Here is a 59,128-nt window from a genome sequence, read left to right as displayed (position 1 = left end):
ATGTGATTTTTCACGCCGAATCGAATGGTGAAACTTTTAGAACTGTCCGACTTACAGTTGAGAAGTTGCGGGTTCGATACTCCCCGGTGTCAACGAATTTCCCTTTTATTACATTTTTTTTTTTTTTATTTTCTATTTCTTTTCAAATACCTACGTATTCTGCAAATGTAATAGAAAGTCGTGTGATGTTCACACCAGATTTTTTTTCTTCTCTGAATCCACAGATCTAATAAAATTTCTAGAGTCCTTTTAGAAAATAAATTTTGAATTCCAGACTATCAAAACATTGGGTCTAGGCTACGTACTAAAATCAGCGGATTTAGCATGCCGTAGCATATGTCCCGAGCGACCTTCAATGTCACCATTGTACAAAACATGCTCCATAGCCTATGGCTAACCAAATTAGAATTGGACTGTGATATATGTACTTATAGTCAGGACAAATTGATCGGGGGAAGATAGTCCTATCTGTGGTTCCTATAAAAGATAAGGTACCCAAGAGATTACGTACCATTTTTGATGGGAAAAGTTCAGCCTGAAAGGATGTGAAAAGTAAATTTCATTAGGACACCATTCTTGTTCGAATATACCTACATAGGTACATACATAGGTAGAGGTACCCACTGAACTTTGCAAATCATGCAGAGGTCTTGGGTTTGATTCCCGGCAGAGTCCAAGTTTTTGCGACTCATGAGGACAACTAACGATGGTATGCCACCATTATCATAAAAAGTACCTATTAAAAATAGCAATGCTTTGGCATCCCCCTTGATGCAATTTGGGACCGCCCCTGAATTGAAATGGTTTTATTTGGGTGTACACTGAACATGGTAGGTATGATAGTACCTATCATGATTGCCACTCCTGATTTCCCTGATTACTTCCTCTTCACACATCAGGTAGGTTCGAATTTTCTCCTAATTTGGTCATAGGACTGCATTTGGCGAATTCGGTCCGTTCCTATAGTGCAGCGGTTCTCAACCTTTTTTCGCCCGCGTACCTTTGGGTAGGTACGCGAATTTAATATCACGTACCCCCGCCACCATCATAATGAGTACCTACCGGGTACCCATACCTAGGTTTGCGGCTTTCTTTTAAGTGGCAGGGTTCTCCTGGAGTAGCTCTTCCACCCAACCACATTTTTCTTTCACTGTGAGCCTTTAAGATATTTCACCACGGAGGTCTTGAATCCCCCTAAACTTTGTGAGTCCTTTATATGCCTAATATGAAGAGAATTCCATAATATAACTGCAGACCTTTTGGCTCAGGTTGCTTGATATCAGTTTATATAGCTCAAACCACTGCATGCATAGTAGAAGGTAATAAATTATGCATATGAGTAATACACAGTACATAGTAATACACATGGCATGGGTAATAATGATCATTATTGGCCATGTGCCGATATAATGCTAAGCCATGCGGTTTAGATTAGTTAGGCATGAGGTACCGCCACCTTTGATATGAAACCTTAACTGATTATTCTGCATCCGCATGTACGTGTTTACGTGTCTACGTGTTTACGTGCTACGTGTCTACGTGCAGGGATCTGATTATGAGTCAAGGATCGGATTAAAAAAAAAAATAAAATAATAATAATAAAAATAAGAAACTGATTAATATGGAGCTATGTGTCTTTGAACTCTATGCGAATATGAAACGGGATTGCTACGTGCTTTCTACACATGCCAAAAGGCGGATTTTAGTTAGAGGTATAACTCACTCAGCCTCTTGAGGACAATTGAGTGGCTACTTTAATCGAGTAGCGACCAGTGCTGGTATTACCGGTGTAAATTTATGACGCGAATAGATGGGAATTTATTAATAGTGAAGGAGGCACTTAGTAATGCTGTGATACCCACAAAAGTTGCGAAGAAGCTCTCTGCTTTACCACAAAGAATTCACAATTTGCTTTGATTTTGGTATTTGAGTGATGAGCTGATGTGACTGATTAGCGATATATCTATGTACGTATACCTAATAGTACCTATGTGTGACTCTATGGTTCGATATTATCGATCGGATAAACTATACACATACATGAAAGCACTCTAGTTGTTGGCATTAAGTAGTACACTAGCGTGTTATCATTTCCTGATAAGGCATTTTCAAATAACTCTACGCCATCTTGTACTATCAGCTGTTGCATCGCATGATGTAAGGGTAAGTACTTAAGGTAGGTATTTATCTATTTATGTTGGGTTTTCTAGAATAGGTACACATTTACTTAGGCCAGCCACTCACTATCAGGTACACCTGACAGGCATGAACACACACACACGCGGACCTGATCAGCTGGCAGGTGTGCTCATCAGGTATCAGGTATACGTGACATTTGGATCTTTACAGCCGTACCTATCAGGTCTACCTGATAGTGAGTGGCTGCCCTTACTTGCACTCAGGTAACATCTGGCATGACGTTACCATAGGGTTCTCCTAACCATCAGGCGAGAAGAGAAGAATTCGCAAGCAGGAAGCACGCTTCAGCAAATACCTTGCATACAAAGTAACCGACTACCTTGTTGGGAGGAAAAATAGGGAATTTCCAGATTAAAAATTCCAACGGAAACACGGCATGGAAATCTTTCTCGAATTGTTAAATAATCAATTTGATTTATATTAATTTTTAATTGCCGTTTAATACGGGGGACTTTCACAAACGTAATATTTACATGCCGTCAATACGATAGACGTACTGTTCAAAATTGGAAGCCAGTTTCGTTAGTTGGTAGAGCGTCTGCCTAGTAAGCGCTAGGCCGCGGGTCCGATTCCCGCCCGGTGCGGATTTTATCCTGGGCTGATAATGTTCGTTCTCCGAATGGCTGGCTCCTATCCTCTCTTCCTTCTCTCATCAACTTCGGGACGATAAGGCCTTAGCAGTTACGGTTACCTCTATCAAACCTCTTAAAAAAGAAGGCACTTAGTAATGTTGTGATACCCACAAAAGTTGTGAAGAAGCTCTCTGCTTTGCCACAAATAATTCACGATTTGATTTGGTAAACATCTGAAACACAACAAGTACACGTGATGGGAAATTAACCATGTGATAGACATAGAGTAGGCAAGATGATCTGAGAAATAATAGTAAACAAGTTAACTTCAATCAACAAGACTGATTACAATAGAACGGAATTTGGATTTAATTGCAACGAATGGCAAAGCATAATTACCACATGTCACAAGTCAATTGAAAGGCGGTGAAGACGTAATAAACAAAACAAATAATATTTGTTGTCATAAGTAAGCAAATAAATATAGGGCAAAATCGCAAAAGAGAAGCCAAAGAAGCGCCGCACCACCGTCCCCAACTCCAACCATCGATACCCGAACAAAAACCAAATTTGACATTTTTCGCTTTGGGCTATTAGGCTTAACAAAGAATATCCAATTGTTGCAAGTTAAGTCAACTTCGGTCAACTAGACAAAATTGAACTAAACTGAAGACACCTCCAACCTACTCTACCTACTATTGATTACTCTCTTTATTTCTGGAACTCCCTTACTTCATTGTTCGGACGAATTCAAACCTTCCGTTGAACTCCAGTAGTTCTAGTGATACTTACAATAGAACGGAATTTGGATTTAATTGCAACGAATGGCAAAGCATAATTACCACATGTCACAAGTCAATTGAAAGGCGGTGAAGATGTACTAAACAAAACAAATAATATTTGTTGTCATATTATTAAAGTAAGCAAATAAATATAGGGCAAAATCGCAAAAGAGAAGCCAAAGAAGCGCCGCACCACCGTCCCTAACTCCAACCATCGATACCCGAATAAAAACCAAATTTGACATTTTTCGCTTTGGGCTATTAGACTTAACAAAGAATATCCAACTGTTGCAAGTTAAGTCAAGTAGACAAAATTGAACTAAACTGAAGACACCTCCTCTAGCTACTATTGATTACTTTCTTTATTTCTGGAATTCCCTTACTTCATTGTTCGGACGAATTCAAACCTTCCGTTGAACTCCAGTAGTTCTAGTGATACGAGAGCTATAGCTAGAATTGCCTGGTTCATAAGTAACAGTGTCATTAGCACCAGGATCCCGAGACAGTTTGGAAGATGAGTCATACCCAATGCTGAGTACTTCCTTCGAGTGGTGACTACTTCAGACAGGATTCCGGACAGACAGATTTTGATTAAACCCAGCCACTCACTATTAGGTAGAATTGACAGGTCTACCTGATACCTGATGAGCAAACACACTATCAGGTAGACCTGGCAGGTACGGCTGAAAAGTCCGCCTGTTAGGTCTACTTGAGAGTGAGTGCAATCTAATCCAAAATAAATAGCTTATCCTAAAAGAGAATTTTACTAATATCCGGACACGGTACTGGCCTGGCACGCAGAAGGTCCTTGTTCATGTTCAGTGCCCAGGTTAGGACGAGCTTTTTTCGGGTGTCTGTTTGGATTTCGGTGTCCGGGGATGCAATCAAAGTATGTCACGCGTTAAAATCAACTAAACAACTGGAGCTATCTTGTTCAATAAATTACCATTAGCTATCAAGTATCAAATTGGGTTTTTAATTTGGTATTTTGGGCAACTTTTTTTTTCTCTCTTAGTTTTCCTTGTCTAAACTGCCTATATTGTGTCCAATACCTACCTACCTACCTTCTCCCTATGAAATTAATTAAATAATATTAGTATTACCGTCAGAACGGTTATCTAAATCTACGTGTAACCTACTGTTAATAAAAGGTTAGGCACAACTAACTCTCAAATACCTAGGTGTTTAAATAAATGTAAAAAAAGACTATTAAGTACCTAGGTACCTACCAAGCTGACAGTTAGGAAGGTTCCTGTCACAAATATTTAAATAAATGTCAAAAAAATAAATAAAAATAAATAAATAAAGACTTGGAATTCTTTGCTGGGTTCTTCAGTTTGGATTATTCTATGAATTCTTAAGGTGCGTCCACACATAGTCGACGGCTGTCGATCGATCAATGTAAATTTATTGTGAATCGATACTTTATCATCGATCATCGATCGACACGACGCGACGGCCGGTCGACTATGTGTGGAAGAAAGGTTTGATAGAGGAAACTGTAACTGCTAAAAGTGCAGCCAAGGTCTTATCGTTCCGAAAGCGTAGAGAAAAGGAAGACAGGATAGGAGAAAGCCAGCCGTTCCGGGAACAAACCTTGTCTGTTTAGGATAAAGTTCGCCGCGGGCAGGAATCAAACCCGCAGTGAGATTAAAAGTGGATTAAAATACAGTATGATGTAGCTCACCTTTATTAGGTAGGCAAAGTCTCTAGGATTAACCCTTTCAAATCAAAAATCTACGCTTGTACAGCCTTACCACTGTGATGAATCCCGTTGACTGACATCCTGTCCAGTGGAGCACCGAAAGGGCTAACCTGACACCTACGTGCTTTATGGATTTTGATTGGAGAAACTTAAAACTAAGCGCTGAGAACGAAATGGAAAGTGCAAAACTTGACCAATGGGTCCATTATAGTCAGACCAACTACCAGTATGTCTCACAAGTCAAAGTTCGGTGGTTCGAATCAGAGGAAAATAAATGACTTTCTTCTTTTTCATTTTCCCCCTTCTTCTTCTTCTTTTTCTCCTTCTTCTTCGTCTTCTTCTTCTTCTTCTTCTTCTTCTTCTTCTTCTTCTTCTTCTTCAGTTGGTTAGATCAAGATTCAAGAGAACTGTTGTGTTAGGGCACCAAATACGTATTACAGTCGAACCTGGATAAACGAGAACCCAAGGGACTAGGTCATTTTTCTCGTTTAAAGAGGTTTCTCGTTTAAGGAGTTTCCCGTTTAAAGAGGTTTCATATAACTTTTTCTCGTTTGTACCTATACTCGTAACTCGAAATAGGTAGTTTTGATCGGTGTTTTATAAAGAAATTTAATAATCCATTATTTAATCAATCACAGACATTTACCTGCTACATGCTTTGGGCAATATGCCGAATTGCCAAAGTACTTTTTTTAGACCGATATGAAAGTTGGTTGGTTGATCGGTTGGTTGGTTGGTTGGTTGGTTGATCGGTTGAGGCACTCTCTTCATCGTCCCCAAATCTGTTTAATTTGGTATTTTGGGCAACTTTTTTTTTCTCTCTTAGTTTTCCTTGTCTAAACTGCCTATATTGTGTCCAATACCTACCTACCTTCCTTCTCCCTATCAAATTAATTGAATAATATTAGTATTACCGTCAAAACGGTTATCTAAATCTACGTGTAGGTAACCTACTGTTAATAAAAGGTTAGGCACAACTAACTCTCAAATAGGTATTTAAATAAATGTAAAAAAAGACTACTAAGTAGGTACCTACCAAGCTGACAGTTAGGAAGGTTCCTGTCACAAATATTTAAATAAATGTCAAAAAAAAAAAAATAAATAAATAAAAAATAAATAAAGATTGGCTATTACTATATTAAATAGGCACCAAAATGGCAGTTAGTTCCTGTGGCTATCTTCTCTGAGTAAGGTACTTAACACATAAGGTTCCAAGTTGCTTTAGGACATTCAGGTCTCTGGTATATCAAGAAGAATAGTTCGTACCACGACAGTAATATTGTTGAATGCCACATCATAATGGTTTGTACAACAGGTAATATAGGTACCTAATATTATAGGTACAGGCGAACATGGATTATTGAGAACTGAAGGAACTCTATTTTTGATTCCTCTCTGCTAAAGAGATTTTGTTCAATCAATCAATCAATCCATAATCGTTCCATCATGGGACGGGTCGATGTACGAAGCCTCTCCACCAATTTCGATCATTGTATCTCTGCTCCCTCTCGATGTCGTTCCAATTTCCTTGATTTCTTTGAATACCTATCAGCTCTGATTACATCACTATATCGGTATCTCGGTCTTCCTCTGAGATTTTGTTATTTTTCTCAATTCTATCTCGTTATGCCCATGCCCGCCGCCACTTACTCTCAGACCGTCTGACAGATCGCGGTTTCACAGGCCTGGTTCTGCCATGTAGTCTGAGCGCGAGTGGCGGAAAACTTTAGAGACCTGAGTTTGTCAGAAAGTCTGAGAGACCGGGGTCTCAAGTTTTTTGTACAGGAAAGAGTTGTTTGGTTGCCAGCCTGATAGTTAGCTAGGAAGGTATATCCTGCCGTGTAAGGTTGTAAGCGATAGGTCGTGGAATAGATTCCCACCCGGGGCGATTTTTATCCTAAACAGATCCCAACCCTATGAAAAAGTGAAAAAAAAAATGGCAGCTTGGCAGCTGACCGATCAGCTGATTTGCTGGAGAAAAAAAAATCGATGACGTGTTCTCAAGGTCAAAGTGATGAATACGCGTATTTTATTTTGTGGCAATGTTGGAAAAAGGTGAAAATTTTTCCATTTCGTCCATTTTTTGTATTTTATTATTCACTTCCCCTCCTTTTCTTTTGGATATTTTTGGATTTGAGTGAAAAATTTTTCACCTCTGTTGGAAGAGAAAAAAACTTGTATCATTTTGTCGCCATCTTTTTTTTTTTCCAACAAATCCACTTTTTTTTATTATTAGCATTTGAACTAGCAAATGGAAGAAGAAATCAGCTGACTTTGCATTTTATTATCCAGAACAAAAAGCACTGTGGTGGGGATAAAAAAAGTGACCACAGTGGAATATTTTGGATTAGGAAAAATTTCCATTTCACATAAATAAAATACCCCTTAAGAAGAGTGAATCACCTTGGCTAAACGAATGCCACATGTGGATACTGGTAAAACCAATATTAGGAACAGGTATGGCCATTAGTTCAATGGGGACGGTGCATTAATATGGTTCATTTCATTATGCGCTAGTAATGCAATATGCAAGGTGAATGCTGGTATCTAGATGACATCGCCAAAATGCAAATTTTTCAGGAGAGACGAAAAATTGATTTTTTTTCCATTCATTATCCTATTTTAACTATACCGGCCCATTTACCGACTTACAGTTTTATCACCACAGGTAGTAGGCATGAGATTCCAAAAATACACCCTTTAGCGCGGTAGGCTGCCCCCCACCAAGTCAAGTGACAGCTAAAGGTCAGGATACCTTTCTGCAGAATTCAGAGGAATATCCTTCTGTATAACGGTCTAACTACAAAATCCTGTTTACAATACAGGCTGTCAACTCGCAAAAACTACATTATTTTCTGTTTGAAGGATGTTAGATCATATCCGAAATAAGTACTAATACTAATGTATTTGGCCATAAATAGGTGAGACTCGTCTTTGTGTACTTTGCACGAACGTTAGGCCAGCCAAACACTATCAGGTGGACCTGACAGGCACGGCTGAAAAGGTCCAACTATCTGATAGGTCTACTTGATACCTGATGAACACACACACACGCGGACCTGATCAGCTGGCAGGTGTGCTCATCAGGTATCAGGTATACGTGACATTTGGATCTTTACAGCCGTACCTATCAGGTCTACCTGATAGTGAGTGGCTGCCCTTACTTGCACTCAGGTAACATCTGGCATGACGTTACCATAGGGTTCTCCTAACCATCAGGCGAGAAGAGAAGAATTCGCAAGCAGGAAGCACGCTTCAGCAAATACCTTGCATACAAAGTAACCGACTACCTTGTTGGGAGGAAAAATAGGGAATTTCCAGATTAAAAATTCCAACGGAAACACGGCATGGAAATCTTTCTCGAATTGTTAAATAATCAATTTGATTTATATTAATTTTTAATTGCCGTTTAATACGGGGGACTTTCACAAACGTAATATTTACATGCCGTCAATACGATAGACGTACTGTTCAAAATTGGAAGCCAGTTTCGTTAGTTGGTAGAGCGTCTGCCTAGTAAGCGCTAGGCCGCGGGTCCGATTCCCGCCCGGTGCGGATTTTATCCTGGGCTGATAATGTTCGTTCTCCGAATGGCTGGCTCCTATCCTCTCTTCCTTCTCTCATCAACTTCGGGACGATAAGGCCTTAGCAGTTACGGTTACCTCTATCAAACCTCTTAAAAAAGAAGGCACTTAGTAATGTTGTGATACCCACAAAAGTTGTGAAGAAGCTCTCTGCTTTGCCACAAATAATTCACGATTTGATTTGGTAAACATCTGAAACACAACAAGTACACGTGATGGGAAATTGTTCTATGTGCACTCAGCCTCTTGAGGACAATTGAGTGGCTACTTTAATCGAGTAGCGACCAGTGCTGGTATTACCGGTGTAAATTTATGACGCGAATAGATGGGAATTTATTAATAGTGAAGGAGGCACTTAGTAATGCTGTGATACCCACAAAAGTTGCGAAGAAGCTCTCTGCTTTACCACAAAGAATTCACAATTTGCTTTGATTTTGGTATTTGAGTGATGAGCTGATGTGACTGATTAGCGATATATCTATGTACGTATACCTAATAGTACCTATGTGTGACTCTATGGTTCGATATTATCGATCGGATAAACTATACACATACATGAAAGCACTCTAGTTGTTGGCATTAAGTAGTACACTAGCGTGTTATCATTTCCTGATAAGGCATTTTCAAATAACTCTACGCCATCTTGTACTATCAGCTGTTGCATCGCATGATGTAAGGGTAAGTACTTAAGGTAGGTATTTATCTATTTATGTTGGGTTTTCTAGAATAGGTACACATTTACTTAGGCCAGCCACTCACTATCAGGTACACCTGACAGGCCGGACCTTTTCAGCCATACCTACCTGTCTGGTCTACCTATTAGTGTGTGTGCTCATCAGAGCTAGACCTGACAGGCGGACCTTTTCAGCCGTACTTGTCAGGTCTATCTGATGGTGTATGTGCTTATCAGGTAGACCTGAAAGACGGATCTGATCAAGTGTACCTGTCAGGTCTACCTGACAGTGAAAGGCCGGCCTTACCTAGTTGTCTATTCATTGGAAATCAAGGCCAGAGGATAAACATACCTGACAGGCGGACCTTTTCAGCCGTACTTGTCAGGTCTATCTGATGGTGTATGTGCTTATCAGGTAGACCTGAAAGACGTACCTGATCAAGTGTACCTGTCAGGTCTACCTGACAGTGAAAGGCCGGCCTTACCTATAGTTGTCTATTCATAGAAAATCAAGGTCAGAGGATAAACTTGTGTCCAAAAGACCCGAGTCTTCTACTGGTCTGATATGGACGGTGAGTCTACTGCTCTGATTAGTCACGTCCAATAAGAAGAGTGAATCACCTTGGCTAAACGAATGCCACATGTGGATACTGGTAAAACCAATATTAGGAACAGGTATGGCCATCAGTTCAATGGGGACGGTGCATAATATGGTTCATTTCATTATGCGCTAGTAATGCAATTTGCAAGGTGAATGCTGGTATCTAGGTGACATCGCCAAAATGCAAATTTTTCAGGAGAGACGAAAAATTGATTTTTTCCCTTCATTGTCCTATTTTAACTATACCGGCCCATTTACCGACTTACAGTTTTGTCACAAACTACGGAGGTAGGTAGTAGGCATAAGATTCCAAAAATACACCCTTTAGCGCGGTAGCGCTGCCCCCCACCAAGTCAAGTGACAGCTAAAGGTCAGGATACCTTTCTGCAAAATTCAGAGGAGTATCCTTCTGTATAACGGTCTAACTACAAAATCCTGTTTACAATACAGGCTGTCAACTCGCAAAAACTACATTTTCTGTGTTGAAGGATGTTAGATCATATCCTAAATAAGTACTAATACTAATGTATTTGGCCATAAATAGGCTTTGCACGAACGTTAGGCCAGCCAAACACTATCAGGTGGACCTGACAGGCACGGCTGAAAAGGTCCAACTACCTGATAGGTCTACCTGATACCTGATGAACACACACACACGCGGACCTGATCAGCTGTCAGGTGTGCTCATCAGGTATCAGGTATAGGTACCTGACATTTGGATCTTTACAGTCGCACCTGTCCGGTCTACCTGACAGTGAGTGGCTGCCCTTACTTGCACTCAGGTAACATCTGGCATGACGTTACCATAGGGTTCTCTAACCATCAGGCGAGAAGAGAAGAATTCGCAAGCAGGAAGCACGCTTCAGCAAATACCATGCATACAAAGTAACCGACTACCTTGTTGGGAGGAAAAATAGGGAATTTCCAGATTAAAAATTCCAACGGAAACACGGCTTGGAAATCTTTCTCGAATTGTTAAAAAATAATCAATTTGATTTATATTAATTTTTAATTGCCGTTTAATGCGGGGGATTTTCGCAAACGTAACTTACACGCCGTCAATACGATAGACGTACTGTTCAAAATTGGAAGCCAGTTTGGTTAGTTGGTAGAGCGTCTGCCTAGTAAGCGCTAGGCCGCGGATTCGATTCCCGCCCGGTGCGGATTTTATCCTGGACTGATAATATTCGTTCTCCGAACGGTTGGCTCCTATCCTGTCTTCCTTCTCTGATCAACTTCGGGACGATAAGACCTTAGCAGTTACGGTTACCTCTATCAAACCTCTTAAAAAAAGAAGGCACTTAGTAATGTTGTGATACCCACAAAAGTTGTGAAGAAGCTCTCTGCTTTACCACAAAGAATTCACGATTTGATTTGGTAAACATCTGAAACACAACAAGTACACGTGATGGGAGACATTTCACTCGGTAGCTATTAATCTGCATCCACCAGGTATTAATAGTAACAGGCGTGGGGGTGTGTCAGGCATTAAATCAACATAGTCGATGGTTTCTTCAAGCTCTTTACAATTATAAGTAACCTTTATGATGTGGGGATTTACGTAACCGGTAACTAGTTTTTTGTCATATTCTTGAACTTTCATTGTTACATAGGACAAAATAGCCCTATAAGCATAAGTAGTGCTAGAAGTGTAAGTATAACTTAGAGTCTATGATGGATTATAATGTATGTACCTGCATAAAATTTTATTACATAAGGCCATGTTGGTATTTCAAACCGTGGAAACCCATTGGGGAAATCCTGGATAAAAATAACGGACACACAAAGAACATTAAAGACCTGCTCGGTAGTTGTCTTGCAAACAGTAGTGGAACAAGCTGACAATGGCATATGTGCTAGGACAACTAGATACGTATCTTTACTATCTTTCCTTCAGAAGAACCCTCAACTCTACCTATGGTAATCGCTGAGGGAAGGTTGAAAAATGTGTGATGTCCAAGAGTTGGAACCCTCAAGAAGGTTAAGCAAAACTAGTAATCTGTTTTTTCACTTGAAAAATCAGCTCACTATCAAAATTAGTCAATACTATCAACACATCAACAGTCATGTCTCAATAAAATAAGGCCTAGAGTTAATTTTGAAGAGTTTATACCAAGTAATTACTCATAAGTGTATAACTATATTTATACAGGCCTTGCTTTGGAGTTGGACTCTTTTCGGTCAAATGGACCTCTGGTTGATAAAGCTATGAATGAAGTAGCTTATTTTTGTTTGACAAACAGGCGTTCACAGACTCCCGAACTACCAAAATCATCTTACACGAATTGAACAAACGAATTTAATAACTTTTTTTTTTTTTTTTTTTTTTTTTTTTTTTTTTCCATTAGGCGCTTTAACAATGTTTTGTACATGTCGTTCGCGCCGTAACAGTGTCATTAGCACCAGGATCCCGAGACAGTTTGGAAGATGAGTCATGCCCAATGCTGAGTACTTCCTTCGAGTGGTGACTACTTCAGACAGGATTCCGGACAGACAGATTTTGATTAAACTTAGGCCAGCCACTCACTATCAGGTAGAATTGACAGGTCTACCTGATACCTGATGAGCACACACACTATCAGGTAGACCTGGCAGGTACGGCTGAAAAGTCCGCCTGTTAGGTCTACTTGATAGTGAGTGCAATCTAATCCAAAATAAATAGCTTATCCTAAAAGAGAATTTTGCTAATATCCGGACACGGTACTGGCCTGGCACGCAGAAGGTCCTTGTTCATGTTCAGTGCCCGGGTTAGGACGAGCTTTTCTCGGGTGTCTGTTTGGATTTCGGTGTCCGGGGATGCAATCAAAGTATGTCACGCGTTAAAATCAACTAAACAACAGGAGCTATCTTGTTCAATAAATTACCATTAGCTATCAAGTATCAAATTGGGTATATTTCTTTATGCCAATGCTTCATAAGCGTTAGTATTACGTAGGTAACAATCTACTAATAACAGTAATTATAGGTCTCACGTTACTAATCAGTGGGTCCATTTTCAGCAGCGCGTGTATCAATTTGCATCGCTCATCTTGTTCTGTTGATCTCAATATTGATGATGGTTGTGTCGTTGTTGTTGTTGTTGTTGTTGTTGTTGTTGTTGTTGTTGTTGTTGTTGTTGTTGTTGTTGTTGGTGGTGGTGTGGATTTTTTGACGATAGGTGTTATTATTCAGGTTAAATTGTTTTTGTTGTTGATTTTTTGGCGATATTTTGTTATTGTCCAGAATTATTTCCACTGTTATGTTAAAGGTTTCCACTGTTATTGTTATTCTAACCTTCTACGTTGTTCCTTTAATTTAGTCAGTTTTGCGTTCCTTCCGAGCTGTAAACAATAACACTTGTCTTCATTGAGATCGTTCCGCATTTGACATCGCTCAATCATTCAGTATCATTCAAGCAGATTAGTCAAGACGTCAGACTTTATGGCGACTTGACGAAACGGACAACAAATTCATCAAAAAAACACGTTCATTGAATAATCAACGTGGTCGTGGACCATGTTGTGCGAATTTGAGCATAATGGTTTTGTTAATGTGTTTTCGGCCAATGTTGTGCAAGTCTTGAAGATAACAGCTTCGTGTGTTTGTTTTGTTCAATGAAGGTTGTCAATGATGTTTTACAATGGAAAGTTGCACTGCCGGCCGTGTGTCCTGTGGGAAAGAAGACACCCAACATGGACTTTCACAAATAGTTACTTTCAGAGAACTGTGTTGCGGGTTCGATACTTCCCTGTGTCGACAAATTTCCCTTTTATTCGTGAACCATTACCAAATGAGCAAGTGAATAGTTTGTAACGTTGTCAAATGGTACATCTTGTTATGTCATTTGTTCCGTTTCACTGAAGGTAAGTAGTGTAAGTACATTGGATACTGAGTCAAACCAGTATAGCTGACTCAGGCTCATTCAATTTTGTGGCTCTGTCTAATTGATCTTATTAGGTATTGGTCATTATGTAATTAACCATTGCGGACTTACAGAAGCACCTGTCACAAAAGTAATAAACCTAATCCCTGATCCCGAGGGGGTCTTCAACAGAAGCTTACAACCGAACTCGAATTTGTTCCCTGGACTTGACTTCTCCTCAACATTGAATGACTCCTGAGATTTCTGACATTTCATACTAATCATGTTTATGATAACTCAAGACACGTGGCTACATAAACAATCAACATTATGCAGGAACATTATTTATGTTTACATGGACACCAAGTGCCTTTGTTGCCTCCCCAACTAATGACGTCCTCGGAAAATTCCTCACCTTTAGCCCACAAGGTGATAATATTCCTCGTAGTAATAGATATTGGTATCATAAAATTTTATGTGGCGCTGACAATAAAACACGTGGTACACCTGTGCATAAGAGTTTGCTATGCAGGCAAGTTTTATTACTTTTAGAATAATTGGAATCAGCTTATTCTGTGAAGTATTGCTCTTAAAATTAGCTGATTCTGTGACGTATATACTGGTCTTATACAATCAGCTGATGCGGTGACGTACTGTGCTTATAATCAGCTGATTTAGAGACGTATTGGACAAACAATCAACAAATTGAGTGACCTATTACAGTCAGCTCACTGAGGCTCTACAGTTTGGGTTAAAGCTACAAGCAGAAAGTAAGTAGACAAGGTTTGCTGACGCAAGCTAATTTGTATACTGGATCAGATTTATGTTCTTACAACATGAAGGGACATGACATGACGTGACGTGACGTCGAGCGTCAACAGCTATCTCGTTTCGAGGGCTCGTCCACCAAGAAGACTATTCCAGATATTTAATTTCCGGAGCAGTTAGTCACTTTCTATTTTAATAATTTTTACGTTTATTAAACACAAGTACTTACGAACTTACTACACCTACCTAGTACCTACTTACCTATATTCAAGTAGGTACACTTGTACACATTTAAGTACACTTAAGTATAAAAAGCATGATTTGTTATTGTTGATAAAATCATCTTGTTTTCCTATTATTTGTTGTTTGTTTTGCTATTTTTAGATTGAAATACATCCAAGATTAGTGCTATCTTTACAAGAACCTAGATGTGTTTATGTTTATAAATCGCCAATATCTATGATCAAAACACCAGTGATATAAGAGGTTAATTTTAGTAAGAGAGCTGTACTTGCCTTATCAACAACAAGAGATAACAAAATACTTGTACAAACCCGGAGATATTTATAACAATTGAATAATATGAAAAACATCAGGGAAGTTATGCCAAAGGCATTCCCAACTAACTAGCCTTGTTCTACTGATAACGATATTACCTACCATGAAAGTTTACGGATGTAGTGATCATGCCAGCCAACCGTAGGAAAGCTGGAAATAGTTTGTAATTTTATTTTTTATGCCTACTTAAAGGTAGAAACACACTACTATCACACCGCGTGAGCTCACGTGATGCTTAGAAAACCCTTCGCTTAGAAAACAGGATATCCAGAAGCAGGTTGTATCTCAAAGTAGAAACAGACTACTATCACACCGCGTGAGCTCACATGACGTGTTAGTAGTGTGTTTCTACCTTAAGATACAACCTGCTTCTGGATAAAGTGTTTTCTAACCGGCTAGTGTGACCCTGAGACCGTACTCTCAGAAGGGTACAATACCAGAGCTAGAAAGCCAGAAAGTAGGCCAGAGCTAGAAAGTCAGAATGATCTAAGTATTATGTAAAAACAAACAGGTAAAAAGAAAATACCTGTGATTTAATGAACCCTGAAGCAACATTGACTTTGGTTGATATTTGGATGAGTGACTGTCCGATTTTTACCAAATTGTTACAGTCGCGTCCTTGGACCATACCGGGATAGCATACCACATTTCATCGCTCTAGGACAAACCGTTCTTGAGATATTTTGTATACCACCTTTTCCCATTTAAACCTGTAGTACACACATACGTACGTACATACATACACATACGTACAGACCATGGGCTAAAAATCACTTTTTTGACATCAGGGGATCCCAAAACGGATATTTCCAACCATTTCCCAATTTTGAAAATTTGGACCGATTGCAATACTTTCATTACTAGTATAGCTCCGCTATACTGTAGTAATAGAAAGTAAAAACTGTGTGAAACACTATCAACACACTTCTCCACAACATAAAACTCTATCTGAGATCACTAACTGAAATCGTGATTCTGACTGACTTCATTGCGGAGAGTCATTTGTGCTTTCGTTCAAGTACTGTTGATATTGCTGGGAAACCTATTTGTATTGATAAGTGTATTGCTGGGAACAGCAAATAATAGATTAGCAGTAATCGCTTGATGATTTTGTTGTTCTAGTGACGCACGTCTACTTGAATTCTGTTGATAAACGCAACCAGCGTTGCATGGGGTTATAGAGATCGTTATTCAGACGGTCAAAAGGTTTGTTCAGTAGATTTGTTCAATTTTATTTATTAGTTTGTTCAATTCGTTCAGTACAGTAGATTTATTAAATTCGTTTGTTCAATGCGTGTAAGATGATTTTGGTAGTTCGGGAGCCTGTGAACGCCTGTTTGTCAAACAAAAATAAGCTACTTCATTCATAGCTTTATCAACCAGAGGTCCATTTGACCGAAAAGAGTCCAACTCCAAAGCAAGGCGTGTATAAATACCTAGTTATACACTTATGAGTAATTACTTGGTATGAACTCTTCAAAATTAACTCTAGGCCTTATTTTATTGAGACACGACTGTGTTGATAGTATTGACTAATTTTGATAGTGAGCTGATTTTTCAAGTGCAAGGCTCTAATGGTCCGGACAGATTACTAGTTTTGCTCAACCTTCTTGAGGGTTCCAACTCTTGGACATCACACATTTTTCAACCTTTCCTCAGCGATTATCATAGGTAGAGTTGAGGGTTCTTCTGGAGGAAAGATAGTAAAGATACGTATCTAGTTGTCCTAGCACATATGCCATTGTCAGCCTGTTCCACTCTTCAGTTGGTGATGTTAGATAGAGTTTTATGTTAAGGAGAAGTGTGTTGATTGTGTTTCACACAGTTTTTTTCATATCGATTTGGTTTAAATAGTTATACACTTATGAGTAATTACTCGGTATGAACTCTTCAAAATTAACTCTAGGCCTTATTTTATTGAGACATGACTGTTGATGTGTTGATAGTATTGACTAATTTTGATAGTGAGCTGATTTTTCAAGTGCAAGGCTCAAATGAAAATGATCCGGACAGATTACTAGTTTTGCTCAACCTTGAGGGTTCCAACTCTTGGACATCACACATTTTTCAACCTTCCCTTAGCGATTTCCATAGGTAGAGTTGAGGGTTCTTCTGAAGGAAAGATAGTAAAGATACGTATCTAGTTGTCCTAGCACATATGCCATTGTCAGCCTGATCCACTACTGTTAGCAAGACAATTACCGAGCAGGTCTTTTTAATGTTCTTTGTGTGTCCGTTATTTTTATCCAGGATTTCCCCAACGGTTTTCCACGGTTTGAAATACCAACATGGCCTTATGTAATAAAATTTTATGCAGGTACATACATTATAATCCATCATAGGGTCTAGTTATACTTACACTTCTAGCACTACTAATGCTCATACTGTTTATAGGGCTATTTTGTCATTTATAACAATGAAAGTTCAAGAATATAACAACAAATTAGTTGCTACTAGCGGTGGTTACGTAAATCCCCACATCATAAAGGTTACTTATAATTGTAAAGAGCTTGAAGAAACCATCCAGAGCTCTATCAGAATGTCCAAGAATAAAATCATCCAATCAAGAGTCAAAGTGAACACCTATGTGAAATACATGGAGAATCAAATCCTGGCTGTCGATAAACCTCCGAAGAGTTGAAACCATCGACTATGTTGATTTAATGCCTGACACACCCCCACGCCTGTTACTATTAATACCTGGTGGATGCAGATTAATAGCTACCGAGTGAAATGTCTTGAAATGCATAGAAAATCAGAAACTACCGAGTTTGATTTGATTGTAAGGACGTCGAGTCATCAGAACTTATGTCGTCCGGAATCCGATCTAATGCTGGCCCCAACGCTCAGACTGTCTGAAAGACAATGCCGGTCTGTCAGACAATGCCGGTCTGTGAGACAATGCCGGTTTGTCAGAAAATGCCGGCCTCTCACACTCAGACTGTCTGAGCTTGAGTGGCAGGCAGGAAGTAACCGTAAAGCAGTGTCTACAATGTCTTCATTATAGCTGATCGATATCACCTAAAACATGTCCACTACGAACTCTTTATTCCACCAAAATCTTTTGATCTTACCCACTTTATAAGTGGGTTCCAGATAATCTCGATCGATAGAGATCGACTCTAGTGTAGACGCACCTTTACCCTTTTTACTTCTTCTAAAATGTCATGTTAGCTGTGCGAGTGTTATAAATAGTTAGCCGATTTCTTAGGTCTCAATTCCAGCGGGCAGAACTCAATAATCTTCTCACCTTCATAATTCATTCTCATTGCACCAAGGTGTGAGACTCTCACAGTGCAGATCCAGTAGGACGGATGTCATATCAAGGTCAACCCTCTACATCCCACGGCACACGATCGATTCTCACAGCCTTCTCATTCTTCAACCTGAGGCCAGCCACTCACTATCAGGTAGACCTGACAGGTACACCTGATCAGGTCCGCCTGTCAGGTATATATAACTGATACCTGATGAGCACACACACACTATCAGGTAGATCTGATAAACGGACTTGATCAGGTGTACCTGTCATGTCAGGTTCCAGGCGGTCTGGAGCAGCGGGCAACAACCGTTCTTTGGCATAAAAGATCGTAAAATTAAGACCTGGATTTGTTGCATTTTTGAGATGTAACATAATAATTATATATTATAGGCTATAAATAGTAGGCAGCGATGATACGTACCTATAGCACGTTGAATAAACCATTTCCCGATGGAATCGATGCATCAGCACTGAAGCTAAGCAACGTTGGACGTGATGGGTGACCGAATGCGCGACCACCTGGGCAATCACGCGTAACCTGTAACTCTCATTTTCATTCCTCCCTTTTCCTGGACTCAACCTGGAGTTTGATTTTTATTGATTGATTTTGGCTTGATTGATTCCCTGGTGAAATCACAAGGTTGTCTTGCCATATTAAAGGTCGCTTATCTTCGGTAACTAGACTGAAAAAAAGAAACTCGTTTGAATGAGTTCTAACCGTGCACTACGCCTTATAGTCAATAGAGACAGTCAATACTGACAAAGGGAACAACAGTTCTGTTGATTTTAATGTGCCCAGGCCTGGCGCATTAAAATCAACTGTTATCCTGAATTTCCTGTGAATTGTAGTTATGAATATTGTACCTGAGTTCTAACCGTGCACTACGCCTTATAGTCAATAGAGACAGTCAATACTGACAAAGGGAACAACAGTTCTGTTGATTTTAATGTGCCAGGCCTGGCGCATTAAAATCAACTGTTATCCTGAATTTCCTGTGAATTGTAGAGTTATGAATATTGTACCTATTTGGCTCCAGAAGACCAGGTTTCGTCCATAGGTTGACTACCGCTTTCTGTTAGTATTCGTATAATAGGTACCGCTTTCTTTCTGTTAGTATTCGTATAATATATGGCACATTACTGGGAAGATATAGAGATGATCGGTTCAACCTGATACAGATACAGATACGGTTAGGGCAATGACTTGATCTCCTGACTTGATACTTACAAGTACTCGACTATAGTCTGTCGGAGTTAGCCTGAGAATTGGCTTAGACTTGGGATTGAAAACAGATTAATTTGCAGTAGCTAACCCATTCTAGTTAGCTTGGAGGGTAGCACGCCTGCCTTCTAAGCGCTAGGCCGCGGGTTCGATTCCCGCCCGGGGCAGATTTTATCCTGAACGTAAAGGGTTTTTTTCTTTTACAAGTACTCGGCTATAGTCTGTCGGAGTTAGCCTGAGAATTGGCTTAGACTTGGGATTGAAAACAGATTAATTTGCAGTAGCTAAGCCATTCTAGTTAGCTTGGAGGGTAGCACGCCTGCCTTCTAAGCGCTAGGTCACGGGTTCGATTCCCGCCCGGGACAGATTTTATCCTGAACGTATAGGGTTTTTTCTGGGAACGGCTGGCTTTCTCCTATCCTGTGTTCCTTCTCTCTCCGCTTTCGGGACGATGAGACCTTAGCAGTTACAGTTCCCTCTGTCAAACTCTTGAAAAGAAGAAGAAGAGAAAAAATTTCAGATTTTTTTTATTTTACTAATACCTATATGCCCTACCTACTCGTGATGAAAGATTAAGGCTTGTCTCCGACTCTCAGAATTATTACCGCTAATAGGTATTTTAAGAATTAAGTATAATTATACTTTCTTTCTCCGAATTTACATTGTGCGTAGAGATTTACAGTTGAAATTTCAATTTATTTTGTCTGGAGCTTGTTTTCCTATTATTTGTTGTTTGTTTTGCTATTTTTAGATTGAAATACATCCAAGATTAGTGCTATCTTTACAAGAACCTAGATGCTAGATGTGTTTATAAATCGCCAATATCTATGATCAAAACACCAGTGATATAAGAGGTTAATTTTAGTAAGAGAGCTGTACTTGCCTTATCAACAACAAGAGATAACAAAATTCTTGTACAAACCCGGAGATATTTATAACAATTGAATAATATGAAATTTCTAGAATACATTTTATTCGCCGGAAAAACATCAGGGAAGTTATGCCAAAGGCATTCCCAACTAACTAGCCTTGTCCTACTGATAACGATATTAGGATATTACCTACCATGAAAGTTTACGGATGTAGTGATCATGCCAGCCAACCGTAGGAAAGCTGGAAATAGTTTGTAATTTTATTTTTTATGCCTACTTAAAGGTAGAAACACACTACTATCACACCGCGTGAGCTCACGTGACGCTTAGAAAACCCTTCGCTTAGAAAACAGGATATCCAGAAGCAGGTTTTAACTCAAAGTAGAAACAGACTACTATCACATCGCGTGAGCTCATTAGACCTAATAGGCGGACGTGATCAGGTGTGCCTGTCAGGTCTACGTGATATTGTGTGTTTTCATCAGGTATCATGTAGACCTGACAGGCAGACCTTTTTAGCCGTACCTGCCAGAATGTCAGATGTACCTGCTGGTGTGTGTGTGTGCTCATCAGGTACCTATCAGGTAGACCTGACAGACGGACCTTTTATGCCGTATCTGTTAGGTCTACCTGATAGTGAGTGGCTGGCTTGATACACTATTCAGCAAAGATACTGGCAATCACAATGGGAAATCTAGTTTCTATCTGGTTATAGTATCGGTTTCGCATCTCTTGATCTTTGTGTAGATGTACAGGGTGTCCCAACTTTAACTAATGGGGAATCTAGGGGTGGAAATGTTGATACAGGGTGTCCCAACTGGTAACCAATTAGAACTCAGGAGGCGAGGGTTAGAAATGTCAATATTTCGATAACAGTCTCTCTCCCACTGTATGTAATAAACTGAATGTACTTCACCTGGATGAATACCATGGATATGTACTAACTATATCAAGGGCCCTTGAGCCTCGGTGTAGGATGTTTTCGGATATAAAGTGTATTATCGGAAAGTTAAACTATCGATAAGTATATCTATCTGATATCAAATCATCTTTTGATCAATCGATTTCGGACACAATTAACTATCGACGATTATAAGCGATTCCACATTGAAACTTTATTTCGTTCTGTCGGATTCACACAGTATATTGAATTACTGGCAGTAATGAGTAATTAGTAGTATAACTATAAAGTATAGTGATTTGAACAAGTTCCGTGTTAGCTATATCTAACCTCTTATTTCTATCGTATAACCTCTTACCTATCCAGGTTTATCTTTATCTATTGCTTCTCCTATCTTAAATCCTTAATAATTTTGATGTCTTCTTGCATCTCCCGTGCATTTTTAGAGGTTGATGGTGTTATTCCGAAATAATTAATCTCCATTATTTTTCGTTGTTTGGGGAACAAAATATTTTTCGTGGAATCGAGGCACGTCAGATAATTTTCTCGCAGAAATAAAAAAAGATGTCTGGAAATTCCAACGATTTTTTAACAGAAGGAACCAGTGAAGTGGTAATTGGTAAATTTTTGGATTCCCTCAGTTTAGCAAAAGAGGCAACATATCTATGATCAAAACACCAGTGATATAAGAGGTTAATTTTAGTAAGAGAGCTGTACTTGCCTTATCAACAACAAGAGATAACAAAATACTTGTACAAACCCGGAGATATTTATAACAATTGAATAATATGAAATTTCTAGAATACATTTTATTCGTCGGAAAAACATCAGGGAAGTTATGCCAAAGGCATTCCCAACTAACTAGCCTTGTCCTACTGATAACGATATTACCTAGGTACCATGAAAGTTTACGGATGTAGTGATCATGCCAGCCAACCGTAGGAAAGCTGGAAATAGTTTGTAATTTTATTGTTTATGCCTACTTAAAGGTAGAAACACACTACTATCACATCGCGTGAGCTCACGTGACGCTTAGAAAATCCTTCACTTAGAAAACAGGATATCCAGAAGCAGGTTGTATCTCAAAGTAGAAACAGACTACTATCACACCGCGTGAGCTCACATGACGTGTTAGTAGTGTGTTTCTACCTTAAGATACAACCTGCTTCTGGATAAAGTGTTTTCTAACCGGCTAGTGTGACCCTGAGACCGTACTCTCAGAAGGGTACAATACCAGAGCTAGAAAGCCAGAAAGTAGGCCAGAGCTAGAAAGTCAGAATGATCTAAGTATTATGTAAAAACAAACAGTTAAAAGGTTTCTACCTTAAGATACAACCTGCTTCTGGATAAAGTGTTTTCTAACCGGCTAGTGTGACCCTGAGACCGTACTCTCAGAAGGGTACCAGAGCTAGAAAGCCAGAAAGTAGGCAGAACTAGAAAGTCAGAATGATCTATTATGTAAAAACAAACAGGTAAAAAGTAAAAATACCTGTGATTAATGAACCCTAAAACGCATTAGGATATTTTATTGTTTTCCTAAAACTAAATCCCTATGGTGACGTCAATAAACAACAACACCATGAACCCAAACTAATATCAATCAACCTACTATCAGCGTACTGATAGCAGCCCATCAGGTTCGTGTCCCAGAGAGGGTGAGGAACTGAGAAGAAAGAAGCAATAGCCATTAAAGAGGTCAAAATGGGAATTAGGAAGAAATCGGAAGGAGAACAAATAGAAGACAGTAACCGGCAGAGCGAAAAGGTAGTTGAGAATATGGAAACCGAAATTTGCTGAAGAAGAGACATATTGAAATTCTGAGCCTGCCCATTCAAAATTTCGTGTTATTCCACTTGAAAATCGGTATTGGGTCAGTAAATCAAAATCAAGAGTATTTGGTGGATGTGTCAGTATTACTGACAAGAGTATGTAGAACCTTTCTTTGTAAATAAATTACCAAATAAATTCTAAAAAACATCGCATCGAGGAAGGTCCCTACCTAGGTAGGTACTTCACACAACTCGGTAAGGGTAAGTATACCTAATTTAATTACTCGTGGGAGTAGGTAATTAAGACGGTCATTAAAACACTCAAGGAATAATAAACTGTCGTCGTATTAATACGTTGATTTCAAAGTCTGATGGTTCTGATGATGTTAAAATGTTATTACTCATTAATGCATCATACTCTCAAAAGTAGGTACCCAATAATAACTTACTTATAATTACACTACCTACCCTGCCTCGGTGGTGTAGTGGTCAAGAAAGTCGCTAGGTAAACAGGAGGGCGTGGGTTCCGTCCTCAGCTATAACTTAGTGATAAGCTTGAATGCTAAGATTAGGTAAAACATATTACCTATTTTGTAAATTGGACATAATATTGTGTGTCAACACAATGAACAGATTGATAAATGAACTAAATATAATTTCAAGTTGCCCTCACAAGGCTGAGAAGATGAGAACACCTAACCAAGTGCAATCTCTCAATAAATTATGGTACCTACCAACTTACCTACAGATTATTATATTCCTAAGGTCAGTTGTGGGTCCCTAAATTGAATGACCGTAACTATAACTGTAGAAACTCAGAACATACATTTTTTTTATAAATGGTATACCCATCCGTATAAGCAGAGCTTGTGCCACGGATGGGGAAATTTTTTTTTTACTTTCTATTTCTTTTCAAATACCCACGTATTCTGCAAATGTAATAGAAAGTCGTGTGATGTTCACACCAGATTTTTTCAATCGATCTCAACCTGAACGTCCTCAACATATCTCTCACAATGTAGGCACTATCTATCCTTATCCTTAATAACAATTTAAATTGATAATAATAGTTAACAATAAATTATGGTACCTACCAACTTACCTACAGATTATTATATTCCTAAGGTCAGTTGTGGGTCCCTAAATTGAATGACCGTAACCATAACTGTAGGCTGGGAACTGTGTAACCTAACCTACCTTACTACAATACCTACCTACCTACCTGTACCTATGTATTCCTAGTAACTACATAGTTAATAACTAATAAATTATGGTACCTACCAACTTACCTACAGATTATTATATTCCTAAGGTCAGTTGTGGGTCCCTAAATTGAATGACCGTAACTATAACTGTAGGCTGGGAACTGTGTAACCTAACCTACCTTACTACAATACCTACCTACCTGTACCTATGTATTCCTAGTAACTACATAGCTTAAGAAATCTCTAAATCCAGTCCTTGTTCACACCTATACGCTTGATCTTAAATCATAATCATAACTTTATGTATTTTTATCTCACCGCAAAACCTTGTTCAACTTCTCACCCACACACACCACCTCTTCCATTCTCACAACCAGTTGTTTTCTCTTGGCTCTGCTTTTGACCAGGGCCGTATTTACGAAGGGGGCCAAGGGGGCCTGTCCCCGCCCCACCTATAGGAAGGAAAGGATATAGGATAAGGAATAAGGAAATTAATGTAATTGGCTTAAACTTTCGATGGTGAGATTTCTCCAAATCCAAAGAAAGAACGAAAGAGAACATGCAACATTATCCACGTTAGAAAATATACGACATTATCCAGGACATTAAGAGAATATGTAATAAAAGTAGATACAGTACCAGGTAAGAAAATACGAATGTGGCACCATATGCATGCAAGAAAATAGGTATGGAACATCATCAAGGTCAGGGAATATGCAACAAAAGAATCCAAGAAAGAAAATATGCATAATGTTCAAGAATATGCATATTTTCTCAGCTGGAAAATATGCGCTAGGCTTCCAGGCAATCCCGGCATACTTGCTAAAAAATAATGAAGATTTTATCGTGCTTGATATTTGGTTCTTGTGTAGGTACATCGCTATCGCTAACAAGTGGGTTTTAGCAAGTATGGTACTTGTAGTGTGTTTGTGGTTTGTTACATGGAAACAATTACGAAACTTACTCAACCGATGATACCTAGATAAATATGTATGTAGGTACATTATCTAGGTACCTACATGGCGAACAAATTAAACACAAAGATGAGCACAACCTCTTCAGTACCTACAGTGACAAATCATGAAACCGACCAGTATTAGTATACAACAAACTATACATAGGTACTTACATTGAATTACACAATTAAACCAGTACGTATACCTGTATAATAAGAAATTATCCTCATATAATTTGAGAATTTGACCACAATAATAGTAGTAGCCTACTGCTGGAGTAAAGGGACTTTTCAGTCCTATGCTAGCAGTTTAAATAAGCACTATTACTATACATTGAATTACACAATTAAACCAGTACGTATACTTGTATAATAAGAACAAAGATGAGCAGAACCTCTTCAGTAAGACGTCCCGCGTCGTGCGTGGATAGTATCCGCGGATACTATATGGGTGATCTTCAGGGGAACCGCGTATTGCTGGCTTTTCCTGGCCCTACACAGGCTGGGGCGAGGTTATTGTGAGGTGTTCGGTAGTTTGTTGCCGAATGGAAGGTAAAAACCTCCGGCCAGTGACGTGTTCTCCATTGGATCATGGCTTCCATTCCTCTCTATAGGGTTTTCTCATCTCCACTACTTACCACTTACTGAAAATAGGAAGTGATTATTCAACCTGGATTGTAAGACTACCAACAGAACGGCAAAGACCGTATGAGTTTCAGCTCCCTCTTTTGCAAATCTCACGACACGACACTGATTTCAAGAACAAAGACAATGCAACATTAAATCGATCACTATGAGTACATAGAGGGAACATAAATAATTAAACATTAAGTACCTATAAATACCTATGCATGATGCATGTACATTGTATATACATATGTATGTATCAACACTCAACATTATGTATCAACATGACTAGAGTCAACTATAGTCACTAGACTGCCAGAACCAAGAGTATAAATTATTGAAACAGAACACGTCACAACGTCGCATTTATTAATGACTTTGGTACCATCATGTCAATGACCTCTTCATTGAACAATCCAGAGGAATCGATAAAATTGGTAATAAAATTATCAATATTATTGTCTTTCATAATAATTAAAGAGGTAGAAGGCAGATATCTCAGGTTATAATAATTATTAGTAATTTTACCTGACTGTTTCTTAAATGTAGACAGCAAAACTCTCGAGATCTTGCTAGCTTGAAGTTTCAAGTACCTAAGCCAACAGAGCAATATGGAATATGGGTACAGGCTACAGAGAGTGCCTCAGATAGGTATTGACTTCGCTTAGTGGTTAGCGGTGTACCTCCAACCTCCACCAAATGGTCTAATTATTAGGGAGCTCTGCCTATCAAATGTGATACCCAGGTACCCAGAGGACATTATGTGTCTATCATATATGATGCCCACGGTACGCAATGGGTTAAGGATTATATCAAAAAAATCCGAAAAATTTTACTACTGGTTTAACCCAGTGGTTAGCGGTGTACCTCCAACCTCCACCAAATGGTCTAATTATTAGGGATCTCCCCAATTTATTCTCAGATCCAGAATGTCACCCAAAGAAGCAAAAGACCCTATCCACGTTCAAGATGTCCCTGGATGATCTGTACAAATGTGGAGGCATGTCCATCCTCAACAAAGTCAACGTAAGTATATCAATGTACACAAAAAGCCCAAAGTGGCTGAGGTCTAAGACAACCTTACCTTGAGGGGAAGTGCTGTTCGAATACGAATACATCAGCAAAAGCTGCAAAAGTTCTCGGATAACCGTGGTCTTTTGCAGACAAAGTTAAAATGGTATTAATTAGGTATGTTTATTAGAAAATCGCTTGCGGCAGAAGTGAGCCAGAGCAAGTTCCAGTAAGTGGGAGGGAGGCAAATTAGTAGAGATGCCGGAACTCCAAAGAGGAAATTTAAAATTGAAGGTCGGCGCGGCGCACTGGCTGGCGGGACGAGAAGGCGGGACCAAAAAGACATTCTCTGCCATTTAACCTCGGTATATATTCTAGAATTTATTCTGTTCTATTCTAGGTACTTTGTAACTCTTTTCTATTCTGTTCTATTTCTACTTCCGTTTTTTGTTTCCTCACAGGGTAAGCGCACATTCATCCATCACATCATTGTGGAGAGACAGGACAACAGTACGGAAAAGTTGAGTGCGCAATGTGTGATCCCAGGACATTCGGACGACAAGCTGAAGATTCAGAAGCGAGCAGTGCTCCCTGCTGGATTTCAAGAACAAGAGTGAGTACCACTTTTGACCAATGACTAGCAAGGCCCAGTCGGACTGTCGATGTCGGCGTTGCTTAACTTAAGGCCAGCCACTCACCATCAGGTAGATCTGACAGTACGGCCGAAAAGGTCCACCTGTCAGGTCTACCTGATACCTGATAGTGAATGGCTGTCCTAATAGTTACAAACTTTTGACGCGATTATTTTGGAGAATTGAGTTCCGTCATTCTAGGTCTGGACTCTCTCCCGGCATAATGCGGGGTGGAGTAGATAAGGCCAACTCTAAACGCCCGTTCGTCTGAAATTCATAGAAAAAATCCCAATACTAATATTCTCTTCATAGAAAAAATCCCAATACTAGTATTCTTATCAATATTCTAACCAAACTGGTTGTTTAGTCTAGACACTACTAGGTAGGTACATATTTTATAAGGGTTGAATGGTTTTCCATTATAGTGTTACGGATGCGGACCTATGTAGGATACGCTTTGTCGTATCAATATCAAGAGCATTATTACCCTGTCTCTTAAATCTCGTAACCCTACACCATTCTTTATGTACGGCCTTGATAGTCTGAAACAAACCTGGTTTTGTTATCATCCAGTGTCCAATAGAATGGAATTCTACGGTTTGGTTACGATTCGAATTCGCGCCTTTTCGCTGACCAGACAAGTGAGCGCTCAGTGCACTACTGAGCAAAGTTACTTTTCTAGTGTCAAAATTTACGACCCGAGTAACGAGAGCTTATCTAAGGCCAGCCACTCACTATCAGGTAGACCTGACAGGTACACCTGATGAGGTCTGCCTGATAGTGTGTGTGCTCATCAGGTATCAGATAGACCTGATAGGCGGACCTGAGCAGGTGTACCTGTCATGTCTCCTTGACAGTGAGGGGCTGGCCTAGCATCATTAAAATTATGTCTCAACATCTGTTCTTCTTCAAAAGGTTCGAAAACTTGGACATCGAGTCCGTGGAAAACAAGGCGCCCGAACCCATTCTGAATGTAGGTGTCCGTCAAGGAGACAAGAGAATACAGGGTGAGCTCAACGTCAATCCAGGCAGTCAGCTTACCATGGAAATCAATTTGGATCCCGCCAGTGCCCCTATTTATGGTCTGCTGGTGTCCTACATGCAGGTGTCCGATACGAAAAACCTGGAGGAAACTATTGTTTATAATGGGTAAGTCTTTAGTTTTACTCGAGGTGCTTATCTGGTTATACACAAAATGCCCACTCCTTAGGCAAGCCACTCACTATCAGCTAGACCTGACGACAGGTACACCTGATCAGGTCTACCTGAAAGTGTGTGAGCTCATCAGGTATCAGGGAGACCTGACAGACGGATTTTTTCAGGTCTACCTGACAGTGCGTGTGCTCATCAGGAGTCTGCTATACCAGATCAGGTGTACCTATCAGGTCTACCTGGTAGTGAGTGGCCGGCCTTAGAACAGACTCTAATATTCGTTTCGGGTTTCAGCTGTTCGGTGGATCCCTTCCTCTTCGAGAACTTCAACACGCTGGATGGCGACTCGCTGAAAGCCAAATTCCGAGCCTTCAAGTTCCCAGACTCGAACTATGTCCAGTTCAAGGGCACGGTCAATGTGTGTCTGGATAAATGTCGTGGGGTAAGTCACCTGGGTGCTTAACTCCATACACTAAAAGCCCAATCTGAGGCTTAGGTGTAGGGGCAAAGAGCCCTAAAGGACGGGTTAAGCTTCCACTAATCTACGAAGCTCCCTAGGGGTAAATTCCCCCTGAAGTAAGAGTGCATTTATATCAGAGTTGAATGGATTACAGTAGAACCTCGATTATTTCAAGTAATTGGGACCGGGAGTAGTTGAAATGATCGAGGTTGAAATGATTGAAATGATCACTTTCTATGATCTTTTCCTCTGATAAGATAGGATATCCTTTGAAAGATGGAAAAAAACAATAGATTTTGGAATTGAAATCATAGAGAGTTGAATTAATGGAAGTTGAAATAATCCAGGTTCTACTGTACGAGTATTTACAAAATCTAGGCGATTATGTTCGCGGATTTGGCGATTATGTTCGCGGATTTCGCGATTTTGTTCGCGGATTTCGCGATTATGTTCGCGGATACGGTAGAGCTCCGCCCCGCCAAGTCAAAAAAGTTTGACCGCTCAGTTAATGCAGTATGAAGAGTGACTCTGAGTAAAAATTTCACCCGAACTCAATTCGTTAATGTCCCCTTCGAGCCCCTTTTGCTTTTGATTATCGTTATGCTTTTGGTTATCGTTATGCTTTTGGTTATCGTTATGCTTTTGGTTTTGATGCCACAGTATTATTGCCACAGTTCGGTCAAAAACTCAAAGCCTATCAAGCGTGCCGGGAGGCGGGAGAACGTCAAGAGTTCGAAGCGTTCGAATACCCCCTATTAACCCGAAATAGAAAGAAACAGTACATCAATAGTAGGTAGTAATAGTAATAGTAATAATTGTGCTTTATTAATAAATTTTGACATATCATGACAATTACAAGATTAAATTGTGACAGCACTACCACCAGTCCACCCAACCCCCCCGGGGCCAACAGAAGGATAAAAAAAAAAAAAAAAAAAAAAAAAAAAAAAATCAAGCGTGCCGGGAGGCGGAAGAACGTCAAGAGTTCGAAGCGTTCGAATACCCTATTAACCCGAAATAGAAAGAAACAGTAGGTACACTATTATGCGAAAACTTCGAACTATAGGTATACATATTTCTGACCCCCATGGGCTCATGTGAAGCGTGGAGCATGAGGGTGGCCCCCCATACCCCCCGCCTCCATCCGTCCACCCCAAAAGGGATGGGAAGACTAGAATTGCCACACTAAATATTCAAGATAATCTTGAATCCTTGATTCGTGGCAAGGGTATTATGCGAAAACTTCGAACTATATTAGGTACATATTTCTGACCCCCATGAGCTCATGTGAGATCAAGTAATGTGATAGTAGTGTGTTTCTACCTTTACACGAGATTATAACTTCGGGGTTTTGAGGGTTAGAAACTCATTTTGTCCTCTAATTTGATTTGATGCTTCCAGGTGGAGTGCAGTAACGGACAGGTAGGCTACGGACGAAAACGGCGCGAAATCAAGAAGATGGTCAACGATCCCAACAAGGTGTTCGAAATAACGCTGTCCACCTTTATCAAGGTCCATTAAATCCGGGTCCATCTGATGTCACTGAGCTTCGGTCGGTTTATCCATAGCATTTATCAGGCTGTTGAAGTTATTGATTCAGCGCGAACGACATGTTCATAAGCATTCTTAAAGCGCTTAGGAGAAAAAAAAAAGTTATTGGTTTGTCAAATTAGCATTGATTCAAATGTGTTTTAACTGTATTATGCGAAAACTTCGAACTATATTAGGTACATATTTCTGACCCCCATGAGCTCATGTGAGATCAAGTAATGTGATAGTAGTGTGCTTCTACCTTTATACGAGATTATAACATCGGGGTTTTGAGGGTTAGAAGCTCATTTTGTCCTCTAATTTGATGCTTCCAGGTGGAGTGCAGTAACGGACAGGTAGGCTACGGGCGAAAACGGCGCGAAATCAAGAAGATGGTCAACGATCCAAACAAGGTGTTCGAAATAACGCTGTCCACCTTTATCAAGGTCCATTAAATCCGGGTCCATCTGTCACTGAGCTTCGGTCGGTTTATCCATAGCATTTATCAGGCTGTTAAAGTTATTGATTCAGCGCGAACGACATGTTCATAAGCATTCTTAAAGCGCTTAGGAGAAAAAAGAAAGTTATTGGTTTGTCAAATTAGCATTGATTCAAATGTGTTTTAACTGCCCGATAATTTTAACAGCCCGATAAAAGCAATTGATAAACGGGAGTTTCATTAGACCCGGGTCCACCTGTAACTGAGCAACATTAAACCCGGGTCCACCTGTAACTGAGCAACATTAAACCCGGGTCCACCTGTAACTTGGTCCAATATACGAAACCTCTGTGATCATACGCGAAACTAATCGAACAAAAGATTCAAGATTCAAGCTGGCTTGGAAAATATACGTTTAAGTTTAGACCTAAGTAATACCTATCGGTACCTTATACCTACCCATAGATCTGTTTACTTAGACTACTTTTGATACCTACCTAGGTTCCTATTTTCGGCTGATCAGAAACGATCTGCTGTAGAAGAGGTCGGGGGATCGAGGATTGGATGGAATTATCCGTTTAGGGACCCCTGATCCAGAAAAGTGATTTTAGATTTTGGGCCCTTAGATAATATTAAGTATAATCTGATTGCTCTCCTGTCATTACGTCATAGTCATATTGTCGTTACGATTGCTCTTCTGTCATTACCTACACATAGATAGGTACCTACTTAGTACTTATCCTAGAAAATAAGAGATGAAAATCAAAAGTTCTAACCATAACCACCTACCCTTCACACTTTCCGCTAAATAAAACTCGACTTTCTTGAGAAAAATACGCCATGATGTTTTTTCTTGTTGCCAATTTGGATAGGTTAGTTAGGTAGCCAGGTAGATGGGTAGGTAGGATTCCAAATTCCTTCGTAGGGAGGTACCTAAAATCGGTACCTACATAACAAGATAACAACGTAACGTAAAAGCTTCCGGAATCCCAAACTCTCTGGGCCTACTTACCTACAGTCAGCGAAAGGTCGAGGCAAGAAAGCTGGATGACCTCAGCAGCCAAGAAGAAAGAAAAGAGAAAAGCTAACTTTAAGAAATAGGTACGTACAATGAGGTACCTAGGTAGGTAGGTACCTACATTTATTTTCAGCTGTAAGCTGTGGTTTATTTGCTGCAGTGTTGCCTGACGTATGGAAACTATGGGAATTTACTGGGAAATTTTGAGCTGCGTAAGAATAAGAGGGAATTCCCATCAGATCAATAAGTATCATGTTACAATAATATCGTGTTGAGCATACTGAAAGTTTGTCACAAATATCGCTCCCCAATTATTACTCATAGATACCTAAACTTCATGACTCGAACCACCAGATCCAAAGTCCAACGCGTTAAACTCTGCACCACTGAGGTTGGTTCTATCAAATAAATATTATCATACCCCTTTTATTACACATAGATATAAATACCTACCATCCTGTCAAATCTCAAGTTTTCACGACCGAAATAAAGACCTACCATCCTGTCCTGTTAGATTTCAAGTTTCTACGACCGACATCGGAGTCCACCGAGCTAGTCAGTATTCTACTGATTTAGATTCTACCAAGTATTGGGCATAGATTTTCCCCCCGAGTTAGTCACTACTCTATTAACTTAGATTCTACTAAGTATTGGGCACAGGCTTCTTCGTATCCTGATCCCCTTGGAACTGTACCAGCACAATCCAATACGTTAATATAAGTCCCACCAGGGATTGGATCAGTTGCAGATTGATCGTCACAAACCCACTCGCCGACACCTGGATATCCTGACAATTGACGCGGATAGTGAATATATCCAGACTCTGTTTGATGGCAGCCCGATTCCGCTCTTCCAGGGCCAGTTTGAGGTTGATTTCGCGGATGATGATGAGGGTGCGTTTGCCCTCGGAGGTGAGCTGAGAGCCGCGGTAGCAGGTGTAGAAGATTTTGAACGCGAACATGAACACTTCGAAGGTGTGCTCGATCAGAACCAACATGGCGTACTGACCTGGAATAGATTGAAATTGTTGAAATGGATAAGAATGTTAGGTAAAGAAAACATATTTCACCTGAAGTATATTGAAAATAATAGGTCAGAATGTTGACACATAAAAAGGAACTTTTAGTCCTGTTTTCCTCTGGTTTTCCTCCGACTCGATATTTGGCATGTCTCTGCTAAGATTTGAACCGCAATCCCTCGGTTATGTTGTACGTTAAGAGCTTCATACGTCAACAAAGACCAAGTACGGTACATGTGCTTTTTTCTAAGGAATTCATCTCTGGTAAGTAGATCTCAATAGTTATTTTGACAACCTGAATATCACCACTTAGTCCGAAACTACACCGCTTTTTGTCGGGCACAAATGAAATTTCAACCAAGTACTTAAGAAGCTACCCACCGAGTTCATCAGCACTATGGTACTCGAGTATAGTGAATAGCAGCATGGTAATCCGGATGACAGTGTATAACATACGAATAACCAGGTCTATACCGAAAGCTTCGTTCACATCGTTGATAAGCTTGCACAGGTCCCAGTGCTGAGAAATGATCTTGTTCATGAGCTCCGTGTCGATGTATTTCAGTTTTACCTGAGAAGAAAGTATTTTGGTTGATCTTAATCCAAAATCAACTATAGTTTAAATAATCGTTTAAACTTGGATTAATCTTAATCCAAAGTTTTAAATTAACTAATCATAGTTTTATCAATCGGTGAAACTTGGCATCGGATATTAGAAGACGAGGGGACAGGAGGGTACATGGACAATAATAATAAATTGTCCGTGTCCAATAATTGTCCATTTATTATTGGACAGTGAGTCAACGGTGAAGGCATGAAAAGTAAAGCATATTGCTTGAGGCAAAAGTGAAAAGATGTTGAACCCAAGAGTTTTCCTTCTAATTCTCTTGAGTAAATCACCTCTGATCTTTTACTGCTATTAATCACATAACCAGATCTAATTACTATTAATTTTACTAATTACTATTAATCACAAAGGAGCTTTTCAGTCCTACGTCAAAAGTATCTGGGAATAACTATTGACTTGCTATATATTCACGGGATAATAGTTTTCTTGTCTTTCATCAACTCCATCAACAACAATACTTTCAGTCGAACTACGAAGAATCCACGAAAGACAAACATGCATAAGACTTACCATAGCCTCCAGTTTATCATTGATATTCTCATACGACTTTTGTATGGCAAGGCAGAGCGTCAAAATAAGTATATCTGTCACTAGAAAGCCACTGGAATTGATAAAGTGAAGCAGCAGTTGAACCAGTGGCGTAACCACGAGGTTAAAGCTGGTAATGAGAGCGTAAGTGGATATAAAGATGAGAACGAAGTATTTGTGCACCCAAGAGATGGGCAGTTTGTTGTGTTCCAGATAGGATTGGGTTTTGAGAATGATCTGGCGTTTGAGATCCCGACAGTTGAAGAGGGCGAGGAGGAGAGTTCCTGAAATGTTTCGTAATTATGTATATTGTGATTTGTGATGAAAAACGACATCGATGGATATGAAGAATATCTTGAAATAACTCTTGGTGGAATCGTTACTGTATATTTGAGAGACCTTTTCTATGCCCAGAGGAATCGGAGTATGTTTTTGGAAATAGTGGAATTGGTGTCCATTGGAACTCGAATTTTAGTTCAATCGGAAGCTATTGATTCTTTAACCTATTGCCTATTGATCTATTCTATTTATTGACTTGGTAATCGTTTATTGATCTATTCCTTCTATTCCTCTATTCAGACCTTTTGGGTTACTAAGAAGCTGTTTGCTCTAAAAACTCATTTTGAATTTGTAATAACAATATTTAAATATCTATCACTTTAATTTTCTTACAGGACATTGTATTTGCCCTAGCCCATGCAACCGGCAAGACAGGACGCTACACACTGATAGAGAGGTTCAGAAACAATGAAAGACTGCTAACACCTCAAGATCATCCTATTAAGGTAAGAAAAAATATCAAACACATAGATAAATCTTCACTTTCTATTATCAATAGGTATCTCTAATCAGGTACATACTAAAAAAAAAGAAAGTAAATAAATAAAAAAAAAAAATCTTTAGCTCTTCTATAATTTTTTTTACCAACCTCCTCTTCCCATTCCATTTCTAGGAGCTCTTGAAACTTGGTGAGTATGCCAATGAAGTGCACTTCATTCTACAACGCTCACTCCAATCAACACCAAACTGTGCTCAGAAATGGGTCCAAGGGTCATCTCCCTCTAGTCAACCAAACCAGCTGATTGGTTCCCCAACGACCCATAGTCAGTCACTCAGTTCCACAAACCAATACTCAAACTATGCCACCAACAAAGACGTAAGGAAGGCTCTATTCCCCGATGCGAATCATATGGACAATAATTCTGACCTTAGTTCTCCACTCAGCTCATTGAGTTCTCACACAAGTTTACGGACAACACCTCGGGAGGAGAAAAGTCAGTCAAGACCATCTTCATATCACCAGGATGGGAATGGAAAGATGATGCCCGTGTCTCATATATCTCAACATAACTCTAGTCAGGTAAGTTGGTCAAACCAAAATTATCAATCCAACTAACAAATGAAATAATGGGAATTTTGTCACGGAAACACCATACCTAATAATCCTAATTGGCTATTGTTAAAACTCAGTGGTGTGTGGTTTTCTGTACCTATATATTTTCATCAGTCATCAATACATATATATTTTGGTTGCTGTAAGTTCTATAGATAAGTAGAACATTCCTGGACAGCTTATCCAAGTTTTTTGCTCTCATCAGAGGGAAGTAGTCCTAACCCATCAGCAGGGAGTAAGAGTAAAACTATCCTATGATATGATAGATATAATGAAAACACTGTTGGAATATAGATTTTTATTATTAGGTACTCAAGTACCTATTGAACTGACAGAAAACTAAAAAAAAGCTTCAGAGAAGATTGAAAAGGAAATAATGAGTTTCCAGGTGGAAGGAAACTAAAGTTTAATTAAGGTACGTAATATAAACCAGAAACACCTGCCATGAAAACCTCTAATCTTCATTCTAGAAACTAGAAATCTATACTCTAGGGTAGAGGCTGTTAGAACAATCTAAGTAATCCAGGGAAGTCAAAATCATAATGAAAAACGGTTTGAAAATCGCTAATTTTACGACTGACTCAAGGTAGAGACTTGAAATTTGAGAAAATAATAGAAAATGGTATGTTATTTAACCCATTGCGTACCGAGCCATTTTCACCTGATGACCCCAGGAGACCAGACTTTTTTTCATCAATTTCACCCGTCTATCCGTAAAGATCTCAGAACGATTGAGGGCCGAAATTTTTGGAAAGGAACTTGGCCTTATTTTTTACATTTATGTTTTTGGTGGGATAGGTAATACTCGAAGCTCGAAACTTCACCCCCGATTTAAGGCCACCCACTCACTATCAGGTAGATCTGACAAGTACACCTGATCAGGTCCTCCTGTCAGGTCTACCTGATAGTGAGTGGCTGGCCTAAGAATCCTATGTTCGCTCAACTGGGGTGGTCTGTTCCTATGAGGCAATGGTTGTGTTAAAGAGGAAGTTTGAGAAAAGAGTGATATTGAATGACTTATCCGGTATTAGATACTGTATAGGGTAAGTGTACCATTTATTCGCCCACCTAAAAAACGTACCATTTATTGGCCCACCTGTACCATACGCCACATTAGTCTGAACTCGACGAACTTTTTCAATAATTTGGTCAAACCAAAATTATTAATCCAACTAACAAATCAATCTCTCCAATCCAACTAACAAATTAAATAATGAGAATTTTGTCACGGAAACATCCTAATAATCCTGATTGGCTATGGTTAAACCTCAGTGGTGTGTGGTTTTCTCTACCTACATAGTTTTATCAGTCATCAATATATGTTTGCTCCAAGTACTGTATAGTAGAGCATTCCTGGGCAGCTTATTCAAGCTTTTTGCTATCATCAGAGGGGGGTAGTAAAATTAGAAAAATAAATGTGGGCAGGTGGGCCAATAAATGGTACGTTTTTTAGGTGGGCGAATAAATGGTACACTTACCCTATATTGTAGGACTGTAGGTACATGTTGGGGTTTTGTTTACCGGAATCTCTATTCTACCACCTGTTCAGTTTAGGTAAATAGAGGCACGGAGCAAGTCAGTCATGCAGCGCTTTTTGTCGGGCACAAATGAAATTTCAACCAAGTACTTAAGAAGCTACCCACCGAGTTCATCAGCACTATGGTACTCGAGTATAGTATAAGTTGGTCAAACCAAAATTATTAATCCAACTAACAAATCAATCTCTCCAATCCAACTAACAAATTAAATAATGAGAATTTTGTCACAGAAACATCCTAATAATCCTGATTGGCTATGGTTAAACCTCAGTGGTGTGTGGTTTTCTCTACCTACATATTTTTATCAGTCATCAATACATGTATATTTTGTTTGCTCTAAGTACTATATAGTAGAGCATTCCTGGGCAGCTTATTCAAGCTTTTCGCTCTCATCAGAGGGGAGTAGTCCTAACCAATCAGCAGGGAGTAAGAGTAAAACTATCCTATGATATGATAGATATAATGAAAACACTGTTGGAATATAGATTTTTATTATAAGGTACTCGAGGACCTATTGAACTGACAAAACTAAAAAAAGCTTCAGAGAAGAAAATAATGAGTTTCCAGGTGGAAGGAAACTAAAGTTTAATTAAGGTACATAACATAAACCAGAAACACCTGCCATGAAAACCTCTAATCTTCATTCTAGAAACTAGAAATCTAGGCTCTAGGGTAGAGGCTGTTAGAACAATCTACTCCAGGGAAGTCAAAATCATAATGAATTCCATATGACTTCCACTTTATAAATTAAAAGCTTGCATCAAGCAAAACAATTGTTTCACAACACCAGAAATAAATCTACTATTTTTCCTCAAAGACAGTCCAAGATATTGCGCCACCAATAATAAACCAGCTGTCTTCAAGACAGTACAATAAATTATCGTAGATATCTACTTATTAAAATCATCTGATTTTTTTTTAAGCTATCTTTTCCTTAAAATTATTATTATTATTTGTTAAAATCATATTGAGTATTGAGAAAAAAAAGCTGAAGTCAAGCAGGAAAGAGTGTAGACAAAGTTCCAAGCTCTCAGTTAGATCCTAAGAAGCAACTTTCACTCTCATTTGAAAGTGGACTGTGGTCATTTTATTTTTAGAATAAACAGGGTGTTAAAAGATTCATCTTGTGAACCAGTGAGTGAATGCTTGATTAGGTACATTCATAAATTCACGCCTGATTTATTTGATTGGATTGTACAGGGTGGTAAAATGATTTTCGAGACAAATTTCAGATTTCCTCTTGGAATATTTACTTAGCTGTTAGATTGTTTAGAAGTTTAGAGTTACTACTGAAACCACTGTCACATTATCTTTTACGATGTACATTTAATATGTACATACATTATTAAAATGCTTTCCCAATTATATTATCTTTTTCAATAAACAGGGTGTTAAAAGATTCATCTTGTGAACCAGTGAGTGAATGCTTGATTAGGTACATTCATAAATTCACACCTGATTTATTTGATTGGATTGTACAGGGTGGTAAAATGATTTTCGAGATAAATTTCAGATTTCCTCTTGGAATATTTACTTAGCTGTTAGATTGTTTAGAAGTTTAGAGTTACTACTGAGACCACTGTCACATTATCTTTTACGATGTACGTTTAATACATACATTATGAAAATGCTTTCCCAATTATATTATCTTTTTCACGGTCAGAAATAACATTCTTAATGGAGTGTTAGGCAATGTGTAGGAAAATGTCGCGTCAACACATGAACTTCCTCAAAATAGAGTCACTTTTCCATGAATAAATTCTTGTGTCATTCAATAGATAATAACATTAATAACACAAAGTCCATCTTGTATAAGCCTAGTCTATCCTGTATAAGCCCACAGAACCAAGCAGTCCATCTAATAAGGTATCATAGGCAGGTATTACATAGAATCAAAGATTTTTACCTGACTGGACTCTCGTGTTTGCAGACACATTATTAACTTTCATGTCTCGAAGATTATTGAGAACCAGTCAACCAGAGAATTGTTTCTGCTTAAGTACAAGTTGTCTGATCTCTAATGTGTTATGTATAGGTTTTTATAACTTGGTTGACATTAAGTTTACTGATAACTGCCGACATTTAATGTGTTTTCAGGAGGTCAGTTTACTTTCAAAAAAAAACAATTCTGAATTTGAATTTGCATAAGAAGTTTTGTTGCTTTAGTAACTTTAATTATACTACTTTTCAAAAGTTTAAGTAAACCTAATTTTATAAGTTCTTCATGACGTAATTTTATAGGATAGAAAGTTCACGTCCATATCTATCAAATAAATAAAAGGGTATTTTTAATCGTGTTGAGCATACTGAAAGTTTGTCACAAATATCGCTCCCCCATTATTACTCATAGATAAACTTCATGACTCGAACCACCAACCTCCAGAGCCAAAGTCCAACGCGTTAACCACTGCACCACTGAGGTACTGAGGTTGGTTCTATCAAATAAATATTATCATACCCCTTTTATTACACATAGATATAATAAATACCTACCATCCTGTCAAATCTCAAGTTTTCACGACCGAAATAAAGACCTACCGTCCTGTCCTGTTAGGTTTCAAGTTTCATCGGAGTCCACCGAGCTAGTCAGTACTCTACCGATTTAGATTCTACCAAGTATTGGTAAAAGACATCTACTATGTTTGGCCCATACAAACAGAGATCTCGAGTTGAATAAAAGCATGTAGGTAAAAGCAATTTGTTCTAATTAACTTGTAATGTCTAGTAGGTAATTTATACTCCCGTATGGTTTGTTTTTGACCAGGATCTGCAAAGCAATGGCGGAGGAGGAGACAATGGAGGCAATAATTCCCCCGGAACTCCCAATACAACTCTCGTGTACAACTCACAACATCATCAATATAGGGAACTGGTTCGTCTGATCAATCTACAACGAGACAAACTGTCCTCGCAACAAATGGAACTGACGAGGTAAGACATGAAAAATCTATCTGTTTAAAGTGCAAAGCCATCTGTTTTATTTACTAGTGGCTCCTTTAGCTGTGTAGTACCTACCGATTTAGAATAATGCTCCCAGGGGGTCACAAAGGCCCGATTGAGCCAAAAATTTAATGAGCAAAGTATACGAGGTAAGACATGAAAAATCTATCTGTTTAAAGTGCAAAGCCACCTGTTTTATTTACTAGTGGCTCCTTTAGCTGTGTAGTACCTACCGATTTAGAATAATGCTCCCAGGGGGGTCACAAAGGCCCGATTGAGCCAAAAATTTAATGAGAAAAGTATTAATTTCCTTGAATGTTAGATGTGTTTGCCAGTTTATATAGGGAACTGGTTCGTCTGATCAATCTACAACGAGACAAACTGTCCTCGCAACAAATGGAACTGACGAGGTAAGACATGAAAAATCCATCTGTTTAAAGTGCAAAGCCATCTGTCTTATTTACTAGTGGCTCCTTGAGCTGTGTAGTACCTACCGATTTAGAATAATGCTCCTAGGGGAGTCACAAAGGCCCGATTGAGCCAAAAATTTAATGAGCAAAGTACTAATTTCCTTGAATGTTAGATGTGTTTGCCAGTTTTCATCAAAATCAGACAATTTGTTCAAGAATCATGCTAAGACATAAGAACAAACAAACAAACAGAAAAAAATGCAGTTGGAAGTTGAAACTTAGAGTACCTATGCGTTTTGCCAAATTTCATCATCAAAATCGAACAAACCGTTCATGAGTATGGATCCTGCAAAATGAAAAGAAAAATTGTCAAGTTAAAACTTGGAATTGCCTGCACCTCACATCGTTGATAAGCTTGCACAGGTCCCAGTGCTGAGAAATGATCTTGTTCATGAGCTCCGTGTCGATGTATTTCAGTTTTACCTGAGAAGAAAGTATTTTGGTTGATCTTAATCCAAAATCAACTATGCTAATTACCTGATAGGGGCAAATAATGAAAGGAGTCCCTGAATAATATTAATAATAAATAAATAAATAAATAAATAAAAAAATGCAGGGATTTTTTTTTTCAAGCAGGGATTTTTTTCCTTCAGATGTAGGGATTTTTTTTCCATCCGGCAAGCTGGCAACAATGTTTTGTTTTGCTTCAAAAAAATCTGAACTGAAATCAACTTTTTTTTTAGCTGCTGAGAGTGCTGAGTGCTGAAAACAACTTTATTAGTAATTTAGATTAAATAATAAAAAAAAATGCTGGGATTTTTTTTTTCAAGAAGGGATTTTTTCCTTCAGATGCAGGGATTTTTTTTCCATCCGGCAAGCTGGCAACAATGTTTTGTTTTGCTTCAAAAAAAATCTGAAATCAACTTTTTTTTAGCTGCTGAGTGCTGAAGCTGAAAACAACTTTATTAGTATTATAATTTAGTATTCTATTCAACTTTCATAAAATTCAATAATGATTGGATTTACCTTTTCAATAAGCTGTGCATTTGATTCTGTCAGGTAAGAGAATTCATTCACTGAAACAAGTGCTACTCACAGGTGATTATCTCTTCACACATCAGTCATTTTATGGGCAGGGGTCTTACTAGCCTATCCCATTAATAGCTGTGCATTTGATTCTGTCAGGTAAGAGAATTCATTCACTGAAACAAGTGCTACTCACAGGTGATTATCTCTTCACACATCAGTCATTTATGGGCAGGGGTCTTACTAGCCTATCCCATTAATAGAGGATACTAGGATAGGTTTTTTGAAAAAATACCTACATCTTCTATTCATCATTGAAACGGAAGTTCGTAGGTTGATTTGTTTGTTATTTTTTAAACCCATTGTTTTAACATAGAAGTGGAGACATGGGTATTAAAATAATCTGGTAATCTGATTGAAAAATACCTACATCTTCTATTCATCATTGAAACGGAAGTTCGTAGGTTGATTTGTTTGTTATTTTTTAAACCCATTGTTTTAACATTGAAGTGGAGACACGGGTATTAAAATAATCTGGTAATCTGATTGGCAAGAGAGTTTTGTGTGAAGGAACTTCATTGTGTACCTAGTTGTTAACTGATCACTAGTAAGAAAATACCTACATCTTCTATTCATCATTGAAACGGAAGTTCGTAGGTTGATTTGTTTGTTATTTTTTAAACCCATTGTTTTAACATTGGAGTGGAGACATGGGTATTAAAATAATCTGGTAATCTGATGGGCAAGAGAGTTTTGTGTGAAGGAACTTCATTGTGTACCTAGTTGTTAACTGATCACTAGTAATTGTTATTTTAATTATTTTATAAATCTAAACTTCATTGGTGTCTAGCTGTCTAGTGTTTGTAGTTCATGAGGCATTTAATTAATTAATTTTAAAATAAAATGGAATAAATAGGTACCTAGAGATAAAACATAAAATACAAATTCAAGTGTTCAATACCCACAGTCAGCAATCATTCAGTTTACACATTTAATAATTAAATTTATCAAGTTTACCTAGCTTCCGTTGTTTTGTCAATATATTTGGCCAAATAATGTCACATGTAGATGGTTCACCTATGTATACCTACTCTCAAATGATTAGGTAATCATAAAACATATTTGTCACCTTTTGATGTAATTTTGATTTTCAGGCACCGCTGAAATTTTGCAGCTTCAGTAAATACACATTGGCATAAGAAATTCAAGATTGTCACAAATCAAGTGATGGAACTTAAAGTGTGGGTTGAGGGGATGCAGAAAATTGTCAGTGGAGTTACAGAGAGCACTACTTGCCAGGTAAGTAAGAAGTGGTATATTTTGCTAGAAGAAGTTTATAAAAAGGCAAATAATTTTGGGACAAAGAGATAAGATTGATCAGGGATTTATTCAGACCTTTTGGGTTACTAAGAAGCTGTTTGCTCTAAAAACTCATTTTGAATTTGTAATAACAATATTTAAATATCTATCACTTCAATTTTCTTACAGGACATTGTGTTTGCACTAGCCCATGCAACTGGCAAGACAGGACGCTACACACTGATTGAGAGGTTCAGGAACAATGAAAGACTGCTAACACCCCAAGATCATCCTATTAAGGTGAGAAAAAATATCAAACACTTAGATATGTATGTACTTAGATGTTCCTATAATTTTCACTTTCTATTGCCAACATAAAAAAAAAAAAAAAAATCCCTAGCTCTTTTACATGGCTTTTTATTTTATTTTAACCAATCATCTCTTCCCATTTCATTTCTAGGAGCTCTTGAAGCTTGGGGAATATGCCAATGAAGTGCACTTCATATTACAACGCTCACTCCAATCAACACCAAACTGTGCTCAGAAATGGGTCCAAGGGTCATCACCCTCTAGTCAACCAAGCCAGCTGATTGGCTCCCCAACAACCCATTGTCAGTCACTCAGTTCCACAAACCAATACTCAAACTACGCCACCAACAAAGACGTAAGGAAGGCTCTATTCCCCGATGCAAATCATATGGACAATAATTCTGACCTTAGTTCTCCACTCAGCTCATTAAGTTCTCACACAAGTTTACGGACAACACCTCGGGAGGAGAAAAGTCAGTCAAGACCATCTTCATATCACCAGGATGGGAATGGAAAAATTATGCCCATGTCTCCTTTATCTCAACATAACTCTAGTCAGGTAATTTGGTCGCACAGGTCCCAGTGCTGAGAAATGATCTTGTTCATGAGCTCCGTGTCGATGTATTTCAGTTTTACCTGAGGAGAAAGTATTTTGGTTGATCTTAATCCAAAATCACTTAGCTTTTTGTCGGGCACAAATGAAATTTCAACCAAGTACTTAAGAAGCTACCCACCGAGTTCATCAGCACTATGGTACTCGAGTATAGTGAATAGCAGCATGGTAATCCGGATGACCGTGTATAACATACGAATAACCAGGTCTATACCGAAAGCTTCGTTCACATCGTTGATAAGCTTGCACAGGTCCCAGTGCTGAGAAATGATCTTGTTCATGAGCTCCGTGTCGATGTATTTCAGTTTTACCTGAGGAGAAAGTATTTTGGTTAATCTTAATCCAAAGTGTCTTGATCCAAAATCAACTAACCATAGTTTAAAGTTTAAACCATCGGTCAAACTTGGGTTAATATTAATCCAAAGTTTAAAATCAACTAAGTAATCATAAGATGAGCTTAAAAATGAGCATGGGCAATTGGGGAGTCTGTTAAGCACTTGAAAAAGTAAAGTATATAGCTTGAGGCAAAAGTGAAAAGATAGTTCACCCAATCACCCAAGACTTCTTCCTTCTGATTCTCTTGAGTAAATCACCTTAATCCAAAGTTTTAAATTAACTAATCATAGTTTTATCAATCGGTGAAACTTGGCATCGGATATTAGAAGACGAGGGGACAGGAGGGCACATGGACAATAATAATTGTCCGTGTCCAATAATTGTCCATTTATTATTGGACAGTGACTGTCAACTGTGAAGGCATGAAAAGTAAAGCATATTGCTTGAGGCAAAAGTGAAAAGATGGTGAACCCAAGAGTTTTCCTTCTAATTCTCTTGAGTAAATCACCTCTGATCTTTTATTGCTATTAATCACATAACCAGGTCTAATTACTATTGATATTTTACTAATTACTATTAATCACAAAGGAGCTTTTCAGTCCTACGTCAAAAGTACCTGGGAATAACTATTGACTTGCTATATATTCACGGGATAATAGTTTTCTTGTCTTTCATCAACTCCAATACTTTCAGTCGAACTACCAAGAATCCACGAAAGACAAACATACATAAGACTTACCATAGCCTCCAGTTTGTCATTGATATTCTCATACGACTTTTGTATGGCAAGGCACAGCGTCAAAATAAGTATATCTGTCACTAGAAAGCCACTGGAATTGATAAAGTGAAGCAGCAGTTGAACCAGTGGCGTAACCACGAGGTTGAAGCTGGTGATGAGAGCGTAGGTGGATATAAAGATGAGAACGAAGTATTTGTGCACCCAGGAGATGGGCAGTTTGTTGTGTTCCAGGTAGGACTGGGTTTTGAGAATGATCTGGCGTTTGAGATCCCGACAGTTGAAGAGGGCGAGGAGGAGAGTTCCTGAAATGTTCCAGAATAATGTCTAATTAACAGGCAGATCGAAGGATATGAAGGAGAGTACGAAAGTATTTGTGAACCTAGAATGTGGGAGGTGCGTATGCATACTCGTATACTGTTCCACCCTCAACCCCCTTTTTGCAAGGTTTCGCTTGATTCAGTAGTAGATGCGCTCCAAATTTTAGACATGGGCCCTTAAATGTCCCTATGGGGTCTCTATCGCGCCCGAAGGGGCTGCGGAAGTGGATATACGCCAGTGATTTGCGTGAAGGGACTTCCCATATTTACGGATTCCAAAGAATATCATCTATTTACCTATTCTATTGATTGAAATTCTATTCTATGTATTCCTCGACTCACTCTCTATTCTATTCCCTAACTCACCTGTCGGTTGAATAATTCGATTCACCGATTCGACCACGTCCGAACAGAAGTTCTTCTTGAAGCAGTTGTCGAAGTTGGCGGCAATCTTGGTCTGAATATAGTTGACACTGAAGTAGACCACAACCAAATTGATCGCCATGTTACACACCCAAAACGGCACCGAATACTTGTCGATGAATATGAGCCCTAGGGTGTTGCTACTCCATAAGATGGGCTTGAGAAACTCTGCATTGTTGTGCTCTTTGATGGCCATAGTTGGAAAATGATTTTTTTCCTATCCGCTACCTTGTCTACCTTTTCTATTCGATTTCGGGACAATAAACCCTCCTCTTGTAGTTCCCTCTACTAACGCTATAGTTGACACTGAAGTAGACCACAACCAAATTGATCGCCATGTTACACACCCAGAATGGTACCGAATACTTGTCGATGAATATGAGCCCGAGGGAATTGCTACTCCATAGAATGGGCTTGAGAAACTCTGCGTTGTTGTGCTCTTTGATGGCCATGGTTGGAAAAAGGTTTTTTTTTTTCCTATCGGCTACCTTGTCTTCCTTTTCTATTCGATTTCGGGACGATAAAACCCCCCTAAATGCGACCACACCACCCAAGAGTAATAGAAAGTAAAAATTTTGACCGATTGGACTGTGAGCTTGCAAATCGACTGCACTCTCAAAAGTAGAACAATTCGGTAATAATATTGAGTGCCTACTTTAGTCATTGCTGGCAATGTGTAATTTTCTCTTTAGGAAATAACAATGACATTATCTTGACTTTTGAATATGTCAGCCTTCGACAATATTACTTTGTCTTCATCACAAACAGTACTAGCAATGTATCAATACTTCTCTTATCATCAGGGGCGGCGAATCCTTGGATGTAAGCTAGAAATTCAAACCAATTTTTCTCTCTTTATTGTAATTTATAAAAAATATTAAATTGTTCCAAAATAGGTAGGTATATTAGTAAGATCTTTTTTCTTTAACTTAATATTATTTACCAAAAAAGAGAAATTATGTCGATCGTAGCTGCCATTGCATTCAAAAACACTGGAAAAAGCATATCTAACCAAACCCGTACTACCGTACCCGTATATCCATACTAACATCACCCCCACCCCCCATTTCTCTGCTTGCAGCACTCTCCCCACTCTCACTCCTCCCCCTCCGTTCCCCTCCACAACGGCACTCCCCCACGCAGTAAGGAGGGAGGACAGCACTTGTCTCCGCCCCCCTACAGGGAGCCTCCACCCCCCACCCAGAGTCCTGCCCGGGTATCCCCTCCAACTTCGCTAACCACGATACGAGTCAAACCAAAGAAGATTATTATGAAGGTAAGTTAAACCCAATAAAGGCAACTCTAACGGTGAGGGAAATACTATACGAAGTATTAAAAACAGCCGTGTTAGTGATTATCTCACTAGGCTTGTATATCGGAGGTCCCAAGTTCGATTCCTGACAAAGTCGGAGTTTTTACGGGTCTGTTTTTGAAATACGGGGTGCACTCAGGACAATTGCGTAGCTTGTTAGAGAAGCGACCAGTAGTGGTATTACCAATGTAAAAATATTGATGAAAAATTGGATGTATTGCACAGAAGGCTAATAAACAGGGTGTTAAAAGATTCATCTTGTGAACCAGTGAGTGAATGCTTGATTAGGTACATTCATAAATTCACACCTGATTTATTTAATTGGATTGTACAGGGTGGTAAAATGATTTTCGAGACAAATTTCCTCTTGGAATATTTAGTTGTTAGATTGTTTAGAGTTAACTACTCAAACCACTGTTCCTTTTCTTTTACAATGTACATTTAATACATTATGGAAAAGCTTTCCCAATTTAGATTCTACTAAGATTCTTTCGCGGCCAGAAACAACATTTTAAGGGTGTTTTAGGCAATGTGCAAGCAAATGTAGCGGCAACACATAAACTTCCTCAAAATAGTCTCTTTTCCAGTGTAAAATTCCTGTGTCATTCAATACTAACACTAAGTCCATCTTGTATAAGCCTAGTCTATCCTGTATAAGCCCACAGAACCAAGCAGTCCATCTAATAAGGTATCATAGGGAGGTATTACATAGAACCAGAGATTTTTACCTGACTGGACTCTCGTGTTTGCAGACACATTATTAACTTTCATGTCTCGAAGATTATTCCTGCACCTCACTTCATTCGTTAAATAAGGGCATGGTAGTGTTCATTAGCAGGGTTCTGAAGGAGCTCTTCCACCCAACCACATAATTGTCCTTCTCCACCATCAGGTATGACGCCGAGATCATGTTCTGGGAGGGTAAGACCCGGGAGCAGCAACATCAGATGGAGTACATAGCTGAGGAGAGTCTCAAGATAGAAGCTGCCGGTAGACACACTGAACAAGTGAGTAGAAGGTCCCGGGGGAGGGTAAGCCCCGGGAGCAGCAACATCAGATGGAGTACATAGCTGAGGAGAGTCTTAAAATAGAAGCTGCCGGTAGACACACTGAACAAGTGAGTAGAAGGTCCCGGGTTCGATGTCCACCATCGACAAAAAATTCGCACTCGTATTTCGATTGCACATATTTCAATGGGAGTTTTTACCCAGCACCTAAATGTTCAGTGCATCTTCTTGCCCATGGGTCCAGTAAGAACGCACTTGCTGCTTGCTATTCAGAAGGTTCCGGGCTTGATTCCCAGAGTTGACAAAAAAAAAAAAAAAATGTACTCGTATTTTTATTGCAGATATTTTCATGGGGGTCTCTATGTTATATTCGTGTTAGTCCATCACCTGAATGTTAAGTATTGTGCCTTTTTGCCCATTGGATGAGGTACCTACATACTACGAGAAGGGTATGCTACGACACAGATGACACGAGTCTAATGCATTTTATGTTTGTTTCTCTCCTGCACCTCACTTCATTCGTTAAATAAGGGCATGGTAGTGTTCATTAGCAGGGTTCTGAAGGAGCTCTTCCACCCAACCACATAATTTTCCTTCTCCACCCTCAGGTATGACGCCGAGATCATGTTCTGGGAGGGTAAGACCCGGGAGCAGCAACACCAGATGGAGTACATAGCTGAGGAGAGTCTCAAAATAGAAGCTGCCGGTAGACACACTGAACAAGTGAGTAGAAGGTCCCGGATTCGATGTCCGTCATCGACAAAAAATTCGCACTCGTATTTCGATTGCAAATATTTCAATGGGAGTTTTTACCCAGCACCTAAATGTTCAGTGCCTCTTCTTGCCCATGGGTCCAGTAAGAACGCACTTGCTGCTTGCTATTCAGAAGGTTCCGGGCTTGATTCCCAGAGTTTTGTTGTTTTGTTTTTAGAAGGGTCCGGGGTTTTTTCCCGAGGTTTAAAAAAAAAAAAAAAAAAAAAAAAAAAAAAAAAAAAATGTACTCGTATTTTTATTGCAGATATTTTCATGGGGGTCTCTATGTTATATTCGTGTTAGTCCATCACCTGAATGTTAAGTATTGTGCTTTTTTGCCCATTGGATGAGGTACCTACATACTACGAGAAGGGTATGCTACGACACAGATGACAGGAGTCTAATGCATTTTATGTTTGTTCCTCAGGCTATCAAAGGTCTTGGCTCCGTGGAAGAAGAAAATGAGATTGTGCGACAGCAAGAGAAAACCCTCGAATCTGAAATAACGCTGCTCAGATCTAAACTGGCCAATTGTGAAACCGAACTCCTACAGTGTAAAAACAAAATCAGGTAAGAATTTTTCGACCTTTTTTTAGAGGATTGATTCGTAGATTCGTATAAGCTTAACCCAACTGTTAGGGCTGTTTGCCCCTACATCTAAGCCTCAGAGTGGGCTTTTTGTGTTAAGCAAGGTTGAGGATTTATAAAGGGAAAACTACTAAAAGGTCTTATCGTTCCGAAATTGAAGAGAGGATAGGAGAAAGCCAGCCGTTCCGAGAACAAACCTTAGGTATCTGTTAAGGATAAAATGCGCCACAGGCAGGAATCCAATCCCGATTTCAAGGCAGGCGTGCTACCTTCTAAGCTAGGGGTCGCCAACCTTTTGTGTCGCGACCTACTCAGATGACTAGGACACCCTTGCCTTCTTTTTAGCTTCCCGAGCTTCTTTTTAGGAACCAAAAATTTACGACATATGTAACAACGTAAATTTTTGGTTCCCCTAAGAGTTGCTCTCAACTTGTGCGACTGTCTGCGAGCTACCAGAAAACCTCTCGCGAGCTATCGGTAGCTCGCGATTGACGGGTTGGCGATCCCTGCTCTAAGTGAACTAGATTGGCTAATACTGACTTTTCACCTCCGTGGATCATTTATTTATTCACAACAATATACGGGCGAACACTTTACGAACATATAAATGTGTGCCCTAACCAAAGCCTAAAAAAAAACTACTAACTAAAACAAAATAAATAGTGCCCCAACCATTATAATATTATAAAGAACTATTATCTTCATGGATTAATTGCAGACTTCTCATGGAGGAAGTTCAATTTGAGCAGCGACTCCTGGCCAAGGAGTCAGAAGAGCGACATCATATGGAGAAATCATTGCTGAGGGAAGTAGAACGTCTTCAGGGGGAAGTGGATCAAGCACGACACGACACGGAAAGTGCAGCCCAGAGTGGAGATAAAATTGCTAAGGAGGTAAGTGGAGAAAATTATTTATATATTGATAATTTGACAGTCATATTCGGTAACAGGCAAAAAAGAAAAGGAGCCTTCTGGAGCCGCGTAGCTGCCCTTTTAGGAAATTCGTTGTATCGCTCTAACTGTCGAACGAGTTTTCGTATTTTGATAAAATTTTGTAAATACCTTTATTTAACACCTTTTATTCACCCTTATGTCCTTTAAATGTTCCCATCTTCTAATGAACGCTAGCGATTTGTGTAAATGTCCTGCCACGGAAGCCAGCATTGATATTGTAGCAAAATATTTGGATGCTTGGGAAAAAATCATTTACTTTTCATGTTAATTTTTGCATTTGTAAACAACATATTTAACACCTGAAAGATATTTGCTGGACAATTTATTCACCCTTATGTCCTTTAAATGTTCCCATCTTCTAATGAACGCTAGCGATTTGTGTAAATGTCCTGCCACGGAAGCCAGCATTCCAGCATTGATATTGTAGCAAAATATTTGGATGCTTGGGAAAAAATTATTTACTTTTCATGTTAATTTTTGCATTTGTAAACAACATATTTAACACCTGAAAGATATTTGCTGGACATTCAACTTTTCCGATTTTGGTGATATTTGGCAAATATACTTGCTTTATTAAGACATTTGCTGGATAGGCCATAGTTTCTAAACGTTCAACTTTCAATGAGTTGTTATTTTTAAATGCTCGGAGTTGACTATCAGGTCATTTTCCCTAAAACCTTCAATGACATAATATTTATGTATATTTCAGGTGGCAGCATTGGAGAGCCTGATAGTTGAAAAGAAGAAGCAGCTGGAAAAGTTGATCAGGGATATGAAGGATGCCAATCTGCAAAGTCTGACCATAGCGCCCTCTGAAGAATTGAAACTTCTAGTGGATGGTAAGTACTTTTAGTAGATGAGCGACACTTCTAGTGGATTTTACATGTTACATGATGTGTAATTGATTGATTTGACGCAAAAATGACTTATAGGCCATAAGAAATGTCTAGATTATAAGTCGCTTTTGCATCTTTTTTTTTTTTTTTAGAACCGTTTGTTCGATTTTAATGAAAGTTGACAATGAAGTCAAAGTTGATTAGTTTTGACCTCATTTGCCCCTCTAAAAGGTTTCATTTACAATTTACAGTATTACAATATTTAACTGGAACTGTTGTTCTCTTACAGGTGCCAACAAGTTGGGCAGTACCAGACGGATGATTGGGTCTCCAAGACAACTGGAGAATGCAGTGCCCACTAGCAAGAACCCACATGGCGTGTGGGTTTAACCCTGTCCTCGAATTGTGTGGGTTTAAGCCACTCAGAATCTACTCAAGATGCAGTGGAAATTTCCAGCAGAAGTATGAATTTTAAATCCTTTTACGTATGAAGTTTAAACCCTGTTACGTATAACGTACGTATTAACCATCTCATGTTCTGAACTGCCAAATGAGTTTAAACTTAGTTTAACTCTAGTTATTGGATTAAAGCAATCAGATTGCCTGAAAAGTTTGAAATCAACCAATTTGTTTAATCCAAGATTTAAAGTTAAACTAGGTTTAAAATCAGATGGTAGTCCTGGCCATCAGATGAAGAAAATTGTGCGGTTTTAACCCAAGCTCTTTCTAATAGATCAGTTGCGCTTACTTGGGTGATGTTTCAAAGTCATAGAGCAGGAAAAATGAGGACCAACGTCACGGCATACGCTTCCGTATGCCAGCGTATGCCGTGACGTCAGACGTTTTGCAAACAACTGTCGGTAGTCGGTATTGCTCCACTAGGAATGTGCAAATGAGGAAAGTCGAGTTCTGTGATAAAACATTCTTCAAACATGTAGTTTTTATGTAATAAAGACAGGATGTAGACAAGCTAGTATTATTTAAATAATTATTCGAGACAGCTTTAATAATTATTTTTTTATACACTTAATTAATTATTATTGAATTATTGGCTTTCATGACTTCGTTCATAGCGTTTAATTTAAAATTTATTTTTTTTTTTAATAATGTGCTAGGAATTTTATTCAAGAACTCCTTTTTTGTTAGATTATTTTTTCTTATTGTTTTGGCGCCTAATTTATTTTTTGACTTTTTTGTTATGAATTAAACAAGTTTCTACCACTTACCTTCTTTTATGGGAATAGGATTTCGGGGGAGAGGTAATCCACAAAAGACTCTGCTTTCCCTAATTTTCAGTCGTGGAAAATGGTACAAAGTCTTTTATACGCGTGGAGTTAAAGTATTATGTCCGGGGTCGTTCCTAGAACAGGTCCTCGGATATTGGGTTCACATAATGAAAAAAATGTTCGTCTGAAATTCGTCTCATTAACACCACACTCATGAAGTTTGGTCTTAGAACTTATGAAATGCCCTTTAGAGTTTCTAACGGAAATTTTGTGAAATAAGCTATTACCACTCCAATGGATATTCAATTTTTATTCTTTCATTGATCTCTTTAAGTTTAAAATTTTGACTATTACTGCCTTTGAAATTATTTTATGTTATTAGAGTTTATAGTTTTTATTAGATGGATCTATTATTTAATATAATTATGTTTTTCTTGTTGCTAGAAATGAGGTAAATCTAGAATGGATCAAAATGTTTTGGTGGAAATCTGTCATGTTGTTTTCTGTTGCAAGAGATCGGGTATTAATGGCCACCGGGTCTACAAAGTGAGTTTAAACTCGAGAGAAAAAGGTCTTGCTTGGTAGTAATTTAGGAAATGCCTAAGATTATTAAATTGTACGTGGTTCAAAACACTGTAAGATGGTAGAATAAGCCTGCTTTCCATTATACCCTGTTACCTCCATGTTTAGGTGAATCTGTGATAAAACAATTTTATTGAAGTTATATTGCGTTTCCAAGCGGATTTTCTAGCGAGTTTGACTTTTTTCTTACATTTACCTCATTTCTTCTTATTACTTTTTTTTTACATAATTATCTTTTATTATTTAGTTTTTTTTCTTTTTGTTCTTTTATATTTTTATTTTTCTCACTGTTCACAATATTTTCTTTTTGTACCGAATAACATCAGTACAAGAATAGATAAAATTACCACATAAATTGTTTTTTCAAGCACTTTCACGTGATAAGGTCTACTACACCTTCGTATGACTAGGTCCATATTTCAAAATTATAGATTTTTTTCAAATATTTTGGTAGATTTTATTGTTGCTGATGATTTTTTTCGCACAAAGTGCACTTTTTTGATCAATTCGTAAAATATCGAGTAAACATGTGATTTGGAAAAAGGCCTTTACAATAGAAAAAATTAAATTAATTGCCTTTAAAAGCTGAAATTTAAACTCTGAATAACACATAGCACGTGTTAAATGCTAATTCTTTTTGGCAAAGTAGTTGTAGCTTTATTCTTCAAGCCTAAATGTTCATTCGCTGAGTAGTAAATTTGCAAATCCATTCGAGACAATAAAAATACTATTCTAAGAGATTTGTAATTAACAATTTGCATTTACAGCGAGTTATAGGGTGTCATTTAAATGGTAAAGGGGGCGCTCGTCTCGTAATAGGGTAGAGGCGGGTTCGAAACTCATTCCCAGCCAAAATACGGGTTTTTATCCTTATTAGTTAAACAGTATCGGTTGTGCAGTTTGCTAAGGTTAAATGGTAAAGGGGGCGCTCGTCTCGTAATAGGGTAGAGGCGGGTTCGAAACTCATTCCCAGCCAAAATACGGGTTTTTATCCTTACTAGTTAAACAGTATCGGTTGTGCAGTTTGCTAAGCTAATGAGTGGATTCTTAACAGTTGGACTTCGGTTTGACTCCTATAGGAGACGTAAAAAAACCGAGTCAAAGGCAGACTTCATTGGCCAATTAGATTTTTTCTTTCCTGTGCTAGTGGTTAGGAATGCTTAAAGTTAACTAATTAACTACTCCCTTTACACTCAAAAGTGTGTCATCATTTGAGGAACTCCCTGTACTTTCATCGTCGTAATGTTTCGGGTTACCTACCCGCTGTTTAAACGGTTTAAGAGAAGTGATTTCTAAAAAAAAAAAAAAAAAAAAAAAATGGGTAATTAATTCATAATAATAATTAGGTGTGATCTGCAAATTGTGATTACATATTATTCTGAGTAGGAAGCAAATGCTTGCGAAGCTTCGCTAAATGTCAGACAAGTATAATTCTTTATTTATTAATATTGTTATGAAACCAAGTCGACTTATGTAGATATTTACATGTATTTAATTTGATCTATTAAAAGTTTGCCCTTTTCTAGGCCGGTGAACTCCAAGTCTGTGATATATGAGGAGGACTTTGAAAAAAGGACATTTCCTGTAGTTTTATTTTTTTAAAAAAACTCGATATTTGGCATGTCTCTGCTAAGATTTGAACCGCAATCCCTCGGTTATGTTGTACGTTAAGAGCTTCATACGTCAACAAAGACTAAGTACGGTACATGTGCTTTTTCCCGCCCCCCTACAGGGAGCCTCCACCCCCCACCCAGAGTCCTGCCCGGGTATCCCCTCCAACTTCGCTAACCACGATACGAGTCAAACCAAAGAAGATTATTATGAAGGTAAGTTAAACCCAATAAAGGCAACTCTAACGGTGAGGGAAATACTATACGAAGTATTAAAAACAGCCGTGTTAGTGATTATCTCACTAGGCTTGTATATCGGAGGTCCCAAGTTCGATTCCTGACAAAGTCGGAGTTTTTACGGGTCTGTTTTTGAAATACGGGGTGCACTCAGGACAATTGCGTAGCTTGTTAGAGAAGCGACCAGTAGTGGTATTACCAATGTAAAAATATTGATGAAAAATTGGATGTATTGCACAGAAGGCTCTTAGAATGCTGTGATATCCACAAAAGCTGAGTAAAAGTGGCTTAAAAGACATCTACTATGTTTGGCCCATACAAACAGAGATCTCGAGTTGAATAAAAGCATGTAGGTAAAAGCAATTTGTTCTAATTAACTTGTAATGTCTAGTAGGTAATTTATACTCCCGTATGGTTTGTTTTTGACCAGGATCTGCAAAGCAATGGCGGAGGAGGAGACAATGGAGGCAATAATTCCCCCGGAACTCCCAATACAACTCTCGTGTACAACTCACAACATCATCAATATAGGGAACTGGTTCGTCTGATCAATCTACAACGAGACAAACTGTCCTCGCAACAAATGGAACTGACGAGGTAAGACATGAAAAATCTATCTGTTTAAAGTGCAAAGCCATCTGTTTTATTTACTAGTGGCTCCTTTAGCTGTGTAGTACCTACCGATTTAGAATAATGCTCCCAGGGGGTCACAAAGGCCCGATTGAGCCAAAAATTTAATGAGCAAAGTATTAATTTCCTTGAATGTTAGATGTGTTTGCCAGTTTTCATCAAAATCAGACAATTTGTTCAAGAATCATGCTAAGACATAAGAACAAACAAACAGAAAAAAATGCAGTTGGAAGTTGAAACTTAGAGTACCTATGCGTTTTGCCAAATTTCATCATCAAAATCGAACAAACCGTTCATGAGTATGGATCCTGCAAAATGAAAAGAAAAATTGTCAAGTTAAAACTTGGAATTGCCTGTACCTCACTTCATTCGTTAAATAAGGGCATGGTAGTGTTCATTAGCAGGGTTCTGAAGGAGCTCTTCCACCCAACCACATAATTTTCCTTCTCCACCCTCAGGTATGACGCCGAGATCATGTTCTGGGAGGGTAAGACCCGGGAGCAGCAACACCAGATGGAGTACATAGCTGAGGAGAGTCTCAAAATAGAAGCTGCCGGTAGACACACTGAACAAGTGAGTAGAAGGTCCCGGATTCGATGTCCGTCATCGACAAAAAATTCGCACTCGTATTTCGATTGCAAATATTTCAATGGGAGTTTTTACCCAGCACCTAAATGTTCAGTGCCTCTTCTTGCCCATGGGTCCAGTAAGAACGCACTTGCTGCTTGCTATTCAGAAGGTTCCGGGCTTGATTCCCAGAGTTGACAAAAAAAAAAAAAAAATGTACTCGTATTTTTATTGCAGATATTTTCATGGGGGTCTCTATGTTATATTCGTGTTAGTCCATCACCTGAATGGTAAGTATTGTGCCTTTTTGCCCATTGGATGAGGTACCTACCATACTACGAGAAGGGTATGCTACGACACAGATGACACGAGTCTAATGCATTTTATGTTTGTTTCTCTGTCCTCAGGCTATCAAAGGTCTTGGCTCCGTAGAAGAAGAAAATGAGATTGTGCGACAGCAAGAGAAAACCCTCGAATCTGAAATAACAAATTGACGCGGATAGTGAAGATATCCAGACTCTGTTTGATGGCAGCCCGATTCCGCTCTTCCAGGGCCAGTTTGAGGTTGATTTCGCGAATGATGATGAGGGTGCGTTTGCCCTCGGAAGTGAGCTGAGAGCCGCGGTAGCAGGTGTAGAAGATTTTGAACGCGAACATGAACACTTCGAAGGTGTGCTCGATCAGAACCAACATGGCGTACTGACCTGGAATAGATTGAAATTGTTGAAATGGATGAGAATGTTAGGTAAAGAAAACATATTACACCTGGAGTATATTGAAAATAATAGGTCAGAATGTTGGACATAAAAAGGAATATTAAAAAGAAGGAACTTTTAGTACTGTTTTCCTCCGACTCGATTTTTGTCATGTCTCTGCTAAGATTTGAACCGCAATCCCTCGGTTATGTTGTACGTTAAGAGCTTCATACGTCAACAAAGACTGAGTACGGTACATGTGCTTTTTTCTAAGGAATTCATCTCTGGTAGATCTCAATGGTTATTTTGACAACCTGAATATCACCACTTAGTCCAAAACTACACCGCTTTTTGTCGGGCACAAATGAAATTTCAACCGAGTACTTAAGAAGCTATACTCACCGAGTTCATCAGCACTATGGTACTCGAGTATAGTGCGCGAACATGAACACTTCGAAGGTGTGCTCGATCAGAACCAACATGGCGTACTGACCTGGAATAGATTGAAATTGTTGAAATGGATAAAAATGTTAGGTAAAGAAAACATATTTCACCTGGAGTATATTGAAAATAATAGGTCAGAATGTTGACACATAAAAAGGAACTTTTAGTCCTTCAGATCTAAACTGGCCAATTGTGAAACCGAACTCCTACAGTGTAAAAACAAAATCAGGTAAGAATTTTTCGACCTTTTTTTAGAGGAGTGATTCGTAGGTTCGTATAAGCTTAACCCAACTTTTAGGGCTGTTTGCCCCTACATCTAAGCCTCAGTGTGTTAAGCAAGGTTGAGGATTTATAAAGGGAAAACTGCTAAAAGGTCTTATCGTTCCGAAATTGAAGAGAGAAGGAAAAGGATAGGAGAAAGCCAGCCGTTCCGAGAACAAACCTTATCTGTTAAGGATAAAATCCGCCACAGGCAGGAATCCAATCCCGATTTCAAGGCAGGCGTGCTACCTTCTAAGCTGGGGGTCGCCAACCTTTTGTGTCGCGACCTACTCAGATGACTAGGACACCCTTGCCGAGCTACTTTTTAGGAACCAAAAATTTACGACATAACAACGTAAATTTTTGGTTCCCCTAAGAGTTGCTCTCAACTTGTGCGACTGTTTGCGAGCTGCGAGCCACCAGAAAAACTCTCGCGAGCTATCGGTAGCTCGCGATTGACGGGTTGGCGATCCCTGCTCTAAGTGAACTAGATTGGCTAATACTGACTTTTCACCTCCGTGGATCATTTATTTATTCACAACAATATACGGGCGAACACTTTACGAACATATAAATGTGTGCCCTAACCAAAGCCTAAAAAAAACTACTAACTAAAACACAATAAATAGTGCCCCAACTATTATAATATTATAAAGAACTATTATCTCCCGAGTATGGCATTTAGGGCCTATGCCCCAGACGGTCTCCAACCTCCCCTTACAACCGTCCCAGTCCTCCGGAGCCCTATGGCTCACGACTATGTGTGACGCCCTATGGCTCACGGCTATGGGTCTCATTTCACTGCATATTTCGTCTTTGGCGACAATATCATTTTAGACAGAAAAAATATTACCTACCTATTTGAATTCCAGATACTTAGATTTTTTGTTGATTAAATTCAAAAATAAATTAAATTAAATTTATTTTTCAATCCTTTGTGTTATTTATTTATTCATTATTATTATTATTTTAATATTCTCAGGTGAAATTCTAATAGAATTCAAATTTTTAGAAGTGTAGAACAACCTCTTTTGTAATATTAAGTACTTACCTATGTGTTGAAAAAAAAAAAAAAAAAAAAAAAAATGGGTAATTAATTCATAATAATAATTAGGTATGATCTGCAAATTGTGATTACATATTATTCTGAGTAGGAAGCAAATGCTTGCGAAGCTTCGGTAAATGTCAGACAAGTATAATTCTTTATTAATATTGTTATGAAACCAAGTCGACTTATGTAGATATCTACATGTATTTAATTTGATCAATTAAAAGTTTGCCCTTTTCTAGGCCGGTGGACTCCAAGTCTGTGATATATGAGGAGGACTTTGAAAAAAGGACATTTCCTGTAGTTTTATTTTAAAAGAGAGCATTTTTTCATACATTTTTATCGAACAGTGGCCCGTTTTTTCCAGACTTCCTTAATTGTATAAAGGGATATTCGGATTTGTATAAAGGGATCTCTCAAAAGATGAAGGTGTGATGGATAGATTCTAGCATTCCACCTAGTCAGATTTTGCAGTTTGTACAGAAAAAAAAAAAAAAAAAAAAAAAAAAAAACCAAAATTTTAC

At 38.7% G+C, this 59,128-nt stretch overlaps 3 protein-coding genes across 3 annotated transcripts; all 3 read left to right on the top strand.

Annotated features, from left to right (window-relative positions):
- Positions 1-17,699: 17,699 nt before the first annotated feature.
- On the top strand, positions 17,700-32,156 carry LOC103511788. Its single transcript, XM_017445112.2, has 6 exons — positions 17,700-17,919; positions 27,019-27,122; positions 27,569-27,720; positions 28,655-28,888; positions 29,186-29,333; positions 31,217-32,156. The coding sequence occupies exons 1-6, from the start codon at positions 17,700-17,702 to the stop codon at positions 31,334-31,336; spliced, it is 978 nt and encodes a 325-aa protein (XP_017300601.2). The 3' UTR covers positions 31,337-32,156.
- Positions 32,157-41,754: 9,598 nt separating this feature from the next.
- Positions 41,755-54,352, top strand: LOC103511787 (ras association domain-containing protein 8). The gene is made up of 12 exons (XM_026825445.1): positions 41,755-41,852; positions 42,974-43,118; positions 43,308-43,418; positions 43,579-43,986; positions 46,937-47,131; positions 47,755-47,855; positions 48,060-48,174; positions 49,355-49,497; positions 50,234-50,408; positions 51,178-51,307; positions 51,594-54,020; positions 54,145-54,352. The coding sequence occupies exons 2-11, from the start codon at positions 43,047-43,049 to the stop codon at positions 51,692-51,694; spliced, it is 1,551 nt and encodes a 516-aa protein (XP_026681246.1). The 5' UTR covers positions 41,755-41,852; positions 42,974-43,046; the 3' UTR covers positions 51,695-54,020; positions 54,145-54,352.
- Positions 54,353-54,818: 466 nt separating this feature from the next.
- On the top strand, positions 54,819-56,650 carry LOC103511786. Its single transcript, XM_017445115.1, has 4 exons — positions 54,819-54,938; positions 55,390-55,556; positions 56,048-56,162; positions 56,564-56,650. Exons 1-4 carry the CDS (start codon positions 54,819-54,821, stop codon positions 56,648-56,650), a joined length of 489 nt encoding a protein of 162 aa, XP_017300604.1.
- The last annotated feature ends 2,478 nt before the right edge of the window (positions 56,651-59,128 follow it).

This window comes from Diaphorina citri, unplaced genomic scaffold (assembly GCF_000475195.1).
Source record: "Diaphorina citri unplaced genomic scaffold, Diaci psyllid genome assembly version 1.1 scaffold753, whole genome shotgun sequence".
Taxonomy (NCBI): Eukaryota; Metazoa; Arthropoda; class Insecta; order Hemiptera; family Psyllidae; genus Diaphorina; species Diaphorina citri.
This window is presented reverse-complemented; position numbering and strand designations above follow the sequence as displayed.

Coding starts and splice junctions, on each gene's coding strand:
- LOC103511788 (XM_017445112.2), top strand. CDS start 17,700: ATGAAAGTTCAAGAATATAACAACAAATTAGTTGCTACTAGCGGTGGT. Junction 28,889..29,185: donor GAAACTATTGTTTATAATGG/GTAAGTCTTTAG, acceptor TTCGGGTTTCAG/CTGTTCGGTGGATCCCTTCC. Junction 29,334..31,216: donor GTCTGGATAAATGTCGTGGG/GTAAGTCACCTG, acceptor TGATGCTTCCAG/GTGGAGTGCAGTAACGGACA.
- LOC103511787 (XM_026825445.1), top strand. CDS start 43,047: ATGGAACTTAAAGTGTGGGTTGAGGGGATGCAGAAAATTGTCAGTGGA. Junction 47,856..48,059: donor CAAGCAGTCCATCTAATAAG/GTATCATAGGGA, acceptor CTCCACCATCAG/GTATGACGCCGAGATCATGT. Junction 51,308..51,593: donor ATTGAAACTTCTAGTGGATG/GTAAGTACTTTT, acceptor GTTCTCTTACAG/GTGCCAACAAGTTGGGCAGT.
- LOC103511786 (XM_017445115.1), top strand. CDS start 54,819: ATGTGCTTTTTCCCGCCCCCCTACAGGGAGCCTCCACCCCCCACCCAG. Junction 55,557..56,047: donor CAACAAATGGAACTGACGAG/GTAAGACATGAA, acceptor CTCCACCCTCAG/GTATGACGCCGAGATCATGT. Junction 56,163..56,563: donor CCGGTAGACACACTGAACAA/GTGAGTAGAAGG, acceptor CTCTGTCCTCAG/GCTATCAAAGGTCTTGGCTC.